The sequence below is a fragment of the Protopterus annectens genome, chromosome 7.part0, assembly GCF_019279795.1.
Source record: "Protopterus annectens isolate FY-2018-M chromosome 7.part0, PAN1.0, whole genome shotgun sequence".
Taxonomy (NCBI): Eukaryota; Metazoa; Chordata; order Ceratodontiformes; family Protopteridae; genus Protopterus; species Protopterus annectens.
Window position 1 is genome coordinate 656,962,374 of NC_056739.1, and position 72,089 is coordinate 657,034,462.

A 72,089-nucleotide genomic window follows, 5' to 3' on the forward strand; every position below is an offset into this window, starting at 1 on the left:
AGCCCTGTATTCTTTTAGTGAGGAACCTCTGTGGACATTCCAGTTGTTGGATATGCCTGGTTAGGTACATACCAAAGGGGGCATTGTACTCAATGACAGGTCTGATGAATGCAGAATACAGTGGAAAAATGACTTCCTTGGACTTGGATGCCATACCTTTGTTTATAAGTTGGGCAACATAGAAGGATTTCCTCACTACTGTAGACACATGATGGTCAAAGGCTAGATTACTATCTATGTGTGTCCCCAAGTCCCTGACTACTGGGTCAATTCTAAGGGGTGTATTGTCAATATGATAGTTACCAGGCATGGATGACTTCCTGAAGGATACTATTATGCATTTCTTGGCATTTAGTTTTAGTCCATGGCTCTGACACCACTTGTTTGTCTGTGTCAGCCCCTCCTGGAGAACATTTGTGTTAGTGTGGGATTCAATGACAGCTCCTAATTTGCAGTCATCTCCAAATTTAGTCAGCCAGAGACAACCAACATTGTCCTTGACTTCAGAGAAGTAAATGCCAAAAAGGAGTAGTCCAGGGACTGATCCCTGAGGAACTCCACCTGTGACTGGCTTCTTTGTATAGGTGGACTCCCCAATTCTAACTTCCTGGTTCCTGTCTGTGAGCCAGTTGGCTATCCAATGGGTGAAATGAGTTTATACTTAACCTTTTGGATTTGTCAACAACCCCCAGGTGAGGTATTACATCAAATGCCTTGGTAAGGTCAAAGTAGGCAGTGTGAACCATCTTGCAGTCATCCATTGCTTTTTTGACCTTCTCAAAAAGTTCACCAGGTTGAGTAGATATGATCTGTCCTTGATAAAACCAAACTGGGTTGGGTCCAGTGTCTGGAGGTTTACTATATCACTATTGATCATTTCCATGGCTTTACATATAAGACTAGAGAGACTTAAGGGTCTGTAGTTTCCAGGGTCTGTAGATGGCCCACCTTTGTGCAGAGGGATAACTGTTGCTCTTCTCCATTCATGTGGCACAAAGCCTGTTTGGAGGCTACAGTTAAATAGCAATTCTGGAAACCCTGATAGGTTATGTTTCATGCTATTTAGAAGGCATCCTGGGATATTGTCTGTGCCCATTGATGCAGTGTTCTTGGCCTTAGAGCGAATATTAAGGACCTGTTCCCTAGTGATAGCAGGGGAAGTTATATTAGAAGGTATTTCTTAAGGGAAGGTTGAGGGGGAGAGAGGGGGTAAAGTCATCATTTATTCATCCATTCAGTGTTATATAGATTGCAGACAACTAACACCTGTAAAAATTTTTTCTCCACTGAAAACACCTGACAATTAAAAAAGTAATAAATATCCATGGGTGAGTAAACAGTACAGAAACAGACCCCTAAAAGTGGGAACTGTATAGGTTCAGCAAATATTTTCAGTACAAACACAAATAGAAATTCATGATTCTGTGGCACAATAGTCATTTATTTTTATCTGAGCCTTACAGTTTTTTAATTCAAACAAACAGAACCATAATATCTGACAGTGCTAACTGAAATACACACACACACACAAAAAAAAACACTTGAACCAGCAAGAAAATAAATACAGGGATTAGCATGCAAATCACTTTAGTCATTGCTTTTGTCTCAGTGACTTCATCAGAATAAAATCCATTAAAAGCTTGAACCATTTTATACAAAAGACACCCAGTGTTAAAAAAAAGCAGGATCAATTAACAAGTAATTATTTAATTAATGTTTGCAAAACAGCTGTTAGGCAGTAGTCTGCAGGTGGGAATCAACTCTTTCATGCTGTGTCTCTTACATCTGTGTTTAGATAGCTTCAAGGATTTTCTTCTGACAGACAATGGAATTGAGGTCACTCATCATAATCTTGTAGATTGTCAGTCATTTTGGTAATAGGCTCCCACAGGTCTGCAGTGGTTCACTCTTTTTGCTGCCCAGTCCAATGTTCTGGGAAGTTTTCCTCTGTGAGATGTGTTACACAAGGTATCACATTAACAGGACAATCATGCCAGTCTCCGGTAGGTGCTGTCTCTGAGGGAGATGGACAAATGTCTTGCCATAATTGTACAAGCTTAGCATAAGATAACTCAAGGTTTACTTCACAATGTGCTGTAGATATGAACAGAAAATTGTTATTGTATGCGTTTGCTAGAAATGTTTGTCAAATATGACTATTGCATTACTCAGCTACCATAAGACATATTTGTTTTACATTTTTTGTATACATATTAACATTTTGATTCTATGGTTATAGAACAGAGGCCATGCTGGTTGGGAGAAGGATAATTTTTACAAACTCTTCATTGATGGATATCATTTACTAATGACAGAAGACAAGAAACCTCTGTGCATTTCAATACTGATAGACCCATGGTTAAAAAAAGAAGGAAAAAAAAGTTTATGCTTTAGGAATTCTGAAAATATTTTGTTATCAAGGCTTTGGTACTACTTTTTCATATGACAAGCATATTATGAATATTAGAGTTTTTTAAAACAGCTAAGGACTGTAATTTCCCTATGACCAGTTAGTTTCCATGTGTGTTTACTACGCATACCATTGCATGGGGGGGGGGGCAGGAGACTATCTGTACTAGGTTTGTAGCCTGGTGGTCCTTTCACTTGCTTTGTTGATATTGTTTGCAAGAACTCTCATATCTCCCATGGGTTTGCTACATCTTATATTCTATCACTGTTTTAAACTGCCACTTGAGGGTACCTGCTGTACTCATGTATCTGAGTGAGTTCTGAACTTTCCATGGGCATATTATTTTTCTTTGGGTATATGAACCATAACATTTTGGCTTGGTCAACATCCTCTTATATTCCTATTTTCTCATTTTCTTTTATCCAACTATACCACCATAAAATGGAAAGACAGCCTTTTCTCAGAATAAGGATATGAAAAGAGGTATTGAAGGAAGAAAAATTAGTAACAAAAATTAGCATGAGATTTGAAGAAAATCTTATAAAACAGTAAAACTATTACCTGTATTTCTTTAGTTACAAAGATATAAAGTGATGTTTATGGGGTAATCATATCAGGGAGCAATACAGACAGAGATGGGAAATGAAAACAATGTGGGTAAAGAAGGTTTTAAAGAAACTGAAAACTCTTTATTAAAAAAACTGAAAAATAATTTCTATTTATCACCTAGGTATGAGGCCTTTTTATTTAAATAAATGTCTGGGATGGTATTAAACTAAAGAAAAAAAATACACACAGGACTGCTTGCGATGAAATCTTCAGAAATAAGCAAGAGGAATATTATGTAGAGAAATATAGGGGAAAATGCATGAAACATTAGCAAGAGTAAACAAGAAATACACAAAACAGAAACTTAGGCAACAACCAGTAATAAGATACAAGAATATTTAATGAAAATGAAAAATTAATACATACATTGACTAATAGTGCTGAAAGTAAAATAAGAATCCTGTATAGAATTTGTGGGACTGAATACAAACACAGTAAAGGATATCAGATATATTCTAAATAATGAAGAGATAGTTTTAAAAAAAATGTAATGAGAGAAACACTGATAAAAAAGTTATTCAAAAATATAAAATTGAAAACCAGGAATAATATCAGTATACAAGTTTTTTTCCTTGAGGCAAATGGATCTTGCGGACAGAGTAGTGGTGCAGCAGTTGAGTTGTTACCTCACAGCAACAGGTTTTCAGGTTCGACTCTCGGCTGGTGTGCCTTCTGGTGGAGTCTGCATGTCCTCTTTGCATTCATGTGGTTTTCCTCTGGGTGCTCCAGTTTCTCCCACATTATAAAGACATGCATCTGTAACATTTCTCTCTGGGCCTCCGTTGAAAATTGGCTTTGTTCCAAATCGGACATTCCTGGTAAACAAAGGTTAAATACATTTATTATTTATTTATTTTTATTTTACATTTGTTGACCGGGACTGTCTGACTGAGCTGAAGAGCCCTTTTTCAGCAGATGCCCGGGGAGAAAATCTTCAACATATTAAACAATTTTCATTATAAATTAGCATTAAACAGCAATGTTACAGGATTATTACAAGGCATTAAGTAGCAATACAATGTTATACAGTGCCAGTAATCAGGAGCAGAGCAAAACTATTTCAAGATGTATAAAAAGAACTATGTCATTAAGATGAATGTGGTTTTTGGGGTAAGTGAGTTAAGGGCAGAAAGTAGATTAAGGTATGAGAAGTAGGGGATGTTTAAGGAGGGAGAGTGCGGTGGCAGAACCAGTGACTTTTAAAGTGCTCTTTGATGGCTGTCTTAAATTGTTTAGGATGTGTAAGGGTCCTGATTTCTAGTGGAAGCCAGTTCCAAGCAATAGTAGGGTGATAGCTGTACATGTTGCGACAAACTATAGACTTGGATTTGTAGATTAAATAAATCTTCTCAATATTCTGAATTTTATCATGTCTTCACTTCAGATATGTATGTATGTGCACGTGCATTTGCTGATAAGTGTAGTGCTATATTATTACCACTGCACTTGCATTTAAAAAGTGGACCCGAATAGACCACTCCAGCCACATACCTTAAAACATACAAAGATACATGCAAAAGAAACAGGGTGAAGTGCTGAATAAAGAGATTGTTCAAAATGAAATAAGGGAAGTGAGGAAAAGCTCAATAAAGAAAAGATACCAGGCACAGGTGGAAGGGGGCCTTCTTGTCTATTAGAATTTAGAAGACTGGCACATTAAGTAGATTTAACAAGGTCCATTAAAAAACTGAGTGTATGCCAGAAACCTAAAAAGTACTAGTGAAATTTTTACAAAAGAATGGTGAGAGGTATAATCTGCATATGTGGGGGCCAGTTTCTTTTACAAAATGTAAATATAATGGCTCAGAAAGAGTCTAGAAAGCAGACTGATGATAGTTATACTTTACAAGTACAGTTCAGATGATAAGTTAAGAAGAAAGCTAACATTCTATCAGTTTAAGCATCATAGCTGGAAAATGGTTTGAGATAATTCCGGTGAAATTGTTATCTGCATCCGAGGGACAGCTCTGGGACTTTACCCAACATGGATTTGCAAATGACAGATTGTGGCCTACTAACATGACACATTGTTGTACTCAAACAGTAGTGGTTTTAGATAATAGACTGGCAGTACTAGCAGCAGTTTTAGATTTAGCCAAACTTTTTTATTCAATTACTGCCATGCCTATAATAAATGCTGTGATCCAATGTGGGGGAAATACATTTTTGGTGAAATTGGTAAGATCATGGCTGTGAAACACACATGCCGATATTAGGATGGGGAAAGATTTTCTGATCATTTTACAATTCACAGAGTAGTGACACAGTCCACTGTTTTGGGCTCTTTAATACTTTTATGATACTACTTCTATGTAAACCAGTGTGGCTCAGGAAATTTGCAGATGATGCTACGGTAGGTGCTCAGAACAGTATATAAAAGAACAATGTGTTGTACAAAACTACTGAGAGACTCTAATTTTTATGGGCTGTGTCAAACGATGTATGCTTTAATAGCAGCAAGTGTAAAGTTACGTACTTGGGGGCTACTTGTGAAGTGATAGAGAAATAATAAAATGTATGCAAAAAATCAAGACAATGTTGTATACAGAAAGAAGTAAAAATGTTCACCCATTTTGGAAAGATGGATGAAATGTTAGATGAGAATGGGGTAGTAAAAATTAAGGAGATCTTAAAAAAAGTAGAAACATTGCAGAAAGGAAGATGTTGAAACAAGAAAGTAGATAATAAAGAAAAATTGAAATGTTATAAAACGGTGAAGACAGGCTCAGCACCAGAATAAGATGGATTAAATTATGGATATAAGTGGATGAGCATAATAGAAAAAAATATTTGTGGAAATACTGATTGAATCATTAAAGCGAGGGTTAGAAGATGGAAAATAGGTGATAGGGTGATAAAATTTTTACCCATTTATATGGAAGATGAAATATTAAGAACTGGAGGTCAATAACATAGGGAAAATACTGAATTTAAAATCTTTATGAAAATAATACAAAAAAGAATGGGGATCATGTTGGAATAAGAAATGGGGAAGGAGTATATGGAATAATGGGAAAACATGTAACGTAAATGTTAGTAATAATAAAGAAGTAATAGATGCTACTTTAAGAGAGAATAATGATCCAAGCTTGGTTGCATGTGACGTAGCAAAACCATTCGATTCAATAAGTCATGAAGCAATATTGGACATTTTGGAGGATTATGGGTTTGGAAAAGTGTCAAGAAAGTGTTATGAGATGTCTAAGGGGAAGATCATGATAAAATGTTTATTAGGAAACAAACATTTAAAAAGGGGTGGAATAGGGATGTCAAAGAGTATTTGTGTAGATGTGCTACTAATGAATGCAATAATACACATATTCTGACAAAATGAGAGAAGCAGGATGGGAAATGGAAAACAGTGTAATAATACCTGTATATGTTTCATATGCAGCTAATTCAGTTATCGTAACAAAAAATATAGTATGGATGAGGGGAAATGTGACAAGAAGGGAAAGGGGTTAAGTAAAGCTGGATTAAGGGTAAATAATAAAAGTAAAGGGTTTGATGAAATGAAAAAGATAAATATATTTTACTACAAATTAAATAAATATATTAGGAATCAGGTTTTGGCAAAGTGGAGAAAGAAATCTAATAGGGGACATTCTGGATGAACTAAAGAAGTTAGTTGGTGGAAAACATTTTATTTCTCCTTTAGAAGTAAGTTATACATGTTAAATGCAAATGTAGAGAAAAGTTGGGATATTTGGAAATGTAATATTAATTTCCTAGAAAAATGAAAAAAAAAAAGTGTTGGATTTTTTTTCTCACTTTTATTTGGTGATCAAGACAGCCCATTTAGATGGGGAATTATATATAAATAGAAATGAGAAGAAGCTTTAAATTAAAAAAATAAGTTTCGTATTTGGCAGTTATACACCCTTTTGGGGTATAAAAAATGAAAGAGTAGGAAAGTAGCTTGAACTGGGAAATACTGTGTGTGAAACATCGAGAGATGAAAAGTGGAAGGAAAAAGCAAAAAGAAGGATATGATGAAAAAAGAATATGATTACAAGACACTGTTATGGAAAATTAAGACTGATAAAGGTACAAATCATAGTACGGAATGGTATAAGATGATACTGGGAAAATATTATTTAATTATTTAAATATTTATATGAAAGGATCATAAAGATAAGATAAAACAATTTAAAAAAGAAGGGAAAGAATAAGACTAGAAGTGAATATTACAGGATAAGTTGTCCAGAAAAAATAGTATGAAATATAAACCAGTGGAGGAGGGGAATGTAAAGCTTTTAATGAAAAATATATAACAAAGTATTTTTGGATCATAAAAAATAAAGACTTAAGGGAAAACTTTAAAAATGAGTACAAGAGGGAAAGTTTTCAAAATATAAACATGGATATAATACTGCATGGGAAAATGTGAAATTGACAGGTGAGATATGATATTTATGGAAACAGTATGGATGTTGTGAAAAAGATGTGATGAGATGCTATATAATAAAAAATAGGAATTGTGAAGATGTGTTGTAAAAAAAAGGTTGTGTTAGATTAGAATGGGGGATAGAATGAAAGATGTTTGTTTATAAAACTGAAGATGTAAAATATTGAAAATATTGTAAAAAATGTAAATATCTGTAAATATTGTAGAAATGTAAACAGAATGGAAGGAACATAATGTATTATGCTGTGTGTGTGTGTGTGTGTGTGTGTGTGTGTGTGTGTGTGTGTGTGTGTGTGTGTGTGTGTGTGTGTGCCTGTGTGTATAAGGATCATTCAGCAACTCAAGCAGATAGGACCTCTGTTTTACATCTCCTCAAAAGATCATTTTCTTCATTCACAGTTAATACATAGTTCATTATATAGTACTTGTCAACCTTATACTTTAGAACCTAAAATTAAACATTTTGAAGCTTAATCTAAGCATGCAAAACAGAAATGACCTTTGAATTTGCTGAGCTTTTTCTACCAGTTCTCTGAAAGAGGGAATTCCCAGAGTTTAACAGGGGCTATGGGAGAGTTGGTGCATTTTTGATAAAGCTGTGAGGGACTGAAGATATTCATTACAGACACTCATCAGTGTAACTGCCAAGACAAGAGATTTTTCTAAATGTAAAATTCCTTTTCAGTCTTCTTGTAAATGTGTTACAGTCTTGTCAGCAGTTTGGTTTGCTTCTGTTGTGCATGGCTTGCTAGGCAGGCATCCTATGTTTGACCCATGGATCATCCATTAATGTTTTCACCACTTAACTTTTTCGTTAAAATTTTAGTTCTTAATGGTTGGCACCTTGATGATAATATCTGCCTTTGGATTCTTGCTTTTTTCTTCTGTGCTTATTTACATGGAGCTGTGTCCTCATTTTCAGGGTACTTGGGTAACTCTTGGTTGGTGTTCACCTCATGAGTACTAGATGGTGCTATTTGGATTCAGGGTTCAAGACAGTTCTCTGAGTCATATTTTATTGTACTCCCATGGTACTGCTCTGTCATGGACATTTAGGTTTAAAAAAATAAATGGTTACCACATCACTGCTTTAAAGTATCAAACATTTCTCTTTGGGGATTACATTCCTGTGGTGTTCTACATATTGAACCTTTTACATTAGCTCCAGTTCCACAGTATCACTGCACTTTTTAAGCAATTTTCTGCCATTATTTTGTTTTTAGTAGCTTGGGGCTTTGCATCTTACAGGATATCTGTCAGATGGAATCCTTGACTTACAGCAGCTGGAGCTCCAACTTTCACAGCTGCTACTTTTTCAACTGCCTGCATTTGCCAGGATACCTCTGTTTTTATATGGATTTCAGATTTATTTATCTTGCACCCTCTTAAATTACTTTTTAGAAAAAAAATATATATATACATATATATATATATATATATATATATATATATATATATATATATATATATATATATATATACACACACACACACACACACACACACACACACACACACACATATATATAGATATCTATATATCTACATTTATTATATATATATATATATATATATATATATATTAGAGAGAGAGAGAGATAAATATAGATATGCACATTATTCTTGTACTTGTCACTGATTATATATATTGAACCTTAGTTGTTTATGAAAAAAAGAAGGGGGAAGGAATGGAGAGATGGTTTGATTTGCAGCTGCAAATAAAATATTAGTAATCACTGGTTTCACAAGAGTTTATATGATACATATTAAAAAGGGGGCATAATCAGACAGCCATTAAGTAGTAAGTATGTACCATTAGGTCTTCCTTCTAATGTCTGAGTAAACTGTAGTAGCTTTCCTTTTGGATTTAACTCTTGGTTGGGAATAAAATACGTTAGTGTTTTGGGATTACATATAAAAATAAAATGGACAAAATGCGGTGGGATTATTTCATGGACTAATTTCAGAAAGGTTTGTGTTTTTCAGTTGGAATATATAGTTTAATTTTATAGGGTGGATATAACAAATTCCTTCCCTAGTAGTTAGTATTTGTTGCTTCTGCATTTCCACATAAAAAGAGAGCAATGAGTATTTTAAATGAGGCAATGATTAGATAGTCATTTTCAATAGCATTTAACTATGTTTTATATTGGTAGCATTGCTTTGTATCCAGATTCTTGTCAAGTGTTTTAGCAGCTCATAGTCCCGTTTATTCTTTTGGGGGGGGGGAGTGGCACAGGTGATTAGGCATATACCACTTTTTTTATTTTTTAGTAGCCAGGTCCTATTTTGCATGTTAATACATTATTTAAATAGGTTAAAGTAAATTTCTATTGGTCTAGGAGATTAATTAGTGAATGTAATTATTTCTACATTTATCACTTATAGTGACAGTGGCACAACAGATAGCACAATCTTCTTTGGTGCAGAAAGCTGGGGGTTTTATAACAAGATCAATTGTTGACAATATATTGCAGCATAAGGGGTGTCTACACTCCTGAATCTGTCATCCTTTGAATGAGATGGTGAACTGAGATTGTATCTTCTTGAGTTGGTGGTAGCTTACGTAGATGCAAAAGATCCCTTTGCACCTTTATTTATACTTTTTTATTCATCTTATTCCATTACATTAGTAACAAGGAAAATGGCATCATACTCTCTTAATTTTGTATTTACTTTTACCCTCATCCACCACACCCTTTTTAAACAACCACTTTTTAATCTTAAATACAACTTGAAGCATACCAAATTTCATTAAATAATTCCTGACGTCTTATCTTCCATAAGCACCATACTGAGAAAAAAAGAACACCATCCACCAAATCAGTGCTATCACACACACATTCCCCATAGTGACTATAAATAATGAAAGCAATATTTTTTTTTAATTAAATTTAAATTTTCTTGAACAAAAATTCCAAACATACTTAGTTCTTTGACAGTCAATAAAAAAATGTCATTGTTTTTTCATTTTTACACTTTAATCTATGCAGTCTTTGTTTATATTTCACTTCAGCTTTTGACTCATCAATCTCCATAAAAAAATCATCCATTTCTAAATCATTCTTAAATATTCCTTTCTATACCTTATTGATGTTTTAACATTCTGTTTTTATAAGTAAACACTCTTATATAATAACAATTATTCACATTTTTCTCATACCAGTCTTTTCTTGAATTTAAATATTAGTAATGAAATTTCCATCTTTTAATGTTATTATATTAGTAATACTTTTTATTTAAATAACTAATTTTTCCTTTTTTTACTCAACATCTTTTTTAAATTTACAGCTCTAAAGTTTCCCTACATTACTAACATTTTCTTTTTTTTTTTTTTTTTGAGTATCTAAAAGAAATTTAAAGAAGCCATACAAACAACAGGGTTAATCAATCAATCCCTACACTGGATTTAATTTAGAACCCATTATAAAAGAAAAAATATCTAATACATTTTCTTTCTCAACAGGAAAAAGATAAACATTCCCACATAACTAATCCTACCCAACACATAAGAATGTATGAAATATCCATTTTCTTAAAAGATAAATCAAAATGTCTCCAAACACAAACATTCTTAATTTCTTCAAAAATGTCTCTCAATTTGTTAAAATAGGAAATTACTTAATTATATCAGTTTAATATCAACTTCAGAAAAACAAATATTAGCAGTATCTTCAAAAACATACTTGTATTTCTATTAATCTTTAAACCTGCATACCATTGTAGTCTTCATTGTTTATCATGCTCTCTTTTATCCATTCCCTACCATTAGCAATAAAAACTAAATCATTGTAAGCAATATAAATAGGAACTTTAGTTCTGACATGTATCTGAACTACACCTTCATGCATTTTTTTCTTTAGCCTTTTTTTAACTGCATTTATGATTAATGAAAGTAAAAGGACATCCCTGCTTAATACCTCTCAGTCTTGATTTAATCCACAAACCATCTCTTAACACTCTAGTTAGTAAACAGGTAGCACTATAAAATATAAAGTTAGTAAACTTTAGTATATGAATTATCATATGTAGATCCAATTAAATGTATTGGCTTATGACCCAAATGTCAACAGACAATATCAAACATCTGTTTTTGGAAAACACTATCAAAAGTTTTTCAGTACCAGAAACTACAACTATTGCTTCACTTACTTCATTTAAAATACTGCTTCCTATTACATTTACAATAATCATTCTTTTCCTTCTATACCAAATATACCCTCATCCAAATAGTTTATACATACACTTTTACAGAATTGTCATAAAGCATTTATAATCTACAGTATTCAGAGTTAAAGGTTTCCAACTTCTTGTATCCCTTCTATCAACTTTCTTGTAAATAAATGTAACATCTTCACATACCTTTTCATCGTGTACACCATTTTGTAACCAATAATTTAAAATCTGGACAATTTTCCTTTATCCATTTTCTTATAAAAATCATAATTAAACTATCAGGTTCAGGCATACTTTTTCATAACTTTCAAGTCACCATTCATGTCCTTTATTTCAATCTTTTTAACTAAATAATTATCTAAATTATTTGTTTATCCAATATTCCAGCAAATTTTTATAACCAATGAATTCTTTATATAATTGTAACACAAATTATGTAACTATCTCTACAATTTCTTTTAATTCATCCTTTTCTTCCCCACTTTTTGATCTAATATATGTCATTCTACTGTGGTATTTGTAATATCTTTTCCAACAAGGGAGACTCTTTTTCTACCTTTCCCTGAAAACAATTGTCTCTACAATAACATCTTAATTTTCATCATATTTTTCTCATGTATTTCCCTTTTAACATTTTCCAAATTTCATCATTATCTAAACAATTATCAAATACTAGTAATAATTTCTTATATTTAATTTGTCCAAAGTATCTTTTTCCATTCTCAAATACCCCTCGTGATATTTTTCTTTATATACTAGCCTTCATTGTTCAATGACTTTATAAAAAGGTATGACAGAACAATGATCTCCTCATAATTTTTCTGTCCTTATTTTAAATTATATCTCATTTTCAGTAGCTCCATTTAACTCTTTAATACCTGTACCTTCTTTAATATATCCTTCATCAGTAGAAATTCTTGAGCATACAGCATAATGATCTGAAAAATAAGCCTCATATATATTAAAGTCTTATTCAAGCAATCATTCAGAAAAGATAATCCATCTCAGTCTTAATTTTATTTCTGATTCATCAAGGACAGGGCACGCTTACTCAACCTGGTGGATTTTTTTAAGATCATCACCAAAGCAATGAAGGAAGGCAAAACAGCATACACCACATACCTCACCTGGCCAAAGCTTTTGACACAATTTCTCACTATATTAGAAAAGCTAAATAAATTGATGATAAGCCCTTATGCCATTCACGGGATTGCCAACTGGCTCATAGACAGGATACAGATAATCAAAGTAAGGGGATTTGCCTCCACAAATAGATCAGTCATCAGTGGACTCCATCAGGGTTCTGTGCTGGGACCTCTCTGGTTGGCATCTACTTTTATGAAGTAAAAGCCAATATCAAATAGCTCTGGCTGACTAAATTTGCAGATGACTATAAGTGAGGAGCAGTTATTGAATCACTAAATCATTTGGTCACCCGGCAGAAATGTTTGTCCCAAATAAATAATTGACAAAATCATGGACTAAAAACTAAATGCCAAAAGGTACATTATTGTATCCTTTGGGAAGTAATCTACCCCAGGGAGCTACCTAAGTGACAATATGTCTGTAAGAGTTGATCCAGTTGTTCAGGATTTGGGAACTTATGTGGACAGTAAAACCACTTCTCATCAACATATGTCCATTGCTGTAAGAAAGTTCTATATTGCATGGCTTATAAACAAAAGGATTCTGTCTATATCTAGGAATGCCATTGTCCACATTTAATCAGCCTTCATTAGGCCAATCATTGAATATAATGCCCCATTTGGCTAGTATCTATCCAGACACATGCAGCACGTGGAATGCCCACAGAGAGATCTTACTAAAAGAATACAAAACCTAAACAACATGTCCTACATGGACTGACTGCAAATTCTGTCACTATACTTGGCATCCTACAGACTGTTAAGAGGTGAACTGTGGCTGGCATGCAAGTCATCCTCCGACCCATTACTCATGGATTTATTGTACATTAAGTCAAATGGCATCAGATATATTCAGTCTAGGAATCCAAACCTCTTCTGCAACATCAATAGAATGATTTGGATGGACAGGTACATGTCAAAGAGGATACCTCTGTATGGAACAGGCTCCCAATTCACATAAAACAAAGGTAATCCCTGTCCATATTCAAGCACAAATTAGATCTATGAAAAAGAAACAGAAAAGTTATCCCATGACTGCCCAATGTACTACTACTGGACAGAGGCAGCTCATAAATGCTTTATTCCATGCCAGGGCCCCCTCAAATTATGTATGGTATGACCCTAGTTATTCTCATTAGAGGTAATATATAATTATCAACCATGGGATGAGTAAGGCCATCTATAACTAAATGGTATGTTATTTCAAGCAGAAAAATGGAAATTGGCTAGGCTTAAGTTTTCTACAGGGCAGTTTGCTTAGTACTTACCTATAAACCTATATGTGTAAGAACATATACACTTATTAATCACCAAACTGCATTCTTTTTTCCGCACAAGACACACCACATATTTCCTGGAATAACAAGAAAATCCAAACTGTTTGTGTTCATTAGGAACCTGGGTGGCAATTCCCAGATATGCTCAGAATTAGTCCAAAATGACAAAAAATACACTGAACCCACAGACATTGCCAACATCCTAGCTGACAGATTCAGCGCAAAGTTCTCCCCCCCCTCCCCACCAAAAGGGCAAATATCTATCCCAGCAGAGTGCTGCCCCCCAGTCCAGGTTAGGCAGAGTCCCTCATTGACTCTCTTCAAGAGGAATCTTGATGAGTGGATGGGAGATCGTAGGTTTACCCCGGGTATCACTTCTGTGTCACTGTTAGACAGAGGCACAGTATACTAACCTCGAAAAAGGGCATAGCAAAATAAATTTAAAATGGGTGGCGAAAGCCAAACACATTCTGGCTAGGCTTATAAATGCCCTAGGGCAGATAGCCTAGTATGAACCTATGAACCTATGAACCTATAAGACAAACTATACCAGAGCACACATCGTCCCTAAAACTCCATCTATCATAATTTCCTAATATAACTTCTGTTTAACTCCTTTCACTACTTATATCCTGCAAAAAGGAACAAAACAAAAACAAACAAAAAAAATAACACAACTGTTCATACATCATTTAAGCAATGTTAATCTTTTATCATTCAACATTAAGTATTAACATTCGGAGAAAGTATATTCCTTCCCCTTTTTAACAAGATTTTTTTGAAAAGGCTTTATCTTGCTTTTGTGTATATTTTTAATAATTGTGCCTTTCTCACTTTCTTCATTCTCATCTAACTTTCTCACACTGTCAACTCAAGTTAATATTTCAAACTGATTTTGAATTTCAATATTATACTGTAATTTGTCATCTTCCCATTATTTAACTTTTTCATACATCACTTTAACACCATCACATTCATCTGCTTCATTTACATTTTGACTGCTTTCAACATTTACCACTTCATTACTAATCCCACAATCAGGTTCATAGGTTCACAGATAAGTACTAGGCTAATTACCTTTGTGGGCCATTCTAAGCCAGGTAACCCAAGCTGGGCAAAAAACTTACTAACCTAGGGCTGTTGGGCTTTATGGTGGGCACACCAGTAACATACACAGACCCCTTCCACAATTAGCAAGAGTTTGTGGTGTAGGACTGAGTAGGCTGGGTCATCAATCCACTTGTCAACAGCAAGTGTCCATGCCCATTTTCTGGTGACAGTCATCATGACCAGATCACCTAGAGCCAATTTTTACGTCAAGTGACTAGCCCTGTAACAGCACACTGTGATCCATTTTCCCTTATCTTGAGGATACTGCACACCACAGTATGTCCAAAGTAGTTGGTCTATGCAACTCTTCTCCCAGTAGGGACCATCTAGAGTCTACACCCACAACTCCATTCTTGAGTAAGTTTAAGGTGGAAACACCCAACATGTTTTTGAGATGTGGGAGGAACCCACAGAGACAGAGGGAGAAGATACAGACCCCACACTGGCTTTGACCGGTGATCAGGATCAAACTTTATGCATGGAAGGTGAAGACCTTAACCATTACGCCAGCTACCTCAAAGATTCTCCAGACTGCTACTTGTGAGACCATCAGTAGGTAAGATCATATTTACAGAACTCACAATCATACACACACACACACACACACACACACACACACACACACACACACACACACACACACACACACACACACACACACACACACACACACTATCTGTCCTGACGACTTTCTTTCCTTGGGTCTACCCGCACCATTTGCTCTGTGGGCACACTCCGCTCCCCTACCCTACCCCCAAATCTCACCCACCCCCAGTACACCTGACCTTATACTTTCCTAGCCACACCCCCAATGCTAAACAACCAATCAACCACCTACATTGCTCTTATCAGTTTACAATTTTTGGCACCTTTTTGTTAACCCAATCTGTTCAATAGATAACTGTCCCTCTCTCACCCCACCACGCAACTGGTTTTCAATTCAGCCAACTATCTTAACATCCTCTTCCCTACACCCCTCACTATGTATAGCCACTGCTGGTCAACATACATTAACATCCTTTTCCTATCCACTGGACTAACCTTTCTATTGATATCCCATGACCTAACTTGTTATGAATCCCTAACCTTTGCTAAATTTCAAAACCCCCTAAGAAAAACAAGCCCCCTCACTCCTATAACCTCTCTAACACACAGTAACATAACATCTTCTTCATCCTACCTTCTTCCACAGTTTCATAGACTATCCCATATTAAATATCACCAATTGAGAAAAGCAGACCATTCTCTCTGTAAACTTATCAAACTATCATTTAACCCTCAAAATTGTTTACTACTACATGGTGACATCCACCCAAACCCTGGTCCTAACTATACCACCCTTAATACTTCATTAGCAAATCTTTCTACTCCTCTCTCACTCGCAAAAAGCCCAGACTCTCTACTTATAGGTCACCTCAATATATGCAGTGTAAATAATAAATTAACTCAGCTACATAACCTATTAGACACCTATTCCTTTGACATCTTATGCCTTACTGAAACTTGGCTTAAACCCACAACTAAAGACAATGATATTGTCCCACCAGGCTATAACATTCTCAGACAGGACCATCTAAATAAAAAGGGTGGTGCGGTAGCAATTCTCTTCAAATCTGAATTGAAGGTCACAGCACTAGATACCAATCCACCACCACCTAATAATGCTGAACGTTTAACCTCTAAGCTACAAATGAATACAAAAAAGCTATATATATTATTTGCTCATATATCCCCCCAGGTAATATCATCGGTACTCTTGAAAATATCCCTAGCTGGCTTTCCATGTTCCTACTACAAGAAACCATACTCCTTGTTGATTTCAATATTGATTGGAATGGATGTACCATTGCCAACCCAATTATTCATATAAACCTCTTTGGCTTCCAGCAAACCATTACCTTCCCTACCAGGACCCACAAACTTAGCAAGAAACAAACCATATTAGATTGGATACTAGTCAATAGTAACCCCCATGCCTATAAAGCAGGTATACTCCCAGATGACATAAGTGACCATTCTCCTACTTTCATTACTATAGTAACCCCGTGCCTATACAACAGGTATACTCCCAGATGACATAAGTGACCATTCTCCTACTTTCATTACTATAGTAACCCCATGCCTATAAAACAGGTATACTCCCAGATGACATAAGTGACTATGCTCCTACTTTCATTACTATAGTAACCCCATGCCTATAAAACAGGTATACTCCCAGATGACATAAGTGACTATGCTCCTACTTTCATTACTGTAGTAACCCCATGCCTATAAAACAGGTATACTCCCAGATGACATAAGTGACTATGCTCCTACTTTCATTACTATAGTAACCCCATGCCTATAAAACAGGTATACTCCCAGATGACATAAGTGACTATGCTCCTACTTTCATTACTATAGTAACCCCATGCCTATAAAACAGATATACTCCCAGATGACATAAGTGACTATGCTCCTACTTTCATTACTATAGTAACCCCATGCCTGTAAAACAGGTATACTCCCAGATGACATAAGTGACCATGTTCCTACTTTCATTACTATAGTAACCCCCATGCCTGTAAAACAGGTATACTCCCAGATGACATAAGTGACCATGCTCCTACTTTCATTACTATAGTAACCCCATGCCTATAAAACAGGTATACTCCCAGATGACATAAGTGACTATGCTCCTACTTTCATTACTATAGTAACCCCATGCCTATAAAACAGGTATACTCCCAGATGACATAAGTGACTATGCTCCTACTTTCATTACTATAGTAACCCCATGCCTATAAAACAGGTATACTCCCAGATGACATAAGTGACCATTCTCCCTCTTTCATTACTATAGTAACCCCATGCTTATAAAACAGGTATACTCCCAGATGACATAAGTGACCATGCTCCTACTTTCATTACTATAATAACCCCATGCCTATAAAACAGGTATACTCCCAGATGACATAAGTGACCATGCTCCTACTTTCATTACTATAGTAACCCCATGCCTATAAAACAGGTATACTCCCAGATGACATAAGTGACCATGCTCCTACTTTCATTACTATAGTAACCCCATGCCTATAAAACAGGTATACTCCCAGATGACATAAGTGACCATTCTCCTACTTTCATGACTATAGTAACCCCCATGCCTATAAAACAGGTATACTCCCAGATGACATAAGTGACCATTCTCCTACTTTCATTACTATAGTAACCCCATGCCTATAAAACAGGTATACTCCCAGATGACATAGGTGACCATGCTCCTACTTTCATTACTAGGCAAAAGACCCACTTTCACAATCAACTAGCATTTAGAACTACCAGAAACAAGATAAACTTCAACCCATATAACTTCCAAGCTGAGCTCAAAGCCTGCAATTGGTCACCCCTAAAATACCTACCTCTTGACAATGCAGTTTCTTTCTTTAACAAAATATTTTTGCAAATCCTAGACCACCATGCTCCCACCTGCACTGTTAGAATTAAAAACAAACCAGCTCCCTGGCTCTCCAAATACACCAGGCTTAAAATTTGACTAAGAAATAAACTCTGGTCCAAATGGAGAAAAACTAAAAATTCAATTGACCACCTTAACTTTAGAAAACTTTGTAATACTACAAAAAAATCTATATTCCTTGACAAAAAAAAAAACTATTACCTCAAACTCCAACAGACTCAACAGCAAAACCCGCAAAGGTTCTGGTCAGAAATTAATAAACTACTCCTCCCAGGACAGTCCAAAACACCCACCCCTTCAAACTTAACTCAAACTTCTCCCAACTAAATTGTTGACACCTTTAACAACATTTTCCCTGAAACAGTTCAGTCACCAGCTAATACCTTACCACCTGTTACCACCACCAAACTATCCTCACTACCCAACTTGCCCCAGACATTTAACTTCCAGCCTGTTCCAACAGCTCTCATACACTCCCTACTTCTCAAACTTAAACCATGTACACCATCAGCTGACCTCCTCCCAGCTGAATACCTGCATATTGCAGCTAGTGTACTTGCCTACCCTATTTCTATCTTAATAAATAGAACCATTTAGGAATCCTATGTTCCATCCATCTGGAAAGTCTCACATATTATCCCTTTGCATAAGGGAAGTACCTCTAATGACTTATCAAAACTTCCGCCCCATAGCACTTCTCTCTCATCTAGCTAAAATTATGGAGAGATGTATCCACCATCAGTTACTGCATCATCTTCTCCAAAATGACCTACTAGTGGACTGCCAACATGGCTTTAGACCTTACCATAGTACTACAACTGCTCTTCTATCCTTTACAGATGGTATTAATAAAAATAGGAACACTAAACAGCTATCTTCTGCCCTCTTCATAGACCTCTCAAAGGCCTTTGATATGGTTAACCACCAACTATTGACAGGGATACTTAAATCACTTTCCCTTGATTCCAAATTAGTACAATGATTCCAATCCTATCTGGAAAACAGAAAACAAGCAGTCCTGTGGGACAATAAACTATCCTCTCAGCTTCCAGTCACCCTTGGAGTTCTACAAGGATCAATTCTTGGACCACTCCTTTTTACTATTTTCATTAATGATCTGAAAATTTCCCCTTCCCCAAGTTACGTGCATACAATATGCCATCAATGATTCAACTCTGATATTTGTCACATCTTCCCCAGCAGAACTACAATCCAATAGACAGACAGTCTTTACCCAAGTAGAAAACTGGTTCCATCAAAGATGTCACCTCCTTAACCCAAAAAAAAACTAAATTAGTTACTTTTTACTCCTACACAGAAATCCCCCCCCCCCCATAAATCTCATAATTACATCAAATAATGGCACAGAAATTGCTCCTGACATCACCACCAAACTCCTGGGTGTAACTATTGACAACAATCTCAACTTTAACACACACATAAATGCAACTATTAAATCAGTTAATAGAAAACTTGGATTCCTTTATAGAATCAAGCCCTTTCTCACAGCCTCAGCTGAGATTTCCATTGCTCATATCCACCTAATTTCAACCCTTCTCTATGGCTCCCCTAGCTATATTAACTTATCCAAAAGCAACCTCCTACAACATAGCCAAATTTGCCATGGGTGCTCCGTTTCATACCCAACATTGCCATAATCTTAAACATCTAGGATGGCTGGAATTTCACAACCAAATACTTTTCCAGCAACTCATTTTTATCCACAAGATCATGCATCATCCTACAAATACTTCCATACTCTGTAACCTCTTTAACTCCTATAAAAATTTACCAACCCTAAGATCCGCAAAAAAGCTACAAATAGCCACCATAAAATCTAACAACAAATCCGGTGACTGCCTGTTCTCAAATGCTGTTGGCAATACCTGGAACAAACTTCCAAGAGAAATAACATCCCTGACTTCCACCAACCTTTTCAAGAAACAATTGAAAATCTTCATTAAAAACCAGTGGCTCTGCCCCTGCTCTAATCCTGACTGATACTAACTCTCCTATTTGTCTAAATATTTCTCAAAGAAAAACTTTTTTTCTGATAGTTTCTTTATGCTCCACACTGTCCTCGAATCAAACATTTTTTGTCTGACTCCTTTTTGACTGCCCTGCTGTCCTGAGGACACTCATGTACAGCAAATGTTGTTGTAATTTTCTTTTTTAATACAACTGTAATATAACAATCTGTCTTCTATGTGTAACCTAAAACTGATTTTTAAAAAATTTTTGCTAAGCTGTTGCTATACTTATGTAAATTGTTTGTGTTTTACCACTGTTTTTGTGGACTCTATGTATGTATAAGATTTTTGTCTCAGAGCTTTTCTCCTCGGGCCTCTACTGAAAATGGACATATATCCAGTTAGACTAGCCCGGTCAACAAATGTAAAAGAAATAAATAAAATATTTCACAAAAAGTTTGTTTAATATGAATGAATGCTTGAATATCACAGTTAGTAATACCTAGTTGAAAAATAGCTATATCCCACAACAGATCTTTATAATGTTACCGTTTTTTACTTGATTCTTATAACAGGACACTATTTAACATAAGTCAGATTAACATTATCAGTATCTTTGCTGTTCACAGCAATAACTGTATCAGTACACATCTTTGTCATACTAACATTGACCTTACTGACTTCTGTTTTCTTAGCATAATCACCCTGATTTTGCTCAGATGACTCCAGTTATTTAGTCACAGTTAAATTCATGTTGTCTTTCTAACTAGAAGACTCATCCTTTTCAGAAAAATATCCTTGAATGATATTCATCCAAGAAAAAGGAACAGCAACCTCATCAGAAGGTTCTCCTTCCTCAATCATGCAAATTCATATTTATTTACAGGGTTCTATCTTAGGACCACTACTATTCACAGTCTTCACAAATGACCTCCACACCTCCACACAGCATGCATCTATAATTCAGTATGCAGATGACACTACCTTAATCTGTGCTGCACAAAACATTCCCACCCTCCTGCAAACAACTCCACTAGCATTCTCTGACGTTGAAAACTACCTTACCAAAGCCCAACTTATCCTCAATCCAAAGAAAACTCAGCTTATGATTATAACTAGTTCTAACAAAAACACTAACAGTCAATTCACTATCTACTCCACAAATGCTACTCCAATTGCTCCAGTGGCACAGGCTAAGCTATTGGGAATAACTATAGACTCCCACCTAAAATTTTATAGTCATCTGAACTTAACTATTAAAAAAGTACATGCCAAACTAGGGTCACTCTACCGTATCAAACCATTTCTTACCAACAACACAAGATCAGCCATTGCTCGCTCCCAACTTCTATCCACCCTACTCTATGCATCTCCCATTCTGACTAATCTCAACAAAACTGAACTAAGCAAAATGGAAGCTTGCTATAACAGAATTGCCCGCTTTGCTGCAAATTGCTCATATAGAACTCATCACTGTACTGCTTTGAGACAGCTCCACTGGCTTGAACTGCCCAACCTCCTAACCTACAATCAGCTCTGCCTCTGTCATTCTATTACCTCCCAAATAAGTGTCCTGCCCTCAAAAACCTAGTACAACATCACTCAGCCAAATGGCCTCTTAGATCATCAAGCAAACTACTACTAGAAGTCACCAACAGCTACAATAGCTTTGGAGATGCACTATATAGTAGTTCGGTGGCTAAAAAATGGAACTCTGTCCCTATTAGCATTCAAAACACATCATCCAAAGCCTCCTTTAAAGACCTCATCAGGCAACATCTCAAGCAAAGTTGGCAGTGCCATGATTGCTCCCCAGGCTAGTGAAAGCAGATAACATATACATACTAAATCTAGAGCAATTGATAATAGTTTTTCAGTCTTACTCACAAACACTGGCTAATCTACAATGTATGTGCTGTACCTGTGTACTATGTATGTATTCTACCTACATTCCAAAGTTCAGCTGTACACCACAAATCTATTACTTACCTTTATTTTTAAAATTAATATTTTTTTGATTGTTCTCTCCACTGTAACTGTTTGTGCCGCATACCACTGTAAAAACATGTCTCTTGTAATTTGTGTGTATACTGATTATGTCTAAATAACTAAATGTGTCTGTAATTTTTCTTTGTGGAGCTTTTCTCCCCGGGCCTCTGCTGAAAAAGGGCCTTTTCGGCTCAGTCAGACACCCCCGGTTAACAAATGTAAAATAAAAATAAATAAATATTGACCAAGCCACCATCTTATAAATAAGTAACTCACAAATGTGGTGATCCATTTTCTGCTCCTTTTGTAGCATCCATGGTCCATCTCAACACACACTAATTTTCTGCTGTATATGCAGAAATGTCTTCCATCTCTCTCTCTGCCATACTGCCTCTTCTGGTAGTCACCCTTCAGATCAAACACAAACCAGAAATTGTAGGGAAAATTCCCCAGTGCCCTAGCAAAATTTCCCCTAGTAGTATAAATACAATGTTTGGTCTCTCCTGAAAAGAGGCTACTAGCCTAGTGCGTATTCTAGTCAACGATGAATAAACAAAAATAATTTTACTGTTTTATTATTTTATTTATCAGCCATAACAGATGAATTGTCAATTATGGGGTTTATCTGATTTTCCTTATAGTTGTTTCCTGTAGGATAATTTGATTTTTTTTCTCATTTGGGGTCATGATTGTTTTATTCTTCTTTTCACTTTTAGTGTTCTTAAGTAAGCAGATGGGAAATTTACAGTGGGGCAATAAGGTATACAGGATTGTGAGAGAAAAGGAAAGGAAGGATGGAAGATTTCAAAGCAACATGGGATAATGCTTTATCTCAAGGTAAGGTACTGATTAATGAGATGGCAAAAAATCAAAATCGCGATAGGAAGTCTGCAGTATTGTAAGGCAAAAGACCACAAACAGAGCAGATGGCATTAGAAAAGTATGAATTGGCACCACCTGAGAAATGTCCCAGAATGCAAGGATGCAAAAGAGGGTGAGATCCAGCAGCAGATGAATATTTAGAGCCAGCAGGTTTATCTGAAGAGCCACCTGGTCTGTCAGGTAACACCTCTGAATTTGTTACTCGGGATGGAGTAAAATTAGCCCAGACAGCAGAATAGTATTTAAGTAGTTTTCTGGAAGCTTTATCAGAAGTGGATAGGGCTAGATTGTTCATTCTGTTTATTTACAAATGTTTTCAAGGTGAGGATGGACAAAAGGATAGTAAGGTGATAAATCTTGTAGAGGATCCTCATGCTTTCCCATGAGAGTCAGACCTTATACAGGTCATTCAACGGGTTAGCAATTATCAGGCTCTGGTCATAGGAAGTTATCAGGCTATTGGCACTGAGGCCCTTATAAGTCTATCCAGGAATTTAGCCCATGTTCCAACAATTCAGCATCCTATACCATTGTCCAGCATCAACACAGGTGGAATCCCAGGGGTGTATTTTCTGTTAACTTCCAGTTATCCAGGTTGCTCTTACAAAGGTTTAATGAGGTACTGTACTTTACTATCATAGGTTCATACTATCATAGGTTCATACCAGACTAACTGCCCTTGTGGGGATTTTAAGCCTAGCCAATTACCCCATGTGAGAATCAAACCCTGCTCCTTGTGTCTACAAGGCAAACACTTTAACCATGATGATATCCCCCCACAAATAAACAGCCTCTGCAAGGCTCAAACCCAGGACCCTGCACACCATAGACAAAGTGATTTACCACTAAGCCATGCCAGATATGCGGAGAGGGAGAAACTATTCCACAAAAGGTGGAGTCTCTTGGGACACAATCTGTCCAGCCAACAAGTCCTATTGATGTCACAGACCAGGTTGAGGTCATGCATGTGAGTTACTCGAGTGAAGCTTGACTTGCAGATATCCAGCAGTTCTATCAGGGTGGGGTCTGAGCTTGCTTTGTATGCCAGACAGAGGTCACCTCTGAGGAGTATGCAGGAGACTGAGTCGAGGTACAGGGTTTTTAGCCTGACTGTGGAGGGGAGATGTTTGAGGTCCTGGATTCTGTGGGTGAGGAACCTCTGTGGTCTCTCCAGCTGCTGCATGTGCTGTACATGCTGAAAGGGGTATTGTACTCAATAATGGGTCTTATAAGGGAAGATTGCAGGGATGTTATGACCACTTTGTCCCTGAATGAGATACCCTTACTAAACAGGTGGGCCATGTAGAAAGATTTCTGTACAAGAGAGGTGATATGGTGGTCAAAAGTCCCTCACGACTGATTGCATGCTTAGTACCTTATTATCAATATGAAAATTTGTGGGGATATCACTCTCCCCAAAAGGGAAGATGATGCATTTTTTTGGCATTCAGTCTGAGGCCATGTTTCTTGCACCAGTCATTTGTTTGGGTGAGACCCTCTTGGAGGATGCCCACATCACTAGGGGAAATTGATGACAACACCCAGCTAGCTGTCATCTATAAACTTGGTCAGCCATAGCCTACTAGATTTAGCCTGCACCTCTGAGAAATATATCCCAAACATCAGAGGCCCCAAGACCAATCCCTGGTGTACACCGCTTGTTACAGGTCTACTACTCGAGGTGGCTTCCAATATTTTGACTAGATGGGTTCTATCAGTGAGCCAGTTTGCTACCCATCTGGTAACATATGGATTGATGCCTAGTTGAGAGAGTTTATCTATTATACCTGAGTGGAGAATAGTATTGAAAGCTTTAGCCAGGTCAAGGTAGGCAGTATGCAGCGTCTTCTCCTCGTCTATGGCCTTGGCAACTGTCGCAAAGAAATCTTCCAAATCTAACAGGCATGACCTCCCCTTGACAAAACCAAACCGTGTGGAATCAAGTGTCTGGAGGTTGCTAATGTTTTTGTTAATGAGGTCCATGATAATCTACTCCATGGCCTTGCAGATCAGGCTAGTTAGTCTGAAGGGTCAATAATTTCCTGGATTGGTGGATGCTCCACCTTTGTGCAAAGGGATGACAGCAGCTGTCCTACACTCAGCTGGGCTGAAGCCGTTATTCGGACTTTGGCTGAATAGATTGCTTAATGGTGCTGCAAGTTCCTGCCAGATTTCATATAGGATGCAGCCTGGGATGTTATCGGGTCTCATGGAGGCTGTATTTTTTGCCTTTGAGGGGGCAGTGATGACTTTCTCCCTAGAGATAAGGAGAGGGGGCAGGTACTGGTGATGTCCTGTTTTACTGATGGAGGGACAGAGGAGTGAAGTTTTCACAGAACCTGTCTGCCAGCAGGTTGTCTATACCTGCAGCATTTGTGTATGTGGTGTCCTTGACCTCTAGTTCTGAACAGATCTGGGTGATTCTCTTGAGATTGCGGACATAAGCGAAGAAGGCCTTATTATTGTCTTTAGTAGATTTGGCCAGTTTGGACTCGAAGTTTGCTTTGGAAGATTTCACTAGTGCTCTTATTTGCTTGTTCAGGCTAAGGAGAGATTGCTTCCAATTAGGCACCTTCTCCTTCTTGGTCCTGGACAGCAATGTTTTTCCTTTTATTATAAGTTTATTTATTGTAGATGCCCACCAGACAGGTTTACTCTTCCTTGAAGAGGATGATTTCATCCTGTCTGGTATTCTGGATTCCATGCAGCTATAATAATGCTCATAAAGTACTTTGGTGAAGTTCCAGTCCCTGTGGAGGTGGAGACTGCTGTAAAGCTGCTTATACCTTCCCTTAGGAGGTTGTAATCAGCTTTGGAGAAATTTTGTTTGACCCTAGCTGGGGGTGGGGGTGTCAGGGGAGATGGTGACTTCGAAAGTGACTGCTTTGTGGTTGGAACTTACCAGTGATGATGACACTGAAGGGATGCTACAGTGGTTACTTGTGTTTGTTAATACCAAGTCCAAGATATGTTCACCTCTTGTGGGGGTGTCAACCAACTGGTCCAAGGCATTTGCATTGATGAAATCAAGGAATCTCTGGGTGTTTTTTGTTTTGCCATGAGTATTTCTTCCAATCCATGGCTGGATAGTTAAAGTTACCCAGGATCAGGGTAAAGGGTTGAATCTTGATATATTCCAAGAGGTCCAGATAGGAGGTGTGGGCATCTTGAGTCAGAGTTGTAGGCCTATAGTGAGCTATGATTTGACTAGGGGTCTTGTCAATTGTTAACTGCACCTGGAGTATTTCCTGTGCATCGTAATGTTTGACAAGCTTAGATGTGTGTATGTATGTATATATATATATATATATATATATATATATATATATATATATATATATATATATATATATATATATATATATATATATAAATATATATATATATATATATATATATATATATATATATATATATATATATATATATATATATACACACGCATATATATCTGTTTAGACTCCTAGCATTTAGTAGCATGACCTTTAATTTACATTTTGATGAAATTTTCATGTTGGTAGTATTGACCTCATGGCATTGCCTTAAAAAGGCACTATGGGGGAGGCAAGAGCTGTGACAGTGACAGTGTTTATGGGTGACTTTATTCTCAGGTAACGGGGAGTAAGAACTTAATGATGGCCCTGGCTCTTTTGGGTAAGAAGATAAAGATGGTTCAAGTTCATAACAGGCATAACTGGGTTTCTGGGTTTATTTGTTTCATGGCTACCTTACTGGGGAAAGGTCTCAGCCAAACACTCTCTATTAGCATGCGTCAAGTCCATCAAAGATGCACAGCATTTTAGAGGGGGTCTGATGTGGTTGTGATACCAACAAAAGTTTAGAAAATTAAACACGGCAGACCCCTCCATTAGATGGGAAGAAGAAAACTCATAGATACTTGATTGGTAGTCACGACAGACAACCCAGGCTTCTTTCAGCTAGGCACTTTAAAGAGAACCATAATACATTGAATGTTGGGCATATAATGATGAATTGCATTCTTGGCCATCCTGTCAATTCCAGCATTCCTGCTGACACTGTGACAAGGGCCATTAGGTCAATAGATGCTGAGCAAAGGAGGGCATGGTGTCAACACAAAATTCACAGTGCTGATGGGTCATTCTCTGCATAGACTTTGGCCAATGGTACTGTTACATTTTAGTGTGCTAAAAGAGGAGATTCCTTTCATTCTCCCCTCAGAGGAGAAGTCTCTTTATGAAGTTAAACCAGAAGGCTTAACATGGTCAAATTAGGTAAACAGCCTCAATTCAGGGAATATTTGTGGAGGTATTTATACTTCTAGAGGAAATTTGGCCAGGACATTTGGGAACTTCCCAAGGTTTTCAAAAAGGACAATGAGTTGGGCAGAAAGGAAGTGCATTATGAGTTGGATGGGCATAAGGTTACAGGTGGGATGCAGTCTGGAAAATCTTACACTGATGCAGTTGGAAGGACAAAAGGTACTACAAACAAATAAAAATAAGAAAAAACAGTTTGTTGTTCAGAGAAGAAAGAATAAATAATAGATATTGTGTGCAAGATAATTTGGTGTAAACCTGGTGTTTTGAAGCAAAAGACATTATGTCCTTGATTCATTTGGGGAACAGACATTTTGTGACTCAACATCTGAGACTAAAGACTTAATGGAAAGATTTTTATTTCATTGTGAAGAAAAGGACCATTACCAGTGGAATGAGGTTATATTTTCCAGGTAAGAGACTTAATTATAAGAAAATTGTTCAATTTAACATTAATGAAATTGAGTTAAAAGACATTAAAAATTATTTTTCATTTGTGTTATTCAGTTTCTGATGTTGTGAAAGTTAAAGATGAGACTGGTATCTGGAATGCGGGATGGAAAGTGTAAGTTATTTTAAAATATAAAATATAAAAAAGATGTAATGCATTTACGACATTTTATGTAAATAGACTGTAATAGAAGAACAATCAATCATATGGGACAGCCAAAAACTTGTTTTTTGTGGGATTTCAATCTTTTGATAAATGTGTGTACAAAAATAAGAAAAGTAATCAAGGTGGGTAAAAAGTTCATTTGATGAATAAGAGTAAAAAGGAATGTAGAATGTGAATTATGCTGCACTGCAGTGTCAGCAATCAATCTACCTGGTGTAGGACTAGAATCCGCAGCCTTCTGTATCAAAGGTGTGTGCTAACTGTTGTGACACTGACACTGATGGTCAATCAGGAATTTTTCATTGCTACAAGCAATGCCCATGGGGTGCTCTGTGGCTTGTTCTACATTTAAGAAATTTACTTTGGCACCCTCACTGGGTATGGCAACAAAGAGCAAGAAATCAATTGGCTATCGACTACTTGAATGACTTTTTTTTTTATAGGGAAGGGGTTTTGGGTATCACCCAGGCTTTGGAAATTTTTACGTAGCTGTATTCTGAACTTGGGACTTCCACTGGCAAATGGTAAACTAAAGGGTCATTAGGATTTTTGGGTTTGGAGACTGAAGTTTCTTATTCTACTTTCAGAGTTCACACTGTAGAAAAAAAATCTGAAGACATTTTTTATCCAATTCCTAAGTTTTAGAAATGCTAGGGTTCAACATGTCATGGAACTTTTCAGTTTGCTCACCTTTGCATGTCATACGAATGCCCTGGAAAGGACATGTATAAAGTGATTATCCCTTTTAAAAAGTTAGCCAAACAAAACATATTTGGATAAGAGTGATGAAAGGAGTTTAAGAGGATCTTTAGATTTGGAGGTTATTTTTACTACACAATGGTATTGCTTATTGGCAAAGTCTGCTACTACCATTTACATATGCATCAGGGATATAAGGGGCCTATTTTCAAGCTAGATGCTTTTCAGCCCCTTGACCCAAGTCTTGGAACCCCAAGGTTTGAAAGGATATTACACTTCTTGAACTTATGCCCCTTCGGACAGCAACTGTCATTTGGGGAGACCTACTGAGTCATAGGATAGTTTTTCATTGTGACAACATGTCTGCAGTTCAGGTTTTGACTAAAAAAAAATCCAAGTCCAAGAGGATCCAACTGTTGCTAAGGCAGCTTGTTTTGTGAACTTTGAAGGTAAATTTGTCATTTAGAAAATTGCATGTCCTAGGCAAATCCAGCATATGATCAAACTGCTTTTCTTGCATGCAGATAATAAAACTTGTGGATATATTGGGTCTTTTCAGGTAGGTGAACTTCTACTGCATTTAACTTGGGGAGGTGTCCATCTTTTGTGAAATAACATTGTCTGTTTAGCCGCACTGCTCTAAGAAAGATCAAGAGTCAAAGGAACACTTAACTAAATTATTCATGTGTCCCTCTACAATACTGCGTCCAGTCCACTAGAGCAAGACAGTACAGTTGTGTAACTAAACTTACCAAAACAGTAGATGTCTGAATGATCACTGCTGCAGTAGTCTTAGCTACATGGATTATATATCTTGCCAAGGATGTAACAGCTGGGCAGCTTTCTAAGCTTCAGAGCACCTTCCATGTGCCCAAACCATCAAGCAGCTCAAGCTGAGCTAACTAAAAGAAAAGTTTTGATGTAAAGCCATTCAGAGCTTTCCTGCCAATGGAAAGAGGAAGTCTGACCCTGACAGGACAATGTAAGGAACAATAAATTTCTACACCCTGGCATAAATAAACACATCAAAAAACAAGGGGGGTGGACAGAGGGAGCGACTAATGCAGCAGTGATAATTTGGAGAACTACTGTTATGGTATGTTTACCAACACTACTCTACAATGTTCATCATACTGACCACTGCTGTATTAGCCTTAGCTATATGGTTAGATTACCATAGCTAACTATATTTGTGAGGAGGAAGTGGAAGTGTCCAGTGGCCCTGGAAAAATGGTCCTTGCAAAGCCTGTTCTGTACCTAGAGATGGCATTGAGCTTCTAGTGCATAGTAAAACTATGTACTGAGGACAAAGTATCAGCTTCTAGAATACAAACTTTTCAAAAAACCATAGATGGCACAAAGGCCTGTTAGAAGTGGACCTTGACCCTGCCCAGAATAGTTTTGTTATGGTGAATAACGCAAACATAAATGCCTTAGACAGCCATTTGGAAACAGTCTGTTTTGACACAGGTTGCCCCTTCTTACCTTGACAAGAAATGATCGATTGATCCAAATATCTAACTATGTAGTTCCATCAAGATGGTGCCCGAGTTGGCTGTGGACATCAAAGGTATGGAGTATTCTTTCTCCCGCATTTTTAGCTTAAGTAAAGAAAATTATTTTAGGTCCAACACTCCCATCACCCTTTGTGCTATTTAAAAATTACCTCCTCCTTGTTTGGCTCCATTCTGGCTCTTTCCTTCTGTTAACATCCAGCAGCCCATCCCTGTAATGTTATGCCTCCTATGTAAGTTTTTAATATTTTATAGTCGCCAATCTGTACAGCAAATTCTGTCTTTATTACAATCAGTTTTCACTTAACTGTATCCAATAATTAAAGTACAAAATTAAAATAGTACAAAATAACAAAAATAAGAAAAAAACCAAGATCCAATCACTGCAGATAGGTTCCGCAACTTTAATAAAAGCAAGACAACATATGAGCACATTTGTCTCAAAGAGTAAGACTTCAGATAAAAATAGTAAACCAAATAATATCATTTTATAGTACTCAGTTAACTGCATAATTGACATGTCAGTCTAAATCCTAAGCTTGCCACAATAAACAAAATAGGTATAGTTTTCAAAATTATTTACATTTACTTATAATAAAATGCTGACCACATACACTTTTTAAAAAAACGTCAAACAAAAGATGCTTTAGTTTCAATACAGGTTTTACAGACAAGTACTCATTAAGACTGGAATGAGAATTGGCATTCAGTCTAAGCTGCAATCTTAATTCTTTATTGACTAGCATTGTTTTCCAGTCACATCCCCTGGGATTCTTCCTCACCATTTCCACAATACCAGAATGAAACCCCTTAAAGTCACCACACAGTGTGGAATGTTTAAACAAAGCACTCATTTCTTTTTTGGTTCTAATGTCATAGAGATGTTCATTCACTCTGTCCTTTAATGTTCTCTCCATCTTACCAATATGGAGTACTGGACACCCCTCACATTTAGCCAGATACACCAGATGACTGGAAAAACAGTTACCATTTACAAAATGGATTTTACTCCCCAATCCCTTTTCCAAATATGACATGGTCCGTCCTAATGATACATGGACACTGCTTACACATTCCACAAGGAACGGTTCCCTGCCCACCTCTTATACATGTAAGAGTACCACTTTCCAAAATTTCTTTAAAATTCCTACCAGTTTTAAATGACAAAATGGGACTTTCCTTGACCATCTCAAACACATCCCTGTTGACCTTAAAAATACTCCAATTGTCCTTTCAAACTTGACAAATTGATTTTGTGTGATAATTGTATTCTAAAACCAAGGCCTTTCCTTGTTTGTCATCTTCCCTTACCTTCCTTGAATCCATTCCCAAACCAATACCCAGAAGGGGAAGATATTTAGTACCCTGCCCATAATACACCTCATCAATAATCTCTGTGACTTGTTTAACTGGATATCCTCTACCCAGAAACATGTCCTTTAATTTACCCAACTCATCCCAAAGATCCGTTCTATCTGATGTCATTCTTGCAATCCTAATTGCTTCCCCCATCACCAGGTTCTTCTTCTGAAAATGCGGATGACAACTGGTGTAATGTAAATAACTATTGCACCACATGTCCTTCCTGAAAATGTTGGACTTAAAACCTCCCTGGGTTTTGGTAATGGTGACATCTAACTAATACTATTCTTATCCCAGTTATGGGTGAATTTAAAAAAATCACTACATCCATTCAGGTATTCCATAAACCTCATGATGTCTACCTCATCACCATCCCATAACAAAAATATTTCATCCAAAAACCTAACATATAAATGTAGGAATTTGGAGAAGGGACCATTGAGGATGTGTTCATGTTCCCATCCTAACATGAAGAGGTTTGCATAAACAGGGGCACAAGCGGCCCCCATAGCTACTCCTGTAATCTGCTGGTAGAACTCACCCTGAAAATGGATGTAGTTGTTTGTCCAGGACCAATTCCATAAGTTCCACCAAAAGGGCCAAAGGATCCCTGGGAAGTGAAGAAAATTTCTCCAGAATTTCACAAAACTATTGAAGCCTTCAGACCTAGGAATCACTGAAAAAGGTCCTTGACATCTATTGTCACAAACATCCATCCCTCTTTCCACATTGAAGGTTTAGCTTCCCCAAAACATCTCAGGAATCCTTAACTAGATGTTCAATCTTACCTACTACATCCTTGGCCCAGTAATCAATGTACACTGCCAAATGGTGTGTCTTAGATCCCCATGCTGAAACCACTGGTCTAAAAGTGGGATCTTGCAATGATTTATGAACCTTAGGAATTCCAAAGATGGAACAATAGGGTTGGACTGTTTCAAAAAATCATAGATTTCACCATCTATCCTATTGTTCAACAGAAAGTCTTCCAAGTATGAATCAATCCTCCTGTATGCAATACAGATTTCATTCCTTGATACTGGGGAACAAGTTCTATTATCAAGCAAAAGGTTAGTCATCACATTGTTTTATTCCTTGGTTGCATACACCACCACCTCATCCACTTTGTCAAGTTTCATCACCTGAATGCCTTTGTCATTTTTCAATATATTTACTTTGTCCCATTCCTCTCAAGTTAAATTAAAAGACACTTTTTTTGTCCTAGAGGAAAATTGGTATATTTCATCAGTAACACATTTTTCAAAAACCTGTAAGGTCTGGTGTAAAGGTGGGTTGAAAATGTTACTTCTGTGTGGCCCTTTAGTTTTATCTACCATATCACCCCTTCCATACTTCTCTTTAAAATATAATCCAAGAGTTATCCTCCCAAGTAATAACTTGGGTTCTTTCAATACATTGGCTACATCTCCACTATTTGCCAGAATAAATTTAAATCCCTTCAAAAATGGTGCAAAAAACTCTGTAGTGAGGATTTTACTGGTGAAGTTATATATTTTAGAACCATTCAATTCAGTCACCATATCATCCTCACTCACCCTAATCACTTCTTCCTCTGTCTCCCTCCAGTCTGCTTGCTCCTGATCCTGGTGTTGACCCGAGTCCACAACAGGCCTAGTTTTGCGGGCTAACCTCTCTGAACACCTTACAGGAAAAAATCTTGACCAGTTGGGGAAAAAGAATCCAGTTTGTCCAAACCTCCCTGGTGTTGCATATGCCTATCCTCATTAAAAACTAATGAGAGTTGGTCAAATACCACTATTTCCCTTTTACAATTTTTCTTCTTCCCATCCCCATTGTATAGTCCGGGGTATACCCTTTTTTATAAATATTGCATTCTGTCCCTAGCCAGTTTCTTCTGCTTCCTCTGATAGATACTAGTATCCCTCTTATTCACCCTAGACAAAATTCTTTCATATAAACTGTTATATTCAGGAAACAATAAATCTTCATTAATATCATGATTTAATTTCTTTAAGTCACTGTCCATCCTTTTAACAACTTCCTCATTATATTTAATGATTTTCACAATTAGACCAAAACCACATTTGTCAAAAGTATTAAAATCGATTGTTGCTTTGTTATACTCAATACCAAAAGGGTATCTAAACATGTGTAATCCCTGTGGCACAGTTTTAAATTTTAAACATTCATTTAAATAAGTGATGTCAATTTGCAAACACTTAAACCTGAATAACTTTTTTTCTAATGAAAAAATCATCTCCTTTAAAGGCGGAGATTCATGCTCATTAAAAAATACATTTGACCCCACCACATTACTTTCAAACCCATTGACATTACAATTAAAATTAAAGGACATGTCCATCAGTTCCTTGAACTGTCTTGCTTTGTATCCAATAATTAACCTGCTAGCATGTTTTTTGTGCGTTTACCACTGCTAATAATACCTTAAGCTGTTGTACCTTTAATGTTTAACTACTCATCAATGTGTTTGCTTTATCTGTTTAAACAAACTGTAACTCTATTCAGGTAAAACTCCTTTAACTTAGAGCCTGACATGCACAGGAGTTATCTGTTAGGTAATGAGTGCAAAACAGTATGCACTATGTGGTTCATTGGTTGATTTAATGGTATTAGTTTTCTGGCTTCAGCTCAGGCAAACCTGTTTAAGTTTTCTCCCTTTTTTCTGTAGTTCTCATTTTAGACTCCTCTCTTATCACAATAAGCAGAGGTTCTCTTATACCTACTGAGCCTGTCACCCCTTAAATGTCTAAGAATATTTTAGCCACCAATACCTAATTCAGCTTGCATCTTATTGCATTCCAAATAGCTCATCCCTTTTTCCACTTATTTCTCCTTTTCCAAAGTGTACTAATTGCATTACTTAACACTGCCCTTTAACTCATTTTGTCTCTAGGTTTAACACAATCATATCTTATACTGTTAAAACTGTTGTAGTAATTACAATCTCCAGTTTGTGATTAGTAACTATATTTTAATGGTAGAATATTCATGTAACTTCCTGTCAGCAGTCTAGTATACTTATTTAAATATTTTATCTCACCCCTCTTCTCGTTAATTATTTACACAGGACATAAGCCCAGGGGACCCTCTGCCCATTACGCTCGCCAGTTCTTATCCACCTATTGAAGTCAGCAATGCTGATACTTACCCCAAAGCAAATTTTTACACCTAGCTCTTCTCGCGGGTGAACTATACCACAAAGGACCTGCATGTTTCCTATTTAAAATAGGTAAATTTGACTTTTTTATGTTCCTATTCACTGGCAGAATACCACAGTACCTCATTCTCTGTGACAACAGTGATAGCACTAGCATATAATGTTTATGTTAGGGACAGCACAGCGGAGTTCCTCAGACTTGACCTTTCCTTAATTATCTCTATGCCCTAGTAACTCTGTACTTCATGCCTTTAAACTCAATGCTAGTAAACTGTTTAGCCTCCCATATACTTTACTTTATTCTCTCATCTGTTCTTGCTATTAACTATCTTTGAGCATTAAGTAACCAACTTTTTATAAACTTTTTACGCATTTGCCAGAACTATTGCAACATAAGTAGCCCACTATTTGATACACTATAATTTTACCTTCATATCTGCTGATTGTATACTTTACACTAAACTCGTAGATTAGTACATTAACAGAGCCTTTTGCATATTATCACCTCATCACCTCTGACATATTTCTCCAAACATGTATACTACATGGACTACCTAACAGTTATTCTTCTACACTCATAGTTTGTCATAGGCCAGGTGCTGCCTGCTCCTTTCCCCTACCCTACCCCCAATTCCCACCCACCCCACTATACTTAAATTTATATCACATAACTTCACTCACTACTCCTAGATAGACCAATATAAATCTCATAAATCTCATCAATTACCTCCCTGCCTAACCTCACCTATTCTAATTTTCTCTATTCATGTACTGCCTTTAATTCCCTCCCAGCACTCCTAATGTATTCTCACTATCCCACACTCTAGCAGTAACCTAATACTTATTATCATACATCTCATATCCGTAACCAAACCTCACCCTACTACTATCTCACCCAGTACTTAAACTCTTCCTAATCATAACTGCCGATGTGTTATTCTTAATCCTAATTGCTGATCTCTTATCGGTCATCCTCTCCTTTCCTAGAGTCCCCTAGCTAGCCATATCTCTCAATCATATTCCACATCACTTCAACATTTATACTCACATTTCCCATATCTCTTCTATTATGTTCTACTACATGCTGTAATTCAAATTACTCACTAGAAGCACTTCATACCACCTTTCCCCTTAATGTCTCTCACAAGCACAAATATACTGCTTCTTTCTAATTTCACTCTATTTTTCTTTCTATTATTAAATCTTACAACACTCAACTCTATCTCCCTTCCCTTTAAACTTATCTGTTACATCTTTCCAATCTAGCAAATCAAAGAGCTACCTAGATATATCTCCTAGCCAATTTCAAATAAGTCCACTGCTCTTCCCCAAGTTGATAATTCTTCTATTAAAATGTGCTACCTCTACCATCAGAATCAACTTAGCAGATCAAAAAGAAACCAATTACCATCATTTTACTCTCCCAGACTTTCAAAGTTATCCCTGTTTGAGATATCCACCCTAGTCCAGGACCTCCTTCCACTAGCCTATCAACTCTATCCAACCCATATAACTCTTTTAAATCCTTAAAAATTGCTAAACTAGCTTCCAAAGTATTCATAACAAAATTATTGACTTTCTTGTGTGGGTATCTCACAATCAACTGGACATCATTGCTACCGAGACCTGACAAACTTAATATAAGCATTTCTCTCTCCAGGCTTCAATACCATCAGGTCAGATAGACTTCACAAAAAAGGAGGTGGTATTGCACACCTCCTCCCTATGCACATACCCCCTGGCAATAACATGCCTATTCTAGAACACCATGCCTGGATCTCTAATACAATTAAAAATGAAACCATCATTCTTTAAATTCCCATCCACAAACATTAACCCATGTAAATTCAGTCAGCTCATCACCACTTCAACTAGAGTCAATAGGAGTAATCATGAATATTCCATCCTAGACTGGATATTGGTTACTGGTCCAAGTAAAATCTCCACAGCTGGGAACTCTTCCAGATGCACTTAGTGATCATCTCCCTACCTTTGTTCATAGAGCAGCTCCTTACTCTCAAAAGGATCATCATTAAAAGCAAATACAGAATATGACCAACTTCAAACCACAGTAATTTATCAATGTACTAACAATTTTGAAGTAGAGTATCCTAAAAATACTGTCTCCTGATGATGTGGTGAATTACTTTAATGCAATATTTCTTGAAACTCTAAACAGCCTCACACCTCCTCAAGTAAAATGAATCAAAACAAACCATGCCCCATGGCTAACTAAACCAACAAAAGAACTAATGCTAATTAGGGACAAAACCTGGAAACAGTTGCTGAAAAATAAAATCCCTCCACACCTGTTGACATTCAAGCAGCTTCACAACCAGGTAAAAAGACAAGTAACCAAAGACAACAAAGAGTACTATATAAAACTTCAAACCAATCAATCAGAACCCCAAAAAATGCTGGTCTTCCATTATATCACTCCTAAGTCCTGGCACAAAAAGCAATTCATGTCTATATCCTCATAAAACTCCATCACAAATAGCTAGTGTTTTAACTCTCACTTTATTACTGGTTTATCACCCATCACTGCTAACTTTCCCCATCCTCACTGTGACCCAATCTCAAATAGTTCTAATTAAAATAGACAATCAAGAATTTCTTATTCTATCCACCCACCGTCCACTATGTCCTGCTTCAGTTCTTGTGAGGCAACAACCCATCCCACACCCATCTTCACTCTTATACCCATTCCAACTATTACCATAAAAAACTACTTCTCAAACTCAAACCTAAACTAAAGCAGCTGAAAACCTACCCAGAGAATATCTAAAACTAGCATCCAAAGCCATTGCTTACCCCATCAGTATATTTATCAACAGATCTGTCCTTGAATCCTATGTCCCAAAACTATGGAAAAAAGGCATTTATTCTACCCTTCCACAAAAGAAACAACTCTATTATCTCCAACTATCATCCGATAACTATCCTCTCTCCCAGCTCTAAGATCCTTGAAAGATGTATACATATACAACTTCTAAACTTTAACAACCAAACTCTATCTCGGACACAGCATGGCTTTAGACCAGATCATTGTTCTCCTACTGCCTTAATATCTTTCATGGATGTAGTCAACAAAGCCAGAGACTCAGACAAAATTGTCTTGTCCCTATTTCTTGACTTATCAAAAGCTTTTGATACAGTCTCTCACCCCCTACTTCTAAAGCAACTGTCAAAAATTGGTCCCCCCAACTGGTCCTCAAGTTACCTATCGGACAGACAACAGGCAGTAAAATGGCAGAACTCCCTCTCTCCATATTTTTACAACTCTGTCAGAGTTCCCCAAGGCTCTACATTTGGTCTACAAAACTAAAACTCTAATGGGTACTAGAGAAAAAAATGAACTCGCACTGCCTAACGAAACGTTATTCAAAAATTAAGTACTTTCATCTCAAATGTAACAGAGACTTCTTCAGAATAGCATAGAATACAAACAATGGTATTTAAAAAGCTCTGATGATTTAAATCACAAATCCAGATGAAATTCAATATTTCAAGGAAATCACTAATTTAAAGGAATATGCTATGAATGTAATAACTATATATAAAGATATTTCAGAAGATGAAACCTTTGAAATTGAGTGCCAGAAGTTAACCAACATGTTCCTGTCTCAAGGGTACCCTTCTAACTTCATCCAGAATGTTTTGTGTGAGATGAACATCACAAGAGGAGACTGGGTTTATTAACCCTTATTATGTTCTGAGAATGGGCTGCAGGCAGATATTTGTATCAATCATACGTTTCATTGTAAGGATTACACCTTAGCATTTGTAGCTACCTACACAGCTGAACATGATTCAATTTTTACTGTTCTCAAGAAAAACTGGAATATATTCTGTTATTTTAATGGATATATTGATGTTTTTGATGTCATGCCACATATTGTTTACAGAAAAGGTAGGGCTATCAATTATCTATTGGAATGGAGGAATGATAGATTGACTGATTTTAATGGAAAGAAGCAAGGTACTTTCAAGTGCAGTTCCTGCAATCAGTGTAGATATTTATCGGAGAAGAAAACAGCATGGAAAGACCTCTTTCCATTGCACTTGTAATTCAGTTGGTGTTGTATATCTAGCCTTATGTAAATTCTGCAAATATTTCAATGTGGGTAAAACCCAGATGAGATTGAGAGACCACATTTATGAGCATTCCTTGGATATTAGAAATCAGAATATTAATAATGTTTTATACAAACATACTGAAAAAATCCAGGACATAATTTTGAGTTTATGGGGGTCGATAAGATCATTAAAAATCCCAGGGGGGAACCTTAGGTTGACCTGATTGAGGCACGTGAGTTGAGGGGGCATATCATACTGAACGCATATGTATTTCCTGGTCTTAATGACAAAGTTTCCCTTCACAGTCCTCCAAAATTACATTCATATTGTATTTAAAATTTTTTTTTAACAATCATATTTTACATCATTATTGGGTATTAAGAGATTGTTTAAGGGATGTTTTTTATAATGTTTTTGCAAATATCTTTATATATAGGTATTACATTCATAGCATATTCCTTTAAATTACTGATTTCCTTGAAATATTGAATTTTATCTGGATTGGTGATTTAAATCATGTGACTGAGTCTGCAGGGCTTTTTAAATGCCTTTGTATTGTGTGGTATTCTGAAGAAGTCTCTTGTTACATTCTAGATGAAAGCACTTAATTTTTCAAATAAAGTTTCGTTTAGACAGTGCACATTCATTTTCTTCTCTAGTACCCATTACAGTGTTTTAGTTTTGTTTTACATTTCATGGTTCTTGGTTTGTCCCTATATTAGATCTCCTCTTATTTAACATCTTTTTTACTAGTCTATAGTCTTCATCCAGTCAGGGTTCTGTCATACAATACACAGATGACTCTACTATCTGTTCTGCTGATTCCATGTCTCATCATCAACAAATCACTCAACAGGCCATTGCCTCCATAGTGACCTGGCTCATCTGTCCCTTAATCCACTCAAAACCACACTAATTCTGTTTATCCCTAAGAAATAAAACTCTCCTAAACAAAGTCTAGTTCACCATACAGTCTCAAAGCAACACAATAATTGAAGTTGTTACTTACACTAAACTACTGGGAGTAACAATAGATGAACATCTAGAATATGACCTACAAATACAACATAATATTAACAAAACACACCAGAAACTAGGCATTTTCCATCTGCACAAACACTTTCTTAGCTCGTCCATTAAACAAATCGTACCACTTATTTACTTTCCTCTCTCATCTATGGTGCCCCATTACTTATTAACCTATAATCCTGCCTAAAAAAACAAGCTCAAAATAGGCTATAACAAAATCGCCAAATTTGCTACAAATGCTGAACATTCTACTCACTACTGCACAGTTCTAAACTCCCTCAATTGGGCTGAATTCCACACTATCTGTCCTAATTGCAATTGACAGCTACCCATAAGTTAATCTACAGACCTTTAGTCTGCAGCAACTATCTACCCAAAATATCTCTCAGATCTGAAAATCATCAACTTTTGCTGATGTACAAGCCTAACCTTATTGCCAGTCAGCTTCTTACTCTTATTCCATAGTCACAGCCTGGATTGTCCTTCCATTAACAATTAGAACTAATCAAATCCTAGCATCATTCAAAACTTCTTTACAAGAGTACCTCTCTTCATCCTGGAACTGCACTTGCACCAAGCCCCCACCTGTTAAATCCTGACTACCTCTACTTCACGAACATATTTTGATACCTGTTCACTTATTTACCATAATGTCCTTTATCTATTCCAAATTAACACTAACCTACAAAACGTCTTGAGATAACCTAACAATTCTTTTGGCAGAAGTTTTATATAATGTTAGCCTTTTTGCTTATTTCTTGTCTCATTCTGTAAGTTTGCATTAATTTTAACTATCACAAATGTAGTTTTACCATTACTTTAATTATTTGTCTTATGTTTATGTTTTTTGTGGAGCTTTTCTCCCTGGCCCTCCACTGAAAATGGGCTCTTACTGGCCCAGTGGACTATCCCAGTAAACAAATGTCAATAAATAAATAACCTGGGGGATAGATAATTTGACTTAAAGTAAATTTAAATAAAACTTTAGGCATAAAAAAAAAATAGTTCTCAAAGGAACCCTGTCTGTCCCTGTGGAAAATGAGATAGACTTGACAAATCCATCAGAGCACTCAACTCAGATACTCTTCTTGCAGAAGTCAGAGCAATCAGTGAAATTGTTTTCCTTGTTAAGAACCTCATTTCAGCCAGATTACCTGGTTCAAATGGAGCAAGTGTTAGCTTACCTAACACACAATTAAGATCCCAAGGAGGGTCCACTGGTTTTATTGGAAGCCACTTATGCAAAACCCATTTCAAAAATATTTTGACATGAGACTGCATTGAAAGAGGAGGATCCATGGGCAGACAATGCAGATAAGTGGATTGATAGAGGAATAAGAAAAGCCATAGGATTGTAATGCTCACAAATTTTGTAAAACGGAATAAAAAATAGGCCTGACTGGGTGCTGGTTATTTTGTTGGCACCAACTAGAAAACCATTTCTATTTGCTAATGTATGATTTTCAAGTACTTTGCTTCTTTGGCTAATTAAGTACCTGCTGCATGTTTTCAGTAGACCCTATCATCCAGGCAGTCAGATTAAGTTGACTGATGTCAGGGTGTATCAAATACCCAACATGGGTGAGCAGATCCAGTCTGTGATGAAACTTGTGGTAATTGCCCTCAGCCACTTCCAAAAGATGGGAAAACCATGGCTGCCAGGGCCAGAAGGGGTTACCATGATTATTGTTTTGTGGATTCCTTCTGAATCTTCAGAAGTACCCTGGATATTCAAGGAAAGGGTGAACAAGCATTCAGGAATATTCTTGTCCAAGGAAAAAAAAAGGCATCTATCTTCTGGGCCTACTTACATGGAATCCTGGAACAGAACTTTACCAGTTGATAGTTCAGAGAGGAGGCAAAGAGGTGTTCTTGAGGAACTCCCCACAGTTTGATCAAATCTTTGAAGACACCGTGATTTAGTTTTTATTCATGAGAATCTGCCCTGGTCCTGCTCAGCTTGTCTGCAACACAGTTTTGCTCTGACAGAAGGTAGGATTTTGTTTGAGTGAGATTGTGCTTTGAAGCTATATCTTAAGCTAACATAGCTAGTCTGCAAAGGTGGTATGACCTAGTACCCTCTTGCTTGTCAATGTACCACAAGAATGTGGTATTACCTGTAACCACTTGAAGAGGTCCTGGGGAACAAAGATGGCTCTTGGGTGAGTGCCCTGATCTGGGCAAGCATCTCCTTGATATTTATGTGATTGGATCTATACTTGGTGTTCCACTGGTGCACTTCTGTTCCTCCTGAAACTGCTCTCCAAGCAAATTCTGAGACATCTGTTGTGAGTAACTGCTTTGGAGCAAGGAGGGAGAATGGGAGATCTGGATTATTTAAGGATATGTCTTGTCTGCACCAAATGCACTGGAATTTGAAAAAATAACGGGTGTTGGTGCAGAGACCAAAGAGATTTCGGATACCACTGTATCTTTCTCATTAGGAATCTTCATAGGGATTGGATGGTTTGAATTAATTAGTCAATTGAACTAGTTATTTAATGCTGCTACCTTTGTCTGTGTACAACTCTGATGAAGTCTGGTGGATCTGAACGAAAGCGCTTATTAGTATGTACCAGCAGTTTTTAATTGTTTTATATTTCTGATCGTGAGTGCGATATTAATATTAAATGATTTGTGGATTTATTTTATCCTGAGTCAACCATTGTTTTGTTTTTATGTTATGTGGAATTGGTTACTAGTTTTGATCTTGTGGAAGACTCAGGAATGATGGCTTCACCCAATGGTCATGCTGCAACTTCCCAGGTCGCAGCTTCGTAAGAAGCAATTCTGCTGGGTGAACTGACTGTGTTACTGCAGCCAATAGCCAGGTTTGACACATCTGTTCATCATCCAATTGGTGGAGACACTTCCATTTTACAGCACAGAGATGGGGTGGATGGATTTAACAGGAAAACAGGAGAAGGAGTTTTTAATATGGGTCATATACCAATGGTTTTGAACTCTTCACTGAATTCCACTGCTGTGTTCGAGAATGTACAACTGAGTACACAGGTGAATTCAGAATTCAATTCTGCTTTTAATTTTGATAAATAGCTTTGCTCCCTAATATTTTCTTTTGTTGCATGCATCACTGAGTGTAACAGAAGCCTGAGATCTTGTCTTAATGATTTTGAACATAAACTGTCAAAAATTAGAAGCATTGAATTGGAGAATGCTTATTTCTATGAGTGCTTGTGGATCAGATGTGTCCGCAAAGGGTTGAAGTTCTGCAATTCCCTAATGGGGATGGCTCGGACTCAAGTCTGTATAACCAACTTATTCCACTCTATGATTATACTGGTTTTAAACTCATAGAATTACTTAAAGACAATAAATGTAGCCTCAATTTAAAGAATGATATTACGCTGTTGAATTCTGTGATTATTAGTGACTTGATTTTTCCCTCATACCAAGTTGAATACAATGGCATTTTTAATAAAACTGAGAGATCTTTGGAAGTGAATAGGGCACACAAGGTCTAGAAACTGGAAAGGGATAGGCTTGAGTATGATGGTGGTATAGCACATCATAATCCCCTTGGCTTCAAATCTTTGGACAATAATACATTTTCTAGAGAATTTGTGCTGTAGAGAATGTGGTAGAGGAAGAGAACCCATGACAGTTTGAGGATCAAACTTTTTTAGACAGTCCTTATGTTTGGTGCTCAGAGTGACTGATGAATCATTGGAATCTCAAGTATCCAAGTTCCAACAAGAGTCTCTACAATGGGCAACACTCAACGAATCAACAAAAAGGGAAGAGGAACACAGACATTAAATGATTGTTTATGTGGATATTTTGGTAATTTGACGTTATTAACTGATGACTTTTTCAAAATTATCAATTTGGCTGATATATCAATGTCTGGAACTGCATTTAATGTTTTTAAAAAAGGATTTCCTTTTTTTCCCAGTTTTAGATTGGATTTAGTTAAAGCATGGATTAATCAATTTTGATGAATAAAGTTGTTTGCTAGGAACTTAATCTTTTTTTTCAGACAATGTTAGAGTGTGTTCTGACTCCTTGATGGAAGCAACTAGGAAAAGTATGTCTGTGCCCCATTCTAACCCCTGGGTTGTGATTTTTGAATGGATTTCTGAGGATAATTTTAGAATAGCATCTAAACAAAATTTTAAGTATGTTGTGAATCTTTCTGCTAACGAAAGACACTGTTTAGCAGAATTTACCAAAAACAAGAATATCTGCATCATAAAACTGGACAAAAGGGGCAGGGTTGTTATTATGGGCCAGCTAGATAATTCTAACAAGATATTCCAATTACTTTTGGATGAGAACTACCTATAGGAGTGTGTCTAAGAATGAAATCATTATTTGTACAATAAGATAGATTTAATTCTGTACAATTTATTTTTGCAAGGGTCTATGAGTTATGAGAATTTACAATACTTAAAGGTTTCTAGCCCTTGGTACCTTCAGTGCCTGCCATCCCAAAGATCCAGAAATGTCAAAGCAATCCTCCCCTTAAACCCATTGTGCAGCAAATAATTCAAAAACTGAACCCTTGGTGAAATTTATTGATGTTAAGTGCACGGGTATTTTTACCATCAGACCCCTGATTTTAATGGATTCATGGCATTTACTGCCCAATCTGAATTCTTTAACATTTCAGGAGAAAGTTTTGTTCATCACACAGGATGTGGTGAATTTGTATATGGTCATACCTCATGATAAGGAAATAGAATGGTTTATGTCACTTTTGTTTTCCCAAAATTCCTTTTCCACTACTGAAATTCAGACTACAGTAACATTAATGGAATTGATGTTGACTTGCAATTATGTCTTTTTTGAAGTTAAATATTTCCATCAAATGTCTGGGGTAGCCATGGGTGCGGCTTGTTCCCCTTGCTATGCCAATGTGGTTCTGGTCAAAAGGGAGGCAATGAATGTGTTGACAACCAAATTTTTTCCTTTACTACATGCATTTTATAGATTTTTAGATGACATACTGACACTATGAAAGGGTCTGTTGAACAGTGATGGGTATTTTTGAGATCACTGGATGATTCTTCAGAATTTTTAAAATTTACACATTACATTATTGCAAATCAGATTAACTATTTGGATATAACTATTACTAAGGATTATGAATTGGGAAGTTACACTTCAGTGATTTATCGTAAAGAAACATTCTCTAACTTTTACCTACTTTATACAGTAGTCGCCCATTACACCAATAGATAGGATTTATTAAAGGGCAAATCGTCTGTTCCACCTTTTTAACTACTAAAGACAATGAGTTTGAGAAAGAGTTGGAGCTTTTATGTACCATATTTACAGAAAGGGGTTTTTCAGCAGTGTTGTTACATGAGTTAAAACTGAAATTTTAAGGGAATGATATGGTAAATTTGCACCAATTTTAGCACCAACAAGAGACACCGCGAGGTCCCTATCTGTAAGGGTGGTTGAGACTAGGAGTGCACCTATACTAGATGCTGCTCCATTTATTATTCCATTCAGTAGTTATGTATATAGATATACTGGACCCCTTCAGAAAAACTGGAAGTTGATTTTTTACTCACATATGAAATAGGCATTAGGTGGGTACCAAAAATTGGTTTCAGTAAGGGCAAAGCCATCAAAAACCTACTGAAAGCCAATATAACTGACAGGAACAATGAGAAACATATAACATTTTTTTGTTTTTTTTCTCATTGATAACGTGGTGAGGAACATTAGGGTTGGAGACACAGAGAACACACTTGAAGTTAAAGAATTAGTTTGGCAATTGAGGCTGAATGCCTTTACAGTGCCAGGTCTTAATGACAATATTTCTATTGTGAGTATGTATCCTGAGAATGAGAGCTAACCAGTGTTAATGTTAGGGTTCCAATTATTCTAAGAAGTAGCAGACAACTTAGAGATATGTGGGACTGGAGAGACAAAGACATGTATTTTTTTTATGAAAATTTTTACTAATTTATTATTTTGTTAAAAATTGTTTAAACAGGTCCATTTGATTACAAATGAAATTTAAGATGTTCAGATTCATAGAATGTTACAAAAATTATTTATTATAATATTGAATTATTTAACAGTATACTTACTATTTTGTTTGTATTATAGGACATTTTGTAATATACCTTTAAGTGAGTCCTGTTTGTAGGGCTTCATATGGATTGGCTGATTTGAATTAATTAGTTAATTGAACTAATTATTTAAAGCTGCTACCTTTGTTTGTGTACAACTCAGAACAAACATATGAGCCTGAAAACTCAAAATTCTGGAGTTCAGAAGCATGCATTTTTTGCCATAACTATCAATAATGTCCCCCATCCTTATCATACAGAGTGGACTTGGAATTGCCTACATGCCTAGCAGCAGTGGGATCTACTAAAGATACAGCTGCTGGGACCATCCTCTCTGCCTTTTAAGGGATAGCTGACTACCAGGGAAATTGCAGGTAGTAATACACGCATACTCTAAAGTAGACAGAATAGGATGAATGAGTGTAACATCTTGGGCATCCTTCCATAATAACTCATAGTATTTTCTTTCAGACTGAGAAACTTCAGTGTTCTTTCACTTAAAATGTTGGTACATTGTAGTTAAAGTCTTAGAGCACAGGGGGAATCAGAAACTGAGCTCTCCTCTGAGTCTGAATAAGAACTCTGAGACAAAATCCCTGTATTCAGCCCTGCAACTTCCTGTTCAGATACAGGATTTTGAATGTCTTCAAGAAAAGAGGCATCCCTAGTTCTTTTACCAGAATCTTCAAGAAGGATCAATATCCTGAGAATTAAACCCTGAGTCAGACCCAGTAAACTACTCCTACAAAAAGAAATTTGAGGAGGAGTAGATCCATGGCTGGTTTTCTATTTTTGACAATGGCTGTAAATTTTACACCAGAGGGATAAACTGAAAAAGTTCAATGGTCTGAGGTACAACTAATGGCCAGAGCAGAGTCATTGACCTGCAGCTGTGGTGGCAAAGGTTATTGGCATAAGTTTTTCTTTTTCAGGCTGGAGGAAGGACCAACCTTAGGACTGGTAATCTGTTAAATAGTTAAGATAAAAATCCTGCCTCTTTTCCAGGGAAGACAAGCAGCAAATGCCCATAAACACTACCAATGTATAAAAGTTATTTTTTGACAGAAAAGCTCAGTAAAAAGCTCTTTAAAACAGTATGCCATCCTCACGTAAATAAAACAAACATAACTGCACCACAGAAAAAAATCTTTTCAGTTACACCACTTTTAAACTAACAAGAAAAACAGGAGCTGCATTTAACAGCACATTACAGTCTTGTGACAGTCCATTAAAACATAACACTCCTATCTTTAAAAAAACTTTTCTGAAGAGGAAAGTAATAAAACTGCAACAAAAAATGGGAAAATGGAAGTTCCTTCCCCAAAAGGAACTTATCTGCCCAGCAAAAGAAAAGCACAAGTTGACGGTCGATCCTCAAAAGACTAAGAGGAGAATCCTCTTTGGTGGTGGTTAAGCTCTGAAGGGCTTTGCACCCAGACTTGTCTTTCAGTCAGTGCAACTCAAGTTGCCTGACAGTTTGGGCACATGGAAGGTGCCCTGAAGCTTTGGATGCTGGCTTTCTGTTATATACTTGGCAGGATATAACCCATAAAGCTAAGGCTACTGTAGCAGTGATCAATAGGATAAACATATTCTATAATGTATGCTTTTATATTTCATACTTGGCTTTAGTTTTTCATGAATCCTGGCAGAGAATCATCACTCCCAGTAGACTGGGCACATAGTCCATAAAGTGTGGTCTAGAACTTGTCTAGTTTGGCTATATCACCTCATTCTTTCCATATTGGTACAGCCACTGATCTGGTTAGGGAGGATCACTCTACTGAGTTCATAAAAAGGGTAGGATACTGGTCACCTAATTCCTTTTGAAGTACATCAGATAAGTGTTTGTAGATGGTAAAATCTGTTTATTTTACAGGTGCAATACACTAAGTTTTATTTTAACACTCCTGTATCCTACTAGTCACTAAGACAGATTCAGCCTTGCATGATGGTCTCCATCTAGGTTCAGATCCATCTTCAGTCAGTGGTTTAGAGGCGCCATTCAGGTTAGTGGTATTTCAATTTTTACCCAAATTTGTGGAGTTGATTCAGCAGATTTGGACTCTGTATTTAATATTGTTTTACTTGAGGGAATTATATTAGCCTTTTTCATAGACAGTGTCTGCTATCTGATGCTTACCAGATATTGTTTTTGGCTCAGTCTATTTACCTGAGTCCATTATTTGTTGGTCATCCATTACCCTAAGACTTTGTTGACCCAATGTGACACCAAAACATTGTGGACCATAGAGTGTGTCATGCAGATCCACCATTGGATGTTCATTTAATTGACCACTGAGATTTATAGACAAAGATCTACTTTGGTTCCAACAAGATGGTGTGGATTTATCTGATGTTGGTCATGATTTACTGAATTTGAATTTCTTTGTTTATTCAGACGCTATTGTGAATTAGTGTTTATAATTACCTAAAAAAGGTGATGATATAGGTTTAACTTCTGCTTTCCTTTATGTTACAGTTTAGCGGAAAATGGAGAAACAGGTGAGGCAACTTGTGGCTGATACAAGGCAAAATTTCCTGTTTTTGCCCCCTGCTTTCATGGGCCTTAAAGCTAGTTTGTTGGAGTTTGAGAGTATGAGTTGCTACAGATGCTGTACTCCATTGACTACAAGTGCCATGTGTTTTTGGCATGTATAAGATCACCAGGTAAAGCCACACACTAGAAAAAAGCAGGATTATATGTTGGAATATAGTGCCACTGCATAGTTGTGCTGTTCATGGTTAACAATGTGATTATATTCAATAAAAAGGTCACAATGACAACTCAGTGTAGTCACTTGGATTTTCAAGGGGATTTGGCATAAACAGTATTTTTCTTTCCAGGTTATGTTATTCTCTTAGTGTTACTACAAGAATTCCCCCTGTCAAGAGTTGTGTGTTTCCTGTTCTGTGGCTTGACATAATGTCTGGGTTGTGTTTGGTGCTGCAAATTAAAGCTCCTTCCATAAAATAGCATTTTTTCCTTAAAAATTAAAACAGACACTTGTATATGCCATGTCTTGCCTTGTAACATTTCAGCAACAGAAGCATAAGTATTTGATCACTAATGTAGCAAGCTTATCACATTTCTAACTTAGGACAAAATCATGTGTTATACTGCAGGCATGCAATTTCATCAGTGGCCATCCTTTAGCCTTTCCTAAATTCACACGTACATAAATGCATCCGAATATTTCAAACAATGGTAATATTGCCCTTTTAGCCTGCCAATAGACCAAAACAGTTGTTCCCATAAAAAGTGTCCAGGGCTGTTCTTAAAAACATCTGAACTAGCACTTCCTTTAATCCAGTCACATAGTCTGTAACATGCATTAGCTACTCTCTCAGAGAACCAGTTAGTACACTTCTCATTCCGACAGAATCTCCTACATAGGTCGTCTGTTTCTACTACTTTTTGAAATCCCCAAAAAACATTCCCAGAGATAGTTGTCTCTAAATGCTCTATATACCCGAATATTGTCTCCTCTCAAATATCTGAGACACTGCACAAGTTCAAATATTTTAGTCTTTCATAATACCTTACATTTTCCATGGATGCCCTTGGTATGTTTCTACTCTACTCTTTACAGTTTACTCATGCTTGTTTTCTTATAAGGTATTCATATGTTTATTCCACACTCAAGTTTGGTTCTAATATAACTAACAAGCAACTTCATTTCTGATTTCCTCCACTTTTTATATAACCTATAGTTCTACAATATAAATAACCAATTGGTTGATATGATTACAAAAACTCAAAGCTGGAGCTACCCATATACTCATTTTGTATCACTGTGTCCTGTATCAAAAATGCACCTTTCAGTTTATGTCTCCCAAATCTCATATGCTTAGTTTTAGATGTACTTATCAGCATATTATATTCCTGTGCCCAAATGATCAATTTAGTCAAGTGCTTTTCCATCTTTAACACATGTAATAAGTATACGATTTTTCAACTCACCTGCATACAGACTGTAGAATGCCTCAGATGAAAAAATATAGATCTGAAAGATACAGTCTAAAAAAGTATGGGCCTAGGACAGAACCCTGTGGTAGACCCCAACTGTAACCCCTAATTTCACCTGTCCAGTTACTGTATGATACTTGCCATGTCCTATTTGTAAGTCATGCAAGCTATCCATTTTATCAAGACTACATCAATATTTAGTTGTTCTAATTTATTGATCAGTGTTTTATGTATGACCCTATGAAATGCTGAAGCTAAATCGATATAAATTATATCACAGCACAGTGTTTCACTCATAGTGGCCATTATATTATTCTAGAACATCATGTTACATGTGTTAATAGATATCTATGTTGATATATCATTACAATTTCCAACCTAATCTAATTCTGACAATACTTTATCCAATATAACCTTCTTCATTACTTTCCCATAAGATGAAAGTAAAGTTATGGGTCTGCATAACTCTGGGTTTGTCCTACGTCCCTTTCCCGTAAAGACAGATTTAACAAGTTTGTATCTCCAGTCATGAGGGATCTTCCCATATTTATACAACCTAGGAAATAAGAGAAATAATGGTACTGTAAGTTTATGCAGTGCTGTCAGGTCATTATTACCAATTCCATTTCCACCATGTGCTTTGTTTTGATCCAGTTCCAGATGATCAGATTCACAAAGCCCAAAGTCTAATAAAGGCCCTCAAAGGACTTGCCACTATAAAAAAAATAGATTAAAAACCCTCAAACCCTCCCATAAAACCAAATTGGATTTAAAAGCTGCAAAAGTCTCTGATTTTCTCACTCCTATGGGAATTTTATTCCACTACACATACTCTCCCATAGAAAGAGGTATTCTATATAGATGCTTTACCTAACATACTATTCACCAAGTAATTAATATTTCTGGTATTCATGGAGTGCACACTCAAATGCTTCCACACAATTACAAAATTTACAATCCATAAAATACTTGTACATGGTAATAAGAGCTCCCCTGACCAATCTGTATTTTACTGTATAAAAGGACAATGCATCAAGTCTCCTAAGAAAGTTGAATTCTCCTTGTAAAATATCTTTGAATCCTTTCCAGTTTATTATTAGCTGATTGTATATGCAAAAAGAACCACAATCTTCCATAATTGGTCTCACCATAGCCTTATAAATTGGAAGTAAAACAGTCCTGTCTCTGTTAGCAATACTTCTGAAAATGTTACCTATTTCATAGCAGCATTTTCTAACGATATCCAACAGGTGTTGATTAAAACTTATCTACCTTTACACCAAAATCCATAATAATATTAACCTTTGGAACATCAATATTATCCTATGTCTATGGATAACTGGGATTCTCAGTACCAAAATGCATAATACATATCTTCTTAATATTAAACTTAATTTCATTCCCTAGAAACCATTTAAATAAAGTATCTAAATAAACTTGCAAAGAAAACTGATCTGATAATTCTGAGATAATTTACCCAAGTTTATCATCATCATCATCATCATATTTTGTTAACCAGCATTTATCATCAGAAGGAAAATTAGTCATAAAAATCACAAACAATATTGGACCAAATGCTGAATCCTGCTGGATATCCTTAATGATCAACTCTCATCTGAAAAATAATGACCACTTTTTTCCCTACTATAACTGCCATCCAACCAATTTGCAAGCCACTTAATTACATACACATTAATATTTAATGCATTTAAAAGAGCTACTACTTTATAAAAGGGCACAGTATCAAAAGCCTTGGATGTATCTGAATATATGACATCTACTGCATTCCTATCATCCAAAGCCCTCCAGAAGTGTTCATATAAAGCTGAGAGATTAGTTGCATAGGATCTACCCTCCACATACCTGTCTTGCATTAAATCATATTCATCACAGATGAGGGAGGGGCATATCCTAATTCTGTTTTTGAAACAAATGCCATAAACAAGTTGAAATGTCCCTAATAACAGAAAATAGAATGAAACCACTAATACCATCAGTCCCTGCTGCAGATGTACTTCTGACCATACTATGTAGTACATGAGACCTAAGTGTAAATATGCCGAGGCAGTCATAAACATATTAAACAAGAAATTCTGATTACTCACTCCATCTCCATGTTGAACAACCTAATCAATAAAAGTGTTAGGTACTGATTCAGCATCAGTTATTAATTCTTCACCAACTCAAACTTTTTTTTACTATTATTGATGCTACTAGCTAATCTTTTTTACATAAGCCTCTTTCCACAGTTTAGATAATGTCCTCCATTTATTTTTATTACTTTGTACTTACACTGTCTCCTTTCCCCAGGCTTACTTTTCAGTCTTTTCCATACATTTCACAATTGATTATGCAACATTTGTAAAGATGTGTTCCACCAAGGAGGTCTGTGCTTATGGAATTTATTAGTAATTACAAGAACAAAATTTTCAATCAACAAATTCAAAACAAATTATGAAACCTATTCCAACTTTCCCTTATATCCAACAAGGAAATTGATTCTCTTCAATTACAATTAATTTCTTCTTATTTCATCTTACTATAATCTACCCTATAATGAGAATAATTTATACTTATGACAACTTAAAATCTCATAAGTCCATGAAATACAACAGCGATTAGAATCAATTTGCTCCTCACAAACCACACAAGCATAAATTATTTCCTGATTCTTAACCCACACTACATTCAAAATATGTTTTTACTTGTTGGTTGTAACACAATTTGTGAATATCCCATGCTCTTACTTATATTAATCCTTTCACCAAATTGACCCTATTAGTATCTTTTCTCAACTAATTAATACTAGGGGCACTGAAATCACAGCACAAAATACTGATACCTGCTTCCATCAATGCAATTATAGATTGATTAAATTCCTTTAAATCATTACAAGATTGATTTGGAGGCCTATAAAAAGGAGAACTCTTACTACTTATGCCCTACTTTTAAAATGAAATGTAGTTATTTCATATGTATCATCAATCTTACAATTACTAAAGAACATACCACCTTCACTAAAAATACACACTCCATCACCCCCTCCCTTTGTTTGTTACTCTATGACAGGCCTTACATCTTGGTAAACACAAGGATTTATTTTTATCAGAAAAACAAGTTCAGTAACCATAACACTGAAAATGTAATAATCACAGGTCTCAAACATCTTTAATCATAATACTTCTACCGGATTTTGTTAGAATGTCTGTTACAGTAAAAACACTTATAACCTGACAGCACTGGTTTCCAGTCACTATTCTTTAACCATGTTTCACAAACAGTATCATTAATCTTATGGGAACATAGCAAACTTTCAAATTAAAAAAAACTTATTAATGCTCAACAGTAAGAAACATGAGAGATGTTTCAGATATTGCTATCTGTGAACTATTAAAACCTCTCAAAAATACTGCCTTGTATTTGTCAAATATTGCAAAATATCTATTGCAAAAATTATCTTCCCCTGATCATAAGTACACCATCCTATCTAAACTCATGTGCCCAAACATAGTCTTGGATGATCTACATATCTCCATTAAAAAAAGAAAAACTGACATTTTTTCATCTATGTATTTACCTCAAAAATATTTTCATTCATTGTGACCTGACTCTAATTTCTATATGTGACTTATGAAAAATACATCATAACTAAGAGGGTTGTACGTTTTCTAACAGTCACAGAGTCCTCCTGAATGAGATAATTTTTTACCAACATGAATAAAAACAAATCTTAAGCATTCTAATACCTTTCACACATCCTCTATTTTTGCTCATGGGAAGCATAAACAGTACTTGAGATTCATTACCTTCTCTGCAAAATTAAATACCAGTTACTAATAATTGAATCACCAATTGCAAGAATATCTTTTCTGACCAGATCTAAAGAATCTTTGGCTTCTAATTCAGTAATATCAGATCTATCAATTGTTAGAAAGGAATGATCTTCATTATCATTAGTCTTATTAATCTCACTGTTTTCATTGCTTATTACATTTGTAAGCATACAATTCAAATCCAGCTGGCTTTGTACATCCACAGCTTGAGACATGTTGTCGACGCCTGCTTTCTCCTCTTTTTTTCTTACAGTAATGTTCTTCAATCCATCCATGGTCAATCTTGATCTCTCCCTTTTCACTTGCCGCTTGTCCCCCCTTTTCTACATTCGCTTTTGATAAAAATTATGCCTTTTTTGTAGACTGGAGGCTTTCTGGTAGAAAAATGTTTTTCACTGTAATCTGTGTGCGACATAACAAAGCGGTGTCCTTTTTAGTATGTATTATTTTGCTTTATAGGCATTAATCTTTTTTTTCTTCTTTATTATTTGTTGCCAACTTCTTCCTTTCTTTTTTATTTCTTGTAAAGGCTCTGTATCCTTAGATTGTTGAATACTTGTATCAAGAATTCCAAAGTTGTCAGTGGAATTATTCTGTTCAATAAGGGTTGCGTGATCTTTAGTGACAACAGATACTTCCCTTCCTATACTTAACATTATTTTTTTTCATCAGTCCAGTCATTAATATATGTAACAGCAGATATCCTTCCATACAACGGTTCCAGTATTCTTCACTGAAGGGCCATTCTGCCAAGGATAGCCAAATGTCTGGCCAGTATATCAAAGCCTTTGGATTTTATAGGCACAGTATAGCACAGGTATGCTCCCCACATAGGGCAAAAAGGTAATATATGGATGCAAATGCTCACAACTTCTTTGCTCCCAGTCCAAATGCCATTATCAAACATCTGTTTGAATGCCTGTCCATTGTGCTAGTCACCATGCCATCTTCAGATAAGTGCCCCATTGGGGTTTCTTCTTAATTGTTTCTTAATATTGTTGTTACTCGTGTTCATGTCATCCAAGAAGGGAAAATGTCAGTGTGGGAGGAATATTCCACATAAAGACCATCACAGCCAGTGTCTTTTTTCTGTAGCTGCTTCCCATGACCATAAACAGTGATCTATTTGTCAAGTGTTTGTCCCCAAGACTCTGTAGTTATTTATCATCCCGGTCCATATATCTCAAGATCCCAAGTCTTAAATTGTTGGTTCAGGGTGCTACAGCAGAGGCCTAGCATCCCAAGGGTCAGCCATCTTCCAAGAAGGCTGAAAAGTTGAGGTCTGATCCGGTTGCTGTTCCTCCTCTCAGAAGTTGGCATGCTTCCGTGTTCTCACACATCATCTGGGGCTTTTCTAATGTCTCCTCTGGGTGTTGATTATTTGTGAGGAGACAAGGAAAATTCCTCAAATCTTAGTCTGGGAAGAGATTACTACCTATTTTCACGGAAACTCATCAATGGACTGAACTGCCAAGGTTTGTTTGGGTGGATGTCCAACTTAAGAAAAAGCAAAAGACCAAGTATATTACCGCTATTGCTAAAGATCCTCATTGTGAATGGCAGGATTTTACTTTAGGCTTGTTTAATGGCTTAATGGCCTTGAAGTCTCCTGTTGGTGTGTCTGTCCCTGCTCCTCTCTCCTGAGCTTCTGTAACTGTTAAGAGGACAAGGGAACCAGATTACTCAGATGAGGACCTATATTCTGGGGAAGAACCCTTTGCATACTCCTCTCGTATTCCTTTTCTTCTGGATTACGGTTGAGAGGAAGATGACTCTTTAAGCCTGGATTCTCCCTTGGAAGAATTATGCTTTGGGGATATTATTGCTCACATGATGTGGTACTTTAAGTGGGATTGCATCCAGGACTCTGACATCCAAAAGAGATACTATGATGTTCTACAAATGGAGTCTCCTAAGCTGTCTGCAGTTTCTCCTGTGTTGGCAGCACTTCCGGGCACCTTCTCTGCTGCTTCTGTAGCTTCTGACTCTCAGCCTCATACCCTAAGAATCCTGACAAGTTGAGGACTGCAAATTTTGTTTAAATCTCCTACTGCTGACCTTTCTGTGGTTTTATTCTCAACTGATAAGCATTTTAAACTTTTGCCTTCTTCTAAGCTCCTTCCTTCTGATAAGGATAGTAGAGTTATGGAAGGAAAAGTATGTACTGCTGCCACCTTATCATTATAACCTTGTCATTTTGTATTATCAATTACCAAGCCTGCATGACTAGGTATGTCTTGGTTCTCCTTTCTCAGGTAGAAAAGGTTGTGGCTGATCTGCCTGATTCAAAAGGAAAACCTTCAGCTGTTTGCCTGCTTGAATCCTCTTCCCAGGTTACTCAACACTCCATAAAATGCAGTGATGATCCTTGCTGATGCTTCTTCCAGGGCTACTGTTTTTTGGTTCTGTAATGAGGCATTATTCTTGGCTTTGTCTTCAGGCTTTACCTTATGATATTAAAACCAAACTTTTGGATGCTCCTCTGGATAATAAAAATCTTTTTGGGATAGCTGCTGCTGACCTTTTTAAGTCCTTCCAGGATAAGGGTAAGACCATGAAGGAACTCAAGCATTTTTTAGTCTCCCCATATCCATATATGAGAGGAATTACCATTCTAAATTGGCCTTTGTTCAAAGGCAGGCATGTCAACCTCCTAAAGGAGGCAACAGATCACCTCAGACTCTTTGGTGCTGTTTATCATTCATTAAGGGTATTTCTTGATATGAACCCCCACCCCCTTTTTTAGGCATTCCTCAGCCTCCTTTGGACCTAGTCTCCCTCTTTTCCCAGAGGTTTTTCAGTCCCTTTTGGATCAGGACGCCATGCAACCTGTTCCGCTCACCTAAGTGGGAAAGGGTTTTTACTCCAAGATGTTTTTGATTCCTCAGAAGGAGGGCATACAGATACCACTTTCTCCTGAACACTTTTTTCAAGGTCCCTTCTTTCAAGATTTTGTCTCTTCAATCTTTGTTCATCTTCATCATCTTTAGGGCTTCTTAAGTCTCTCTGAACCTTAAGGATGCCTATCTTAACATCCCTAGTCATCCTCTGTGCAGGGATTGTTTTACATTTCTCTGTTTCTTCATCTCATTTTCAGTTTCCTATGCTGCTTTGCCCTTTGGCATTTCTACTGCTCAAAGTGTATGTGCCAAACACCTTTTGCAGGCATCAAGGGATACAGATAATTCCTTACCTAGATGAAGCTTATTCAGGCTCCTTCTCCCATCAGTTCTACAAGTTTTCACTTTATCCACTTATCTTTTAAAACATCTGGGATTCATCATCATTCATATAAGATGCTTGTGCTACAAATGTATTAGAACTGTATGTCATGTGTATATCAAATTGCTCTGTACAGACATTTGTGTTGAAAAGTTATGTGTGAAATGCTTGTGCTTAAAATGTATCCACAGTGCCCCCTACTAGAACAGAACAGAAATGTACCTGCACTGTTTAAATGTATATGTTAACAGAGGAAACTGAAGGGTTAACCTCAGTCCAAGAAACTTTAGAAAACTATCTGAAAATAAATTACTTCATAGGTTAGGCCATAAAGAGGGCTGATAGGTTTCAGCATAGCTAGAGACACACAGTCTGTACTAGGAAGCTTTTGGAATTGTCTTTTGGGGTGAACTAATTGCTGCTTTGGAAGCATGAAGAAAAGAAGAGATGTGAGTAAAAGCTCTTGCCTGGGTATTTTTACAGATAGATGCTAAATACTGCCAGCTTCCAGCAATGGGTGTTTGCATGAGAACTAGAAGCCAGATGACCAGAAATGATGTCATTCTGCAAGCTATCCCAATAGTAATATTTCAGATATTATTTTCAGAAATCTCTTAGTGAGACAGGGCATTCTGCATTCTGTCTTCGACCTGACAACAACAACAAGAATCATTCAGCACATCTGCCTTGCTCTAATTAAGTAAGTTACTAGGAAATAGTATAATTCTCTTATATATAGTCATGAATATAGCAAAACTTAGTTTAGATTTGTTTTTTCTTTATTTGTGTAAGCCTATACTGCAATGTTATTTTAAATATTTCCTATGGTTGTGAACTCTGATATCACTCTGAATATATATTTAGTATTGTCTTGTTCTTTTATTATTTATTATTAAATATACTTAAACCTTTCATTGTGCTAGATTTGTGTAGAGATATTTAAGTTTTGAGAGTACTTGCATATTTATTTGATGACACTGTGTGGGCTATTCCTAATAGCCTTGCTCTTGGTCAAACTATTAGTATTAATATTAGACAGAAAGATTAGACGTACTTTGTTAAGAGCCCAAAAGTAGCTGATAGAGTGACCTGGCAGTAGTAACTACTTTATACCCTGGGCATAAGGGGGCATGGTGTGTGTGTGTGTGTGTGTGTGTGTGTGTGTGTGTGTGTGTGTGTGTGTGTGTGTGTGTCTATAAATCAAACCTTAAAGAGTGTGTACGTCAGCTACTTGGGCAGGGACATGAAGCACTGGTTGGATGAGAGGCTGCAGGAGGTCTTGGCTTGGTCACTCAACTGAGATCTTTGGGGATCAGGAGAAACCAAGACTGGCTGTGGTCTCTGTGTGGTTTCTGTGTACTCTTAATGGAAATTGCACTTGATGCAGTGAGCTGCATCTGGAAAATATTGTGTGTATCTGTTATCCTCCTAGTGGACATCTCCCAGTGTTGTCATTGCTGAGGATTGAGGCTCCATGATTACTGGTTGGCAGTGGTGGGTCATCACAGCAATTTCAGTGATTAATGCTAATTTTATTTGCTTTTCATGGACTACTACATCTTTTTTTTGAACTGTTGGTAATGGGTGATCCCATGTGATATAAACATCATTTTCTATAATTTTTGTGGCTCATGTTTCCAGCATTTTTCAGCTACATCAATATTATAATGTTTGCAGAATCCAAAGTGCAACAGTCTTGCCACATTATTATGCCTTTCAGTATACAGTCCTTCTGCTAATATCACAACCAGCAACAAGATATGTACTATTTCCAATTCTATTTTACAAAACCTACATTTCTCTTTTTCTCCCACATGTTCAATGGACATTGCAAACCAACGTGTACATAGTCCAGTATCTTGTTCTGTTCCATATCAGGATGCTTCAGTGGCATCTCAAATTAGTGTGGCTTCACAAGTGCCACACATCTCCCAAGAGTTCCCTTTGCTTCCTTGTCTCAAACTCCAGCTCCAGTGGTGGATTCAGCAAATTTCTCTCAATCCAGAATTCAGTTGCCAAGAAGTGCTCATGGACACCTCAGACCTTGGGTGGGGTGCTTACTTTGGCTCTATGAAAGTTCATGGTCTCATGGTCTGCAAGTTCAGACCATATCAATGAAAAAGAGATGAGGGCTGACCTACAGGAATTTCACTCCCTTTTTCTTCTCAGCCTCCAGAAAATCTTCACTGACATTTATGGTTGGGAGGGCGGCCTAATGGTTAAGGTGTTTGCCTTGCAAACACAAGGTACAGGGTTTGAGTCTCACAAGGGATAATTGGCTAGGCTTAAAATGGCTCACAAGGGCAGTTAGCCTAGTACTAATCTATGAACCTATGAATATTACAGTGATCTGGTATATCAACAAGCAAGAGGATTCAATGCCTTATTCTCTTTGCAGATTAGCTCTTCAGGTCTGGGATTTGACTATCAGTTATCATGTGCATCTTCAAGGCAGTTTACATTCCCTTCAGAGCTCAATCTAGTGGCAGACTCTCTGAGCAGATCCAGAACACAGGCTCACAAATGGATGGTTCACAGAGATGTGTTTTTGGAAATAGCCCATCTGTGGGGTATTTTTCAGGCAGATATTCTTTCCTCCCCTCAAAACAGACAGCTTCCTCTATTCTTTTCAACAGTATCAAGTTCTCTGGCTTAGAATGTGGACATTCTAACTTTTCCTTGGAAGGGAATGTTTCTGTATGCCTTTCCTCCCCTTCTTCTGCTACCAAGAGTTCTGCACAAGATCAAGTAGGACTCTCCCATAATCTTGTTGTTGACTCCCTGTTGGCCCAAACAGCATTTGATCCACATTCTTTTTTTTATCTGGCCAGGGTCACTCACCACAAGTTCTCACTGGCTGGACCTTCGCAAACAAGCAATCTCTAATCCATCTTTACCTCTCCAGTCTTCAAATAACACTGTGGGTGATAGGGTTCTGATTCTCTTTAGGCACCTCTTTTCTGAGGATGTGCTTTATATTCTGCAGGAAGCCAGGTAACATGCTACCAGAAAATCATGTCTAATTAGAAAATATTTTTTCTTTGGTGCCTCTTGCCATCAGGATCCCTTCTAAGTAGGGATTCCTGTGTTTCTCTCTTTGTGTGCTCTGCTCCATGCTAGCTTGGCATATTCTTTAATTAAAACTCACCTGTCTGTTCTCTCTGCTTGTCTGCCCTTGAACCCTCCTGAATTTTGAAAGGCATCCTTCATATCAGACCCTCAAGAAAGCCTATTCCTCCATCTTGGGACCTCGGTTTTGTTCTTGAAAAGTTAACTTCTTTTGAACATGCTAGTTCTGCTTCTTTGCAGCTTTGGATTTGGTGGACTGTTCTACTGTTAGCACTTACTTCAGCCAGAAGAGTTTCTGAGCTTCAGACTCTTATGGCCATTCCTACTTTTTTCATTTTTCACAGAGACAAGGTACCTCTTCATACAAATCCTTCTTTTATGCCCAAGCTGGTCAATGACTTGTCCCATAATCAGTCCATTCAATTTCCTTCCTTTTTTCCTTCTCTAAAGTCAGTGAGAAGGTTCTCAACACCTTGGACATACATAGACAGAATAGATATTTGGATAAAATAAGGGCTATTCACAAATCTGAGCAACTTTTTGTTTGTTTTCATCAAGCAAATCATCTCCTCCTTGATCTTTAAGGCCATTTCTTTTTGGTACTCCTTTCAAGGAAAATATCTTTTTTCATCTATAAATGCACATTCTACTAGGGCATTTGTCTCTTATGGTGCCTTTTTCAAATGTTTGCAGACCATTTCCATCCTTGAAGCTGCTACTTGGATTTCATTTTATACTTTTGCTAAGCATTATAAAGTGGATGTTTCCAGGGCCATGGTAGGTTTTGCTAGGGCTATTCTGCATGTTTTTTAGAGGGATGTTCTGTGCTTTACTCCTCCCAAGTCTCACCCACATATTGCTACATCATCATTGTACATCTATATTTATTACATCTGCTCATACCGCTGATGTGACGTAAACCTTTACTGAGCAGATTGGTTTTCCTTTTGTGAATTCTGCAAATACAAAGTTGTGTGATCACTTTGCAACCTTTATTTCACATTTTTTATTAATCAGTCAGGTAACATGGTATAGATCCCTCTCCACACAATTTTGATATGAATTCTCATCTATAGCAGCCATTTCTTACCATTGACAAGCAAAGCCTGAAAGAGCATCCATATATAGCACTTTGCAATTGTTGTAAACTTAAAATTTTCTTTTTTGGATGCCAGACTGGTGACCACAACAAGAAAAGAGTACTATATGTGCTCATGTGCTTTGTTACTTTAATATGCTGTTAATCACTGGAGAGAACTAAGGGCCTAGAAACTGTGTAACCATTCAACAAAAAACATATATCAGCCTGATTGTTCAGAACAGAAACTCTGTGCTTAAGATGTTAGGCTCCAGTTTTCAAATATTGGCTGAAAAGAACTATGGAGTGACAATATAAATAATAATAATAGGCAACATCATTAACATCCATGTACATATTTTTTAATTTGCAGCATGCCTGTCCCATCCATTTGGTGCCATATCAATTTTCAAATAGTAGAATGGCGGTTTTTAGATTTGCTTAGTTACTGCCTAAGAATCACAAGTTAAACTATGTCAGGTTATATAAGGATATTGTATTTCACAAGCCTTCTCTTATGGGGCACTAGTAGGGAGACGTTTTTAGAATAACAAAATACGATTTCATTTAGAACAGTAATTCAGTACAGATATGCATACTATATTTATTAATGTGACTTTTTTTGTTACACAAGGTATGCATTTTTCTTTTTAATGTTAGTGTTACTATCATTTTGTAATGCCAACTACTCATTTTATTGAAAATAGTATCAATTTTAGGAATATAGGAGATGATGAAGGCTGCATTGTTAGAGTAAATCTGAAATTCGGAGGGTTTCAGGTCATAATGGTTTCAGTATATATTCTACTTGAAATTCAAATCATGTTAACACATTTGGAAGACATTTAAACACTTCCTTGTGTCCAAATAAAGATAGTATTTAAAAAAAAAGAAAAGCAATTTAAGGTACAGGTGGTAAGAATGATTTGGAACATTCTGAAGGAGGTAAACTTTTACAGGATGATTAATCATCAAAGGTTATATGTAGATATTTTCATTACAGCAGGGGTAAGGTATAGGTTGCATTACATTTCTACAATGGACTATTTGAGTAATTATGTAAGAGCATTTACTGAGAAAAAGAATTGTCTTAACAGATCATATGCCCCATAATGTAGAATAAATTAGAGGAGAGATGTACACTTTTTCTTGTGCTGTAGATTTCAGATCCACTGATAGAGTAAATGAGTATACAGACTGATGAAGCTGGAAAATGACCTAAGAAAGTAGATTTAAACTGAAATGTATGTGTCAAGAAAATTGCAGGCACACAAAGTAGGCCATTGGATGTAAAGTCTAGGACAGTTTAGAGACCACCACAAAAGATCATTATGAATTAAAAGAAACAAGTAGAAACATGTTGAGAAACAGAAAAGGGAAAAAATGAGGCAGAATATTTGTAAAATATTGGAGTATGGCAATGCTTGTCAGTTGCCTTCTCAGGTTGCTCAGTTAATTAAAAAGTTAAAGATGGTAAATATTTGAAGTAGCTTATTCAACATGTTTTTGGCAAGTCCATGAGTAAGGGTGCTGACTCTGTCACTGGAAAAAAAAGGGGGTTAAAGTGCTGGAAAGTACTGCAAAATGGAAGTTAATTTCAAGTCAGAATGAAGTTGTTGTTCTGTTCCACCAGTCAAGAGCTTAAAATGTCTTGAGAATGAATGCTGTTGTACTGCTCCATCAGTCAAGAGCTTAACATGTCTTAATCTAGAATGTTATGCAATTTCATCTGTAATTAAAACAATTACTCCTCTTATAGACTGTACATATTCAGCTAAATGGAAAGATTATATTCTTTGTTTATCTCAAAATCCTAATAATACTAACAAAATTAATATGTCAAACTTAATAAACAATACATTTATTTGGAGATTGAAAGATTTTTTTGTGTCACTACATTCAATTATATAGATCTAACTACATAATTTTAATTTTAAAATCTTTCAAAAACTTTATCCCTAGACACAAATCATATAAAAACTGGATATTTCTTATTTTCCCTACAGCCTAATTATCTTCACTACAGATTATCATAAAATGTCTTTATTTAAACAAACGCATTTATTAGTATGGTATCAAATGATGAACAATAACGAGTTAAAACCACTTAACATTCTCATTGAAGAGAATAATTTTGATTCATTGTTATGGCTAGACTTACAAAAAGCTAGGAAATACATCAAAGATAAGCTCGATCTTATTCCTTCTACAACTAAAAACAATGTTCCCCAGGCTAATGCAGTACTTAATGGTTTTCATTCAGCAGAATGACCCCAATAAAATCAGTCTCTCACACATATACAAATCAATAAAATCAGATTTAAATATTCATTCAGAAAATTATTGGAAGTATTTTATCACCATTAATAATTCTTATCCTTCAGATAATGATAAACTATGTAGACTCCAATCAGCTTGTGAAACTACATCCTCACGACACTCATGTTGCTAAAGTAGTTAGGAAAACCTTCTACATTGCCCACCCTGATCATGAAGGATTCACATCCACCTGCAGCAGCTGGAAAGGCCCCAAAAGTTCTCACCAAAAAAGGAATAAGGGTCTCAAAAATATGTTGTATGCTGCTGGAGAACTAGATCCCTCAGACCCACAGGGCGGGGAGACTTAAACCTTGACACGGTTATTAATAGAACGCGAGGAGAGGACAGATCATCAGCTTATAAATGCCCTTGGGCAGATAGCCTAGTATGAACCTATGAACCTATGAACCTATGAACCTATAAATGGAGAATTTTCACTTGGAGATTTTTGAGCAGATCATTCCTTGCACCATTTAAAATCAACAAGATATCTAAATAAAACATTTTATGTTGGAGATGTAAGAAAGATATTAATGCAGATTGGGCACACATATTTTATGATTGTCATCTTTTAAAGAAATTTTGGGATGACATCAACAACTTCCTACAAGCTATCTTTACAGATAATTTTTCAATCAATAAATCACTTATTTTGTTTAACACTCCAGTCCCAAATTGTGTAAAATCAAAAAAGTATTCAATCTTGTGGTCTGTTCTATCCATTCCCAGGAAAGAAATCACTAAAAATTGGAAATCGCCTCAAATCCCTTCTTTTCAAAACTTTCAAGATATTCTCAAGGATGTCTCTAAACTTGAAATGATGACAATTATAGCTAGATCATCAGGGAACACAACAACTTATAATTATTGGAAGAGTATAAATGACCTACTTGTAAACCAATAAAATGAAACTAATATCAATTTTTATTTTTAAAATAAATAGCGAACTTCACCCATAGGTAGTGAACACAATTGTACATAGTTATGTTTATTCTTGTTTTTTATATCATTACTTTCTGTTTTTATCTATTGTATCATAAAAATCTTTTCAATTATTTTATAACACTTGTATGTTTAAGTCCTGACTTTAATACATTTTTATCAATAAAAAAAGAGCTTAAAATATCATTAGAATAAATGCTGTTGTAGTGCTCTACCAGTCAAGAGCTTAAAATGTCTTCAGAATGAATGTTGTTGTGGCATTCCACCAATTGAGAGCTTAAAATGTCCTGAGATTGCATACTGTTGTGATGTTCCAGCAGTTGGCAGCTTAAAATGTCTCAAGATTGAATACTGTTGTGATGTTCCACCAGTTAACATTGAATGTCATTAAGCTGACAAATATTTGGAAATCTGCATGGATTGACTTATTAAACTTTGCAGGACTGATTGATATATATATAGCAAATACTAACACATGGTTATGGAGGATGAACCACCAGCATAACCAGTGGGAAGCCACTGAACCAGCCAAACAACAAATGTGCAAGATTTATGATGAGTGAATCGAGAGCAAGGTGAAAAAATAGAATGGTAGTTTGGAAAGTAAGGGAGCAGCAGTCTTTGCAGAATACTTAATCGACATAGTGGAATGGACTGGTTTGGGAAAAAAACTGATTAGGAATAGCACAGTTGAAAGATTTACCGCTAAAAAGTATGAAGGTAAGCACCGGTAACCAAGGATCGTTTTCAGAGACCTGTGTTATTGGAACAAGATTAGTCTGAGGTGCTATTGGATAATTTTCATAAAAGTCATGTATTGAGTACATTTAAATCACCTGATGTTAGAATAAGGCTAAAATAACAAAATATGTAAGTACAACAATGAATGTATAAGCATTTAAGTAGGTAGAGTTAATGTACTCAATGCATGAATTTTATTAAAATTATCCAATTTATTAATGTATGGTTGCAAGAGTTTTGTATACAGAATTAACTCTGATGTACTGTTTCTTATGATTCAATTGTGCAGTTAAATGGTGGGTGGGGTTTTTAGCACAATGTGACTATCAATGAAGATATTTAAGTGTGTTAACAATTTATTTCAAGTGTTTCTGATGATGTTTGTGGCTTAAGGCTGACAAAAGCGCTTAAATTAATAAAGCTTGCTGGAGAACTTCATTTTTTTTATCCTGCTTCTGTTTTGGCTACAAATATATACTACTGTAGAAACAAAGGATGACTAGGAATAGAATGAATTTAACACTGTTTGCTCTACCAGCATGGCATGATAGATGGGAACATTCTACATGATCACATTAACTTGGGTATGCTGGGGATATGTTTTGTTAAAACAAGAAAATGGAGGTTTGGTTCAACAACTATACATAGGGGCTAAAAATGGCCTGAACATGGGAGCTGTTGTATTGTTTACTGGTACATTGTGGCTGTATCAAAAATGGCTACATGCTTCTTCAAATACATTACTGTAGCTATTGCAAGTTAACTCCTATTAATTATAGTTAATAACATGTGCATCCTAGGCATAGTTGAGCGGGTACAGTGTTTACCTATTTTTAATTAATGTTATAGTACAAGGGGAAGAGCAGCCAAAGAAAATTGTGACCATTGACTCTGGCAAGTAATATGGTGAAACATTAAAATATATATCTGCACTGCATAAACATGTACAAAAAAGACGACTACTCTTAAGCTTACTTTTATGAATAATGCTTATTTTATTTATGATGCCGAATCATATTCAAACTTGTCTGTGGAGAATTTGTACAGAACAGTGGGCAAAAAACTTGTTTTTACAATGAAGTTTGCATAATTTATTTTGGTTTATTAAAGTGTAAAGATTAAAGCCGCGGTGGTACAGCAGTAGCGTTGTTGCCTCACAGCAAGAGGTTCTTCTGTTCGATTCTCGGCTGGAGTGCCTTCTGTGTGGATTCTGCATGTCCACCCCGCAGTCGAGTGGCCTCCGAAAGACATGCCTGAATATGCGTACCTTTGCTGAAGGTTGGGTGTCGGGCTGGCAACTCGGCACCATAAAAATCTACTGCCAATCATTAGCGGACCGGAGTTCAGCTGTGGCGACCCCCTAACCGTGAAAAGCCGAAAAGACAAACAACAAATTGTAAAGATTAAATGGTAGTACTGCAAAATTTAGTTCTAAGACCAGTCAAGTTTTGTTGTAAATATGTTAAAAGGACAGTATTTTTACAAGGCTGAGATCACTTGTTAATTATAATTACTGTATTTGATATGTTAATTATAACAGTTTGAGCTCTTCATTGTTCATGTTAATTAGTCACCACAAAGATGTTGCAGGGTAAAATGAATCTCAGAACAGTAACACAACCACCACCAAACTCTTCCAGTGAACCAAGACAGCTGTAAGATGGTAAAAGGCAGCCAAAAAACATTCACAGTAAGAAACTGTTTGCTGAATGTAAAAATACACAAAGGAACCAGAACCAGGTCCACCGATATAAAATCTTTTAATCTATCCAAGTATGTTCATCCTTGTCAAAATACTTCATCTCAACTTGTTGCAGCAAGAAATCTGGACAAAGCCATAACTAAAGGGGAGACAAAAGCCTAAAAATAGAGGCAATTTTTAAATATTACTCTTATAAACGTAGAAAGTAGATAGAATAGCAGGTTTTGCATTAACATGAATTTTCTGAAGGGTATGAAGTCTGAAACTGAAATGGCTGCCTATTTTCTAACTTTGATTTGCCAATGATTTGCAAGAAAACCACAATTTTATGAAAAATGGACCAAAAATATAAGGCAAAAATCTGGACATTCTCTGAAAATCTGCACAGCTGAGAGGTATGCTCTCCCCGCAGCTATACCAGTGTCCCATTACTTCCCTATTTATCCCCATTAACTTAAACACTATTCAAAACTTTCATTATGCATACTGTTTTCTGCTTCACTTCTACAATGATTACACTTATTTGAATTTAAAACTTTTATTTAAATTTTTTAGCACAAACACTGATAAACATTAGCTAAACAAAGCAATACAGTCTCACAATGAACACAGACTTAGCATTAAAACTTCTCTGCCCTTGAAACATTCACTGAAACTGCACTGAAACCCACATTCAAAGAAAATGCATCTGGCCAGTGGCAGATTAAGTTTACCTTTGGGCTGTTTTCAAATTATAGGCCCCTTGCACATATCTTTAGGACCATGCAAACATGCACCAGTTCTTTGATTCACCTTACTGGTTTTATCAAATTACATCTCTTGTATAATACAGCAACACTTGACAGAGCATGTTTTAAATTTACAGTTTTGAACATTTTTCCAGTAAGCAATGAAACAAAATGTATGACTCAATAATGACAAAACTGCCCATTTCAGAACATTTCAACCCTAAAAGGCCAATCAAACTTCTATCATTAGAATCCATCAATATCAGTCAATATGCACAATCTCTGCAGAAGTAAAAATCATCTGAATAGTTCTACATTAAATAAATCTGTAACTAATGAAGAGGTTGCTGCTAGCAAACAACTTTATATTTCAGTGTTTCATCTACAAATTCAGTGCCTGCTGCCCTTGAAGAATAATTTGCCTATATTATATTAAAAATGGTAAGCTAGTAATATTTTAATACAAAATGGATGGCAAACTGAAAACAGATTCATAGTTACTATGCATCTCATCCAAAGGAGGACATGTTCAGGACTGCAGCACCCCAACCCCCTTAAAATGACACACAGTATCAGCAATCCATCTACATGCTGTGGGAGTAGAACTCACTCACAGCCTTGTGCATCAAAACCAAGCATGCTACCTGTTGTGCTACTAAGATTGCTTTTAAGTTTTATAGCACAATAGTGATACCATTTGCTAAATAAAACAGTTGCACATTGTAAACAGAGTATGAGCAGCAGTAAACGTTTCTTCCCTTGAAGCTCACAATTCCTTGAAAAATGCACCTAAAACTCAGTTCCCTGTAAAATGTAGCTTGGTAGTTGTGGTAGAGGATTGAGGCTCTAAGATACATGGTTTGAGTCTAAGCAATTTACTAACCCTAAAATTAGAACATTTCACTCTTATACACAGACACCTCAACCTCTTAATGCAAGAAATCTGTACAAAGCCTAAAATAAATAGGGACAGATTATAAATATTTCTCTCATGAGCTTAAAAATGTCTAGAAGAATGGGATTTGTGTTAGTATGCATTTTTCTAAAGAATATGAAGTCCAATATTTGTCATTATTTAATAACAAGTCATTTTTTATGAGAACAGACAAAAATATGGGACAATAATCTGGACATTGTGTAAAAATCTGGACAGTTGAAAGGTATGCTACCTACCTACCTCTTAAACACACACACACACACACACACACACACACACACACACACACACACACACACACACACACACAAAGCTCTCAATCAGTTGGGGACAAATCCAGAAATAATCAGGAACACTTTTCATATATTAGTGGTATTAACTTGAGACATTGACAAAATAATAGGACATGAGCGAATATACATTTTCTAAAGTAAAAGAAGTCTGTAACTCTAAATATTGCCATTATTTATAAAGTATAATTCATCACCTTTTCTCCACAAGTCATCACTTTTAGGTGGCATTAAGAAGAACAGAACTAAAATTTCAGTCAAAATCAAGGATGATCCTGAAAATCGGGCTGTTGAGAGGTATGAACCTCCATCTCTCCCCTCTTACACACACACACACACACACACACACACACACACACACACACACACACACACACACACACACACACACACACACACATACACACACACCTCCCTCCCTCTTACACACACCACACCTCTCAACCTCTTACCACAAAAATCTGGGGAAAGCCAAAAAATAATGGGGGGAAAAAGCCCCAAAAATAGGGACAAACTTTAAATATTGTTCTCACAAACTTATAAAATTGCTAGAATAAAAGGTATTGTGTTACTGTAAATTTTCTTAAGGATATGAAGTCTGATTCTCAAAATGCCTTTCATTATTTACTGAAGTCTGTCCTCACTGATTTGGCACAATAAACTCAGAACAACACAAACTTTTATGAGGAACAGATTAAAAATATGTGGCAAAAATCTGGACAGCTGAGAGACACCACCCTTCCTCTCTTACTTGCACACACACACACACACACACACACACACACACACACACACACACACACACACACACACACACACACACACACACACACACACACACACATCTACCTATTAACCACTTAAACACACATGGACATGTACCTACCTGTCACTGGTCTGTTCATGGTCTGCATTTTAAATGTCTTCTGGTATTCAAATTCTGCATGCACATGGAAGACGAAGATGTAAACAGGTTGCACAGGCACCAGAAGTTGAAAACAGGTGCACATCCCCATTGCTTCAGAGAGACTGGACACAAAGAATGTTCTTTAAAAAAAAAAAAAGCTTTTTTTTTTTTTTTTTAATTAAAAAAATAAATAAATCTCTCAGCCAACAGCCCTGTCCCAACTAGTGGGCCCTAGGCGACTGTCTTGCTCAACTAGTGCTGGGTTTGGCTCTGTCTTGAAATGACAACCTGCTGGATAAAGATTATATACAAGTGCAGGCATGAAATGACAAACATGTTGCAAAGATACTTAAATGGAAAAGGGGGAAGCATTCAGGTTCATAGGTATTTACTAGCCTAATGGCCAAAAGAGATTTTAATCCTAGCCATGCATCCCAAATCTCTGGCAAGTTCCGGTACCCTTGATAAGTGTAAGCAGGGGTCTGTGAGAGGAACCCTTTACAGGTTGCCTGTGCCCATTAGAGACATATGTACCAAACCAGGGATGAATTTTCTGTTCCCTATCCAACTGTCCAAGTTACACTTGAATTAGTATAGGGAAGAACTCTGCTTCACATGGATGGGGAGCCTATTCCAAAGTTGGGGTAGTCTTTGTGATATAACTGTCTCTCCAGAAGGTTCTAGTTATATCATAGGCAAGGTTTAAATCTTTAGAACAAGTAGTTCTGGTGCTGTTTGTTTTGTGGGTATTCAGGGGGTCTAGCAGAATGGGGTCTGACAATGCCCTTTATGTAATGCATTGATCTCCTCTCAACAGCCTGTAGGAGACAGAATACATAGATAGGGCCTTGATGTGGTCTGCATAGGACATTTTACTTATGCCCTGTATTCTTTTAGTGATTAACCTCTGTGGACATTCTAATTGGTGGATATGCCTGGTTAGGTACCTACCTCAGGGGACACTGTACTCAATAATAGGTCTAACGAATGCCAAATACAGTGGAGCAATGACTTCCTTGGACCTAGATGTTATACCTTTGTTTATAAATTGCGCAACATAGAATGATTTCCTCATTACTGTAGACACATGATGGTCAAAGGTTAGATTACTGTGTGTTCCTATGTCCCTGACTACTGGGTCAACTCTAAAGGGTGCATTGTCAATATGATAGTTACCAGGGGTGGATGACTCCCCGAAGGATACTATTATGTTTTTCTTGGTATTTAGTTTTAGTCCATGGCACTGATACCAGCTGTTTGTCTGTGCCAGCTCTTCCTAGAGAACATTTGTGTCAGTGTGGGATTCAATGACAGCTCCTAATTTGCAATCATCTGCAAATTTAGTCAACTAGAGACCACTGACACTGGCTTTGGCTTCAGAGAAGTAAATGCCAAAAAGGAGCGGTCCATGGACCAATCCCTAAGGGACACCACTTGGGACTTACCTCTTTGAAGAGGTGGAGTCCCAGTTCTAACTTCCTGGGTCCTGTCTGTGAGCAATTTGGTTATCCACCGGTGACATATGGGTTTGTGCCTAACATCTTAAGTTTGTCAACAATGCCCAAGTGGGGTTTTGTGTCAAATGCCTTGGTCATGTTAATGCAGGCCATTTTTCCCTCATCCATTGCTTTGGTGACCTTTTCAAAGAAGTCCACCAGGTTGAGTAGGCATGACCTGCCCTTGATGAAACAGAACTCAGTTGGTTCCAATGTCTGAAGGTTTACTACATTGTTATGGATTATTTACATGATAATTCTTTCCATGCCTTTGCATTTAAGACTTGTTAGACTTATGGAGCTATAGTTTCCATGGTCTGTTGATGGCCCACCTTTGTACAGAGGGATGACTGTTGTTTTCCATTCATCAGCCACGAAGGCTGATTGGAGGCTACAGTTAAATAGCAATTCTAGAAGGCCTGAAAGGTCATGATTCATGCTATTTAGAAGGCATAATGGGATACTGTCTGGGCCCACTGATGCAGTGTTCTTGGCCTTAGAGACGGTATTAAAGACCTGATCTCTAGTGATAGCGGGGGAGCTATATCCAGTGGTGTTTCCTGGGGGAAGGTCGAGGGGGAGTAAAGTTGGAGGTGAATTTATCAGCCACTAGA